Consider the following 72,089-nt stretch of genomic DNA (forward strand, 5'->3'; position numbering starts at 1 on the left):
GTAAGAATCACCCCAGACTATACAACCCAGGTCATGAATGCTAGGAGAGACTGGTACGATGTCATTAGGACCCTGGAAGAAAATAACTTCCAACCCAAACTACTATATCCAGTAAAACTACTATTCAAAAGTGATGGAGAAACAAAAGTGTTTCAAGATAAACAAAAATCTCAAAAAATTTATGAATTCTAAGCCAACACTAGAGAAAATAGTTAAAGAAATAAACTATGTAGAAGAAAAAAGAAGTAGCCTTCAGAACCAGAGAAGAGAGAAAGGTGATCAGAGGGGCTTCTAAGTAAAAAAGAAAGAAAAAGCTACTAAACAGATGGCAGAACACAAAATGACAGAAAACAAAAATCATATTTCAATAAGGTCTTAACATCAAAAGACTTAACTGACCAATAAAAAGGCATAAACTGGCAAGGTGGATAAAAAAAAATAATCCAAATATATGCTGTTTGCAAGAAACTCACCTAACAGCCAAAGACATTCACAGACTGAAAGTGAAAGGATAGAAAAGATATACCACACAACTGGAGAACAAAATAGGGCAGAGGTAGCAACCCTGATATACAACAAAACAGACTTTAAAACACATCAGAAGAGACAAATCAGGGTACTTCCTTTTATTAAAAGGAACAATACACCAAGATGATATAATGATAGTAAATGTTTATGCTCCAAGTGTGAGTGCAACCACATTTGTAAAACAAACCCTTCTGGACATTAGATCTCAAATAGACCCAAATACAATAGTTTTGGGAGAATTTAACACACCTCTCACACCATTGGATAGATATTCAAGGCAAAAGATGAGTAAAGACTCTTTAGAACTAACGAAAACTATAAATCAAATGAACCTAATAGACATATACAGAATATTTCATCCAGGAACTACAGAATACACATTCTTCTCATCAGCCCATGGAACCTTCTCCAAAATAAATGACATCCTGGGACACAAAGAAAGCACCAGCAAATTCAAAAGATGTAATATAATTCCTTGCATCTTTCAGACCATAATGGAATGAAAGTAGAAATCAACAACAGGAAACTCAAAAGAAACTATGCTAATACATGGAGATTGAATGATACACTATTGAATGATGAATGGGTAAGAGCAGAAACTAGTAGAGAAATACAGAAATTTATGGAAATAAATAAAAACAGAGACACAACTTACCAAATCTATGGGACACTATGAAGGCAGTATTAAGAGAAAAGTTTATAGCATTGAGTGTTCACATATGAAGGACAGAGAATCACCAAGTAAAGAACCTAATGACACAACTCAAGGACCTAGAAAGACTGCAACAGTCTATTCCAAAAGCCAGCAGAAGGCAATAAATCATTATAATTGGAGCAGAAATAAATAAAATAGAGAACAACATCAACAAAAAACAATTAATAGAATTTAAAAAAGAAGCTGGTTCTTTGAAAAGGTTAATAGAATTAATAAACCTCTGGCCAACCTAACCAAAAGAGAAAGAGAATCAACTCAAATTATTTAAATCAGAAATGAAAACGGAGACATCACCACAGATAGTGGAGAAATTCAAAGAATTAGTAGAAACTATTTAAAAAATTTATACTACAATAGACAAGAAAACACAGAAGAAATTGATAGATTCCTAAGCATAGTTAACCTACCTAAACTGAACCAAGAGACATAGCAAGCCTAAACCAACCAATAACAAACAAATAGAAATGGCGATAAAAATTCTTCCATCAAAGAAAAGCCCAGGCCCAAATGGGTTTCCAGCTGAATTCTACAAAACCTTCAGTGAAGAACTAATACCAATACTTCATAACTTGTTCCAGGAAATTGAAAGAGATGGAACTCTCTGAAATACCTTCTATGAGGCCAGTATCACATTAATCCCCAAACCAAATAAAGATACCTCAAGAAAGGAAAACTACAGACCAATATTCTTAATGAACATAGATGCAAAAATTCTAAATAAAATACTAGCCATACACATTCAAAACCATATCAAGAGAATAATATACCATGACCAAGTTGGTTTTATCCAGGAAAAACAAGGCTGCTTCAACATATGCAAATCAATTCATGTCATTCACCCCATAAATAGAACCAAGAACAAAAATCATCATAACAATAGACGCTGAAAAGCATTTGACAAAATTCAACACCCATTTATGTTAAAAACACTGCAGAAAATTGGAATGAAGGATTGTACCTCAACATCATTAAGGGAATATACAATAAACCAAAAGCCAACATTATATTGAATGGGGAAAAAACTGCAAGAATTTCCTCTAAAATCAGGAACAAGACAAGGATGCCCACTATCATCACTCCTTTTCAATATAGTCCTTGAGACTCTTGCCACAGCAATAAGACAAGAGAAGGAAATCAAAGGAATTCAAATAGGAAGAGAGGAATTAAAATTATCCTTATTTGCAGATGACGTGATCCTTTATCTAAAGACCCTAAGAACTCAACCAAAAGACTTCTGGAGGTGATTAACAAATTCAGCAAAGTTGCAGGATACAAACTCAACCTAAAAAATCAGTAGCTTTTCTTTACGCCAGCAATGAATCCACAATGAAAGAAATAAAGCAAACAATTCCATTTACTATAATCTCAAAACCAATAAAATACCTAGTAATAAACCTAACAAAAGATGTAAAAGACCTGGACAACAAAAACTATAAAACATTAAAGAAGGAAATTAAAGAAGATCTTGGAAAATGGAAAGACCTGCCGTGCTCATGGATAGCAGAATAAATATAATGAAAATGACCATTCTGCCAAAAGTGATCTATAGATTCAATGCAATTCCCATTAAAATACCAATGACATTCTTCACAGACCTAAAAAAAAATCAATCATGAACTTTATATGGAAAAAGAAAAGACCCAGAATAGCCAAAGCAATTCTCAGCAATAAGAATCATGCAGGAGGGATCACAATCCCAGACTTCAAATTATACTATAGATCAATAGTAGTAAAAACAGCATGGTACTGGCACAATAACAGGTATACTGGCCAGTGGAACAAAATAGAAGATACAGAAACAAACCACACACTTAGAGTCAATTGATCTTTGACAAAGGGGCCAAACTCATATGCTGGAGAAAAGACAGTCTTTTCAAAAAATGGTTCTGGGAAAACCGGCTATCCATTTGTAGAAAGATGAAATTAAATCCTTACCTCTCACCATGCACAGAAATCAACTCGAGATGGATCTCAAGACGTAGAAATTAGATTGGAGACTGTGAAGTTATTAGAGGAGAACATAGGCTCAACACTCCAACATATAGGCACAGGCAGTAACTTTTCAACAAAACCTCCAAAGCTCAGGAAATTAAAGCAAGAATTAAGAATTAACAAGTGGGATGACATCAAACTAAAATGTTTCTTCTCATCAAAGGAAACCATCAAGAACCTAAAGAGGAAACCTACAGAATGGGAGAAGATCTTTACCAGTCACCACTCCAATAGGGGCTATTATCTAGAATTTATAAAGAGCTCAAAAGACTTTACACTAGCAAACAAACAAACAAACAAACAAACAAAACAAAACAAAACCCAATCAAGAAATGGGCAACTGAATTGAATAGACACTTTACAAAAGAAGAGATACAAATGGACAATAGATACATGAAAAGATGTTCTTTATCATTAGCCATCAGGGAGATGCAAATCAAAACTATACTGAGATTCCATCTAACCCCAGTCAGATTGGCAAGCATAAAGAAATCAAATAACAACAAATGCAGGCAAGGATGTGGGGAAAGAGGAACTCTTTTACATTGTTGGTGGGAGTGAAAACTAGTTCAGCCACTATGGAGATCTGTGTGGATATTCCTTAGAAAACTGGGAATAGATCCACCATATGATCCAGCTTTACCAGTCCTGGGTATTTTTCCAAAGGGGTTGAAATCAGAGAAGTACAGCAACATATGCATATGTATGTTCATATAAGCACAGTTCATAATAGCCAAAATATGGAAACAACCTAGGTCCTCATCAACAGAAGAATGGTTTGCAAAATTATGGGAAATACACACGGAATTCTATTCAGCTATAAAGAAGAACAAAATCATGCCATTCATAAGAAGATGGAAATTCCTGGAGAGCATTATGTTAAGTGAGATCAGCCAAACACAGAAAGAGAAGGAACATATGTTTCTTCTAATATGCTCAAACTAGGGAGCATTGGGGAAACCAGAGGAATTCCAGATAATGGAAGGAAAATCTCAGCAAAGTTTGAATGTAAAGCTAGGAGAGGAAGAAGACTGAACTTGATAAATGAGGGGCTACTTCTGAATAAGTGTAAAAGTATGAATATAGCATGGTTACCCTGGGCATTCATTGTTGGGAGGGTGGAAGGGAAAACAGAGGGGAAGAGGGCACCAAGTACAGATTAAATGTATACCATTTACTTTCAATTAAAAGATAATAAAATAAAAAAGAATAAAAAAATAGGGCAGGGGGTGTAGCTCGGAGTTCGAATGCCCCTGGGTTTCATCCCCAGACCTGCAAAAAAAATAAATAAATAAAATTAATTTGTGTTGGGTATGGTGGCACATGCTTTTTAATCCCAGCATTCGGGAGGCTGAGACCAGAGGATCATGGTTTGTGGACAGCCTCAGATACTTAGTGAGGCCTTCTGCAACTTAGACCCTGTTTCAAAATAAAGAATAAAAAATAGGGCAGGTGTTGTAGCTCAGAGGTCGAATGCTCTGGGTTCTAGCCCCAGATCCGCAAAATAAAATAAAATAAATTTGTGATTGACATTGGTATCATGACATACATACCTAATGTCAATGGAAGTGATTTCTTCATTGCTTCTTCCTCTTCCCCTCCCCCTCCCCTTCCTCTAAAACACCTCTCTAGCTCTAGTGAAGTTTTTCCTCCATATGATGTGAACCTATAATGCACCAATTAAAGTATATATACAAATGAATTGTAAATAAAATAATTTGTTTAGCTCTTTATTTTTTTAACACAAATGTACAAATTTACAGTGTTCACAGTGACATTTGCATACATGAATATATGAAAATGTATGTACCCTACCTTCTACAATCTCTCCTCCTTCTTTCTCTTCTTCTCTACCCCATCTGTTTCCCATCCTTAATTCATCTCCTACTTTCAGGTCATTTTTATAAGTTTCCGCATATAAGAAATAACATATGGTACTTATCTTTCTGTGTTTGACTTTTTTTTTTTTTACTTCATATGATGATTTCCAGTTCCATCCATTTTTCTGCAAACCAAAAAAATTAAAATCATTCTTTATAGCTAAATAGTACTCCATTATACATATATCCTGTATTTTATCCATTAATTTGTTGATAAGAACCTAGATTGACTTCTTATCTTAGCTTTTGCAAATATTGCCACAACAAATTTGGGTTCTCAGGTGTCTCTATCTCTCTCTCTTTTTATTTTTTCCTTTGGATAAATACCAGGGAGTGGCATAGCTGGATCAAATTGTAGTCCTACTTTTATTTTTTTTAAAGAAACCTCCATACTATTTTTGATAGTAGCTGTACTTATTTATACTACCTCCAACAGTGTATAAAGGTTCTCTTTTCAATACATCCATGGCAGAATTTGTTTTGTTTTGGTACTAGCCATCCTGACTGGGGCGAATAGAATCTAAATGTAGTTTTGATTTGCATTTCCTTGGCAGCTAAGCATGTTGAGCAGTTATTGTATATTCTTAATCACTCGTGCTTCTTCTTTTGTGAAGTATGTATTAAGATTATTTTCTAATTTTGGTTATATTATTATTTTGTTGTTAAGTTTTTTAATTTCGTATATATTCTGGTAACTGATCCTCTGCCAGATGAAAATATTCTTCTATTCTCTACATTATCTCTTTTATCTATTGGTTTGCTTTCCTAGTTGTGTAGCTTTTTAATTTTATGTAATCCAATATGTTAATTCTTGGGTATTAGATATTTAGATATTTTAGATATTTTTAGGTTTATGCATTAAGTTGCATATGTTATTTATAAATTAAATGAAAATTTTCCTTTTTTTCCCCTTTACAGCTTGTTTCAGCAGTTCAATTCCTATGATTTCTAAAAATGAACATATAATATACGGTTATTTTTCCAAGTATATTCTAAAAGGGGCTTAGGTTCCAGATAAATACATGCTTTATGTGAAATCATTCATCCCACTAACACATTTATAGAGTATATAAAACATTAATAATACTTTTGAGTGTATACATAAATTTACAAAATTACAATAAATTGATTGTGATAGTTTCTATAGATTGTTTAAGAGTAAAATTTCCATTTTATTTTGTTTTATTATTTTTTTATGGTACTGGGGTTCCTGAAAGCCCTTCTACCTCCGAGCTACGCTCCCAGACCTCTTTTTATACTTTTTAAAATTTGGAAACAGGGTCTCTTTAAGCCAGCGCAGCTGGCTTTGAACCTGCGTGATCCTCCTGTCTCCACCTCCCAAGTGTGGGGATTACAAGCGTGAGCCACCATGCCTGGCCAAAAATTTCCATTTTAAATGGAATATGGTGGTGCATGTGGTGCCAGACATGGTGGCGCACACTTGTAATCCTAGCATTTGGGAGGCTGAGACAGGAGGATTGCACAGGTTTGAAGCCAGTCTCAGCTACTTAGTGAGACACTTTGCAACTCAGTGAGACCCTGTTTCAAAATAAAGAATAAAAAGTAGGGCTGGGGGTGTAGCTCAGAGATAGAATACCCCTGGGTTCCATCCCCAGTACTGCAACAAAAAGAAAAATAGAAAAAAAAATCCTAAATAGGGAAACAGATTTTATCTGTATGATAAAAACAGCCAATCCTATCAATAAAATAAAGTCATTTAACATAGTGTGAGAAAGGCATAATAGATGTGCTTGCCACTCCTTTTGAATTTTTAGAAAACATGCAAGGCATAGATAATAATGATAATTAGCTAAGTACAAACCCACCCTGGTGCTACCATTGCTCTGTTTTTCAGCAGCTGTTAGTGCTCTTTGGTTAGAGCACTACTTCTAAAATAAAGCAGAATTTTAATTTTCTAAATTAAGATAAAAATATAAATCTAGAAATGCTTGACAATATTTTTGGCTAGAAAAAATGTCGGCTATTTTAGAATGAAGTGTAGACAAAACAACAGTGCTTCCTATTCAGGTTAAATCCTACCCTGAATTATTATTATGTAGGCTAGTTTAGTAAGCAGCATTTGAATAGCTGCCCATGGATTTGTGAACAGATTCAAGTGCTGCTGCTGCTTGGTAACTGTTATAAAGTGGCATCAGATACAAAGCATACATCAAGAACTCTGCTACCTCTTGTGCTTTCCTTTCCTTTCTTTTCTTTTTTTTTTATTTGCAGCGTGTTTTTTCTATTGGGTAAACTTTCATACCCTTGATCGAGTGCTATCATGGGTTTTTAGTTTACAGCAAAACATTGAAACATCAGGCTTAATGAGAAAGCATGATGCCGAGAGTGGGCACTTTCATTCCTTTGAAAAGCATCATCCTAGCCAGGCTAATCAAGTCTGTGGTGACACCAGAGAATGCTCGCCCTATTGTGCTGAAAGATGATAGAGGAAACAGATATGTGTTGTTATTCTCTCTCTCATCTAGCACACAGGCTAAGCTGTCAGAGGAAGCATTCTTGAAGAAACCACTAAATAAGTAATTAAATTTATTTAAGTGAATGACTTTATATAGCATTAAATAAAATATAGTAGTTACAATGCTCTGTACTTAATCTTTGCATTTTTCCAGAGTTACTAGCTCCTTTCTTTCTTGTCATCTCATTGGATTATGTGCATTTTACCAAAGTAGAGAACAGTGAGATGATCAAAACCATGTTATGAAAGAAGTAGCAAGGACTTTGGAGTATTTCAACAATATTGTCTAATATCTGTCATATTTTGTCATTTTACCAAGACAAAGATTTGAATTGTGTTCAGGGATTGTTAGATGTAGGAAATGAATCACCTAGTACTTGAATGATCTTTGCTTAGTTTTAATTTTCATAGTTCAAGAAAGTTACTAGAATTTGGTATTGCTTTCGAAGTAGTTATACTTCAAAGTAGTTTTATTATTTCATAATTTGAAGTAAGAATAAAGTTTTGCAGATTAATTTATTAAGAATATCAAAGTATACTGCCAAGTATCCAGGTTTCTAGATGTTTCTTGAAATCAATAGAACCATATTCTAGGACTGGGTATCACATATCTATAAAATCTTGAGAAGTAATTAGGCCTTTGTGATTGGTTTAGAATAGTGTCTTCAATTACAGAATAGTAAAGATAAGCTATTTTCTTGACTGAAGACCTATACAAAGTAATCTTTTATAACTCTCTGGATAGCTTATTATTTGAGTGCTGTTAACCAGAGAGAAAAAGATGACAAGGGAATTGATGGTGGCTACAACTTTAAGTTTATAGAAAATATAAAATTTTATGATCTTATGTTGTACCTCAGAGTCTATTTACAAAAGACATTTTCTAGCACTGACACAGCTCTTGATAATCATATAATAGCTGTACTCTGCTATCCTCAGGGGGCTGGTTCCAGGGCCCCCACTTTATACAAAATCTACAAATGCTGATGTTCCTTATATAAAATGATATAGTATTTATATATTACTTATACATGTTCTCCTGAATACCTTTAGGCCTTTTGTAAATTACTTATGATATCCAATAAAATGGAAGACATATGAACATACTTTTTACACTATATTGTTTAAGAAATAATAAGAAAAAGTTTGTACATGTTATTATAGGCACATTTTTATCTTGCATATTTAAAAATCCATGGTTGACTTAATCTGCAGACATAAAATCCTTAGAAATAGAGGGATGATTTCATATTGCTTTTTTACATGCAATGATTTGGAGTTCTACTGTCCTCCTAGTCCTCACTGAAACAAGGTAGAAATGTTGGATGTGGGCTTGGTTGCTAAGAAAAGGTCCCTAGGGGTGTGGTCTTGGGGATTATAGATTATTCTGTTACAGTAGAATTGGCCCTGTGGTCTCTTTTCCTCAATTCAAGTAGAAATGTTGAGTAAGAAATTAAAACTAATAGCTCAGTTGCAGCTTAAACAAATATTTTTACAATGTTACTACAAAATAGAAGGAGAAGAGAAGCATCATTCCTAGAAGACACACTGGAGAGCCTGAAAATGGAACTCAGCCTCTCCTCTTTAAATATAGTTTTATTATTGGCATGTTCTTATCAGCATTATCAAGACAACAGGCTAGTAAAATTTCTTAGGCAGGGTTTTTTTTGCTCCAGACAGTATACTTACTAAGTACATGGATTAATAAACTATCTTTTTCTACCTCTGTTGTTTTGCTCTGTATGAACTATGGGTGCTCTGAAGTAATACATGGAGTTTACATTTCACATACTAAGGCTGGGTCACAAAGAAAAGGAGGACAACAGAGGCACTAATTGCAGCCAGTGCATCTGTGTGAAATCTCTAAGAGAAAGGCATGAAGCTTTTGTTACCTTTATGACTTTAAAATGTTCCAGGCTAAGTCACTGTGATCTTAAAGTTTTTAATTGCTTCTTTATATTTTTAGGCTTAAAAGTTTTAATTGCCTCCATATTCTTACTCTGGGTTAACATCAAGGCAAAGGCATAAGGAGGGGGAGTTCTAAAAGCAAAGCTGCATTTTTCCCTGCCTGAGTGCCCATGTAGCATCTAGGCTCTGACTGCCCTTTATGCTTTTATTGGAAAACAGTACCAGAATAATTTTCCAGTATGGACACACTTCCTTCTCCCACTGCTTGGTCACTGCTTTTGGCCTCCAATATGTGAGGGACAGAACCCATGTTCTCTCCCTCTCTCCACTTCCAACTGTCATACCCCAAGATCCAAGACCCTGGCCTCATCTAACCTGAACCCAGCATCTCCAAGAAATTGTGAGAAAATAAATTCACCTTCCTTTAAGTTGTGTGGTCAGGTTTATTGGGATACACAGTGAGAATGTTGAGTGATCAGAAATTGGTACTAGAGAAATGAAGCCTCAGCAATATATAAGTCCGACCAGGTATTTTGTGAGAATTTGGAACTGGTTTGTGAGAGGGAATTGAAAGGGTCAGAATATGGCTAGAAGGATGGAGAGTAGAGACTATGCTCAGGAGATTTTGGAAAACAAATAGGACTCCTTAGAAAAATGGAGTAAAGGCCACATGTGTTAACATTCTGGCAAAGAATTTATTGGCATTTTGTTGGTGCCCTGAAACATTGTGTGAGGCTGAATTTAAAGATGATAGACTGATTAGATTGGCAAAGAAAATCTCAAAATAGCAAAGTATACAAACTGCATTATGGATACTGATGTTTATGTTCAGCAAGTTGTACACTGAATTTTGGAAGCAGAAAGTAAAGAAGAGAGACTTTATAGATTTTCAATTTGTCCAGTAATGCATGTGGAAAGCTAGGGCTTAGAGAGTTGGTGCTGTGAAAGAGAGTTAGATGGCTAAGGGAAAGTTGAATATTTGGCTTAAAAACAAAGAAAGAAATATAGTCAGGGCAGTTGAAGATTTGCATAATAAAGGAATGAGGTCAGGGCAGTTTGTAACCATGGAAACCAGGGCATGACTAAGTTTCTTGCTAGAGGTTTATTTAGGAGCTCATATAATAACAATGCTGGCTTTGCTGAAAAAAAAAAGGGGGGTGGGTGGAGGCATTGAGGCTTCCCTCCAGATTTCAAAGAAAGTCCTGAGAAGCCAGGCAGTGTAGTGGAGGTGGAATCTCTACAAGATGTCCCAAATAGAGCAATTTGTGAAGCTATGTGGGTGAAGCCAAAGTTGCAACTAAAACCCTCCAGATTTTGAAATGCCAGAAATCTGGAGCATCATGAGGAAAGGCAAGCTTGGAGCCATAAATCCAGGCTGGAAAAGCAAGCACTTTACCCATTGCAATCATCCAGACCACAAGGGTAAGGTTGCCAAGGCCCCTCAGAGATTGCATCTTACTATACACAGTATGTCCCAGATGCCAGAAGTGGAGCTGCAGAAGTAAATGCTTGCTATGGACTTAAATACTGTTTTGGTCCCAAAGCTGTGGTATTAGAAGGTCTATATGTCCTCTGCAAAGGCAACAATTTATTAATTATTGTAGGCTATTGGTGAATACTTTCAGAGGTAAGAAGTCAATTTCCTTTTTTTTTTTGGTCAGAGTTTTAGGAGCCCATTAAAAGAAATTGAAAGCCACTTGCATTTGGGCTTCAGTGTTCTTAGTTCTGGAGTTATAGGGATGAAGAAAACTATAACTGAGATAGTGAGAGGTTGTCAGCTAGGCTCCTGAGAGAAATTAGGAGTCTGAGAGAATAAAATTCAGAATCAGTCTTTACTGTTAGGAGACTTGAAAATACATCCAATTTATATTATTAACTGCTGGTGTTGATTATTCCTGAGTTTTTCCTCTAGGATAAGTCCCTGGGTGTTGCCATAGGGATTATATATAGTCCTTTCTCTCCTTGCTCTGGCTCTTTATGAGATTCTGGCTTCTGTAATGTGAGAGCAGACTTGGCCTTCTTATCTCTGCTCCTGCACCATGCCCTGAACTCCATAGACTTCACCTGTCCTAACTGGACCTCTGAAATCTTATTAAGCAAATGAATTTCCTTCTAAATCATGATCAACAAGTGTTTTGGATTATAATAGTGGGAATGCTGACTGAAGCAACATACTTATAGTGTGCAATGTAATTCTGCTATTTTATGCTACTGGGAATTGAACCCAAGGCCTTATACATTCTATTCAAACACTCTGCCACTAACGTAAAGTCCCAGCCCAACATACTGTCTTGAAATGAATATACACTACAGAATGACTATATGGAAGTAATCAAAATATGCATTACCTCACATACTTAAATTTTCTTGATTTTTTCCCTAAAGCAACCAGTTTGTAAAATAAGGAAAAAATAAACAATATAATTTAATATTAGTTACATGATAAAAGATGTTTTAAGAAACTCCTGTTCCCTTGCAGCACCAGGCTCCAGAGAGGAGGGGGATTCAGAACTGAGCTCAAAACCAGAGAGGAGATATGCCAGCCTCACAGCTGAAGATGCAGCAGCAGCGCTGTACTGCCGGCAGCAGCAGCGAGTTCACGAGGCAGCTCCAGATTCACTCAACAAGCCACCAGGTTCCAGAAAGGAGGGGTGGACAGTGAGCTGAGGTGAACAGCTGTGGAACAGTTAGGTGGAATTCAGCAGTTTTTTCAGCACAAGGAGTGTCCAAAGCTCCAAGGGCCTGGGCTCAGCACACCCTGCAGGGACTCAGAGAGGAGCTCAAAACCAGAGAAGAAATACACCAGCCTCACGGCTGAAGGCGTAGCAGCAGCATCATATTGCCAGTGGCAGCAGCACTGAGCTCACAGAGTCCACTATTGCTCCATCAGCGCACTCAACAACCATGTCAAATTGCGGCCCCTAGAGGAAAAATCCCAGTACTGCACTCCCAGGGACTTGCACAGTAGTCTCCCTGTGTCTGAGATTTTTGCAGTCCAACCCAGTGGGGGAGTGGTGGCAGCAGAGATATCACACCATAGTTACAGCTCCCCGTGGGAAAATGCCCAGCCTGGCACCCCCATAGTCTAAAGCAGCCTTGATTGACTCCATGGGTCTGAGACTTGGCGATACAACCCAGTAAAGGAGTAGTGGTGACAGAGATACCACAGACTTGAAATCCAGAGCACCTTAAGTGAAGTCGTAGTGACACAGGGAAGAACCCAGAGAAGGCACAAACTTCCAAAATCATGGGAAAGAGAAATAACAATGGAGCAATGAATGTCCACAACCCCACAACATCAGAACCTGATAACACAGAAATTCAGAAATCTCTAGAAGATCAAATTAGGAAAATAACTGTAGAAATAATAGAGGACTTTTGAAAAGAATTCAGAGAGAGTAAAAAAGAGATAAAGGATGCAATCATTGAAGTAAAGGCCACAATTCAAAGTATAAACAACAGATTAGACCACATGGAGAAGAGAATCTCGCCCCTAGGAGATGATCATTCCAAAAATTAACGCATAGTCTATGACTTAGAAAAAAAAATCTGGCAGCAGGAATTTGACATTGAAGAAATATGGGCCCATTTTAAGAGAGATAACCTAAGAATAATTGGAATAAAGGAGGGAAAAGAAGGTGAAACCAAAGGGATCAATAATCTCTTCAAGGAAGTGATAGCAGAAAATTTTCCAAACATAGAGAAAGAGGTCAATACACAGGTCCAGGAAACTTATAGAACTCCCTTTAGACAGGATCAGAGAAGAGGATCCCCACACCACATAGTTGTCAAAATGACCAATGTGGAAGCCAAGGAGAGAATCTTAAAGGCAACAAAAACAAAAGGCCAAGTGACATTCAGAGGCAAACCAATTAGAATCACTCCAGACTTCCCAAACCAAGTCATAAAACCCAAAGGGCATGGAGAAAATATTCCAAACACTGAAAGAAAACAACTTCCAGCCAAAAATTTCCTACCCAGCAAAACTATATATCAAATTAGATGGGGAAATAAGAAGCTTCCATGACAAACAGAAACTGAAGGAATTTATGTCTTCAAAATCAGCGCTAGAGAAAATACTCAAGGAGATTAACTCCAAAGAAGAAATAGGTAATACACACCATGACCTAAGGAACAAGATTTCCCATCCAGCAGACAAGTAAGCAAAGAAGAATAAACAGTAACTCAAACAGGAATACAATCTTAACATGTTAGGAATTAAAAATTATCTCTCTATAATCACGCTGAATGGAAACGGCCTCAACTCCCCAATAAAAAGACATAAAGTGGCAAAATTGATTAAAAACCAGAATACATCCATTTGCTGCTTACATGAAACACACCTTACAAGTAAAGATAGGAACAAACTCAAGGTAAAGGGATGGATCCAGGTAATCCATGCCAATGGAACTCGAAGACAAGCAGGAGTAGCAACTATGATACCAGACAAGTTAGACTTCAAACCCAAACTTATTAGAAGAGACAAAGAAGTCATATTTTACTGGTAAAAAGAATAATCCAGCAAGAAGAAATAACAATAATGAACATCTATGCCCCAAATATATGCGGATCTACTTTCATAAATCAAACTCTTTGTGACATGAAGTCACACATAAATCCCAATACAATAATACCGGGACACTTCACCACGCCTCTCACAACACTAGACCGATCTTCCAGACAAATGGTCAGTAAAGATGCCTTGAAACTAAAGAACACCATTAACCAAATGGACCTGTTGGACACATAGAATATTTCACCCAACTACAGCGGAGTTTACATTTTTCTCAGCTGCTTACGGAACCTTCTCCAAAATAGATCACATCCTGGGACACAAAATGAGCACTAGCAAATTTAAAAATTGTTACATACTTCCCTGTGTCATTTCAGACCATCATGGAATGAAACTAGAAATCAACTATAAGAAGACCCAGAGTAACAACATAAACTGTGGAGACTGGACTCCACACTTTTGAATGAAGAATGGGTCATAGAAGATGTAAGAGATGAAATCAAGAAATTTCTAGAAAAAATGAAAATAAAGATACAACATATCAAAACCTCTGGGACACTTTGAAGGAGGAAAATTTAAGAGGAAAATTTATAGCACTGAGTGCTCACATAAGAAAAACAGAAAACCTTCAAATAAGTAACGTAATGACACACCACAAAACACTTTAAAGGCAGGAACAATTGAACCCCAAAGCCAGTAGAAGACAGGAAATTATTAAAATTAGAGCAGAAATTAATGAAATAGAGAATAAAAAAAACAATACAGAAAATCAACCAAACCAAAAGCTGGTTTCTTGAAAAAATTAACAAGATAGATAAACCACTAGCCAACCTAACTAAAAAAAAGAGAGAATCAACCCAAATTATGAAGATAAGGGATGAAAAAGAGAAAATATTACTGACAGTGTAGAAATACAGAGGATTATCAGAAATTACTTTGAAAAACTATACTCCAACAAAATGGAAAATCTGGAGGAAATCGACAACTTTCTAGATAAATACAACCTTCCTAAATTGAGTCAAGAAGATATAGAACACTTAAACAAACCAATAACAATCAAAGAGATTGAAACTGCAATAAAGAGCTTACCATCAAAGAAAAGCACAGGATCTGATGGTTTACCAAGTGAATTCTATAAAACGTTTGTAGAAGAGCTAACCCCAATACTCCTCAAACTACTTTGCAAAGTAGAAAAAAAAGTGACTCTCCCAAATACATTCTATGAAGCCAATATCACACTAATACCCAAACTGAATAAAGACAGTTCAAGGAAGGAAAACTACAGGCCTATATTTCTGATGAACTTGGATACAAAACTATTAAACAAAATACTAGCAACACTCATTCAAAATCACATCAAGAAAATCATTCACCATGACCAAGTAGGGTTCATCCCAGAGATGCAAGGCTGGTTCAACATACAAAAATCAATCCATGTAATTCACTATATAAACAGAATCAAGGAAAAAAATCACATGATCATTTCAATAGATGCTGAAAAAGCATTTGATAAAATTCAACATCCATTTATGATAAAAACACTGTAGAGAATTGGAATAGAAGGAATATATCTCAACATTATTAAGGCAATCTACAATAAGCCCACTGCCAACATCATATTAAATGGGGAAAAACTTCAAAAATTCCCCCTAAAAACAGGAATGAGAGAAGGATGTCCATTATCACCACTTATCTTCAATATTGTACTAGAGACTCTAGCCAGAGCAATAATTCAAGAAAAGGAAATCAAAGGAGTTAAAATAGGAAAAGAAGAACCTTCACTATTTGCAGATGACATGATACTATATTTAGAAAACCCAACAAACTCATCCAAAAGGCTTATAGAACTGATCAACAAATTCAGCAAAGTATCTGGATACAAAATCAATCTTAAAAAATCAGTAGCTTTCCTGTACACCAACCATAAATTCACTGAAAAATAAATTCAGAAAACACTTCTACTCAGGATCTCCCACAAAAAATTAAAATACTTAGGAATAAACTTGACCAAGGAGGTAAAAATCACTACAAAGAAAATTATAAAACACTGAAAAAATAAATCTAAGGAGATCTTAGAAGATGGAAGGATCTTCCATGTTCATGGATTGGCAGAATAAATATCATTAAAATGGCCATCCTTCCAAAAGTGATCTACAGATTTAATGCAATGCCTATTAAACCACCAAGATAATTCCTCACAGACATAGAAAAATCAGTTCTTAAATTTGTCTGGAATAACAAAAAGCCCAGAGTAGCCAAGGTAGTTCTCAGCAAGAAAAAACATGCAGGAAGAATCACAATACTTGACTTTAAACTATACTACAAAGCCATTGTAATAAAAACAGCATGGTACTGGCACAAAAACAGATACATATACCAATGGAGCAGAATAGAAAACCCAGAAACAAGTCCACACACTTTCAGCCAATTGATTTTTGACAAAGGGGCCAAAAACATACACTGGAGAAAAGATAGCCTGTTCAACAAATGGTGTTGGCAAAACTGGGTAACCATATGCATAAAATTGGATGTTAATCCCACTTTCTCACTCTGTACAAAAGTCAATTCAAGATGGATCAAAGACTTGGAAATCAAACCAGAGACATTGAAGCTCCTTGAGGAGGGCATAGGTCTAACAATGCAACACAGAGGCACAGATAAACACTTTCTCAACAAGACCCCAAAGGCACAACAAATTAAAAGGCGAATCAATATGTGGGATTGCATGAAACTGAAGAGCTTCTGTTCAGCAAAGGAAACTGTCAAGAACCTCAATTGAGAGCCAACAGAATGGGAGAAGGTTTTTGCCACCTACACCACCGATAGAGGATTAATATCTAGAATATACAGAGAACTCAAGAAACTCAACACTAAGAAAACAAAGCATCCAAAACCAAAATGGGCCAACGAACTAAATAGACACTTCGCAAATGAAGAAATTCAAATGGCCAATAAATGCATGAAAACTTGCTCAACATCACTGGTAATCAGAGAGATGCAAATCAAAACTACCCTGAGATTTTACCTAACTCCAATTAGAATGGCAATCAATCAAAACACAAACAACAACAGATGCTGGCGAGGATGTGGAGAAAGGAGAACTCTATGACACTGTTGTTGGGATTGCAAATTAGTGCAACCACTTTGGAAAACAGTATGGAGAATCCTCAGAAGAATGGGAACAAATCTACCATTTGATCCAGCCAATACCACTTCTGGGTATCTACCCAAAAGATAGTGAACCGAACTACCAAATTAATGCGTGTTTATCTATGTTCATAGCTGCACAATTCACCATAGCCAAACTATGGAACCAGCCAAGATGTCCATCAACAGATGAATGGATTACAATACTGTGGGATATGTACACAATGGAATTTTACTCAGCCATTAAAAAAACTCAATTACATAATTTTCAGGGAAATGGATGGAACTGGAGGATATTATGCTACGTGAGATTAGTCAGTCACAAAAAATAAGAAAGCAGATGCTTTCCCTAATATGTGAGAGTTAGGGAGAAATGGGTCATATGAGGAACTCTAGATGAAAAAGGAAATCCTATAGAGGAGCAAACAAGCAACCTAAAGGAGGAGAAAGGAGGGGGGAAGAGTAAAATCTCTAAAACACACAATGTACTTAAACATATCGAAGTCAACCACTAAGCCAAGCAAGGGAAGGACAGATGGGGAGGGAATGGGGTGGGAATTGGGTAGGGGTTAAATCAGTGATGTGTACATGTATGCATACACAAGATTTTTACCCCATTATGATGTATGAATATAATGCACTAATAAAAAAATTAAAAAAGGAACTCCTGCCTAAGTGTTTGAAACAGTTTCCTTGGAAGAGTTCCATTCTATTATTTTGAGAAAAGAAGAGTGAATTTCATTTTACTTTTTTTTGTGTGTGGTACTGGGTATTTAACCCAGGATCATTCTAACTCCAAGCTGCAACCCCAGCCCTATTTTTATTCTTTATTTTTAAACAGGGTTTCACTAAATTGCAGAGAGCCTCAGTAAGCAGCTGAGGCTGGCCTCAAACCTGCCATCCACCTGTCTCACCCTCCCAATTATTGGAATTGAATTATAAGCATGAGCCACCATGGTCAACTGTGACTTTGCATTTGTATTTTTATTTTTGTAATATTGGAACTGGATTCTAAAGTAACCCAAGAATAGTTTATCTTTTTGAAGGCAAAACAATTTTATTATTTTAGGGGTCTATAAGAAATGGTGTTAAAAAACACAAAGTTGCTCTAAGCCAGGATTCTCACATATTGGTGTGCAGTGCATCAGAATCACCTGCAGAGCTGATGAAAGAACTAATTGCTAAGCACTGCCTCTAAGGCTCCTGGTTTAACAGGTGGGGGATGGAGCCTAGGAGTTTGTGTTTGTAATAAGACCCAGGTGATGCTAAAACTGCTTCCATAAGTCTGTGCTTTAAGATCACTGAGATTTTTTTCACCGAGTATCAATCCTGATACTTGTAAAGCATTGTAACTTCTGGACTTCAAGTAACAACAACAACAACAACAACAACAACAACAACAACAACAACAACAACAACAACAAGGAATCCTGGAAACTGAAATCTATTACTAAATGAATGTAATTTCTGAAAATAACTTGATGTGATTTTAACTTTTAATTAGTTTTACCTCCAAAAATTTTTCTAATACTTTAAAGAAGACAGAAAAAGAAAAGGAAAAATCTGGCCTGAATGGTAGTATGTACTAGTTTTCACTTTTAAAATACTTCCCTTAGTATCTTACATCTTCTAATATTACTTTTAATATATTCATTTATTCCAAGAATATTCAGTGAGTGCTTACTCTGTGACAATCTTCAGTGATAAACACACTAGACCACAACTTAGATATACAGTTTACATCTCTATTTCTTTCTTTCTTTTTCTTTTTCTTTTTTTGGTATTGGAGATGGAACACAGGGGCATTCTACCTCCAAGCTACATGCCCAGCCCTATTTTTTATTCTTTGTTTTGAAACAGGGTCTCACTGAGTTGCAAAGAGCCTCATTAAGTAGCAGAGGCTGTCTGTGAACCCTAATCCTCCTGTCTCAGCCTCCAAAATGCTGTGATTACAAGCATGCACCACCACACCTGGCTACATGTCTATATCTATGATAATATATCTGTGCATCTTTTTACTTCAACATCCATTTGAAACTAGAATAGGCTGAATATGAAGGTTTGGGTTGAAATATTTCCTTTTAACTTCTTATAGAGTTTATCCATTATATAAAATACTATGACAATATTGCATTTAAATGGGACTCTCCCAAATATATTCTATGAAGCCAACATCACATTAATACCTAAACCAAATAAAGGCCGCTCATGGAAGAAAAACTACAGGCCTACATCACTGATGAACTTGGATGCAAAACTGCTAAACAAAATACTAGCAACATGCATTTAAAAGGATATCAAGAAAATCATACACCATGACCAGGTAGGGTTCATTTCAGGGATGCAAGGCTGGTTCAACATATAAAATCAATCCATGTAATTCCTCACATCAAAAGAACAGAAGACACAAATCACATGATCATTTCAATAGAGGCTAAAAAAGCATTTGACAAATCCAACATCCATTTAGGTTAAAAGGACTGCAGAGAATAGGTATAGAAGGAAGATACCTCAACATCATAAAGGCAATCTATGATAGGCCCACAGCCAACATCATATTAAATAGGGAAAAACTTTGAGAATTTTCCTAAAAATAGGAACAGGACAAGAATGACCATTATCACCACTTCTTTTCAGTATAGTGCTTGTGACTCAAGCTAGAACAATAAAGAAAAGCAAATCAAAGAGCATAAATAGGAAAATAAGAAGTAAAACTTTCACTATTTGCAGATGACATGATACTATACTTAGAATATCCAACAAACTCAACCAAAATGCTGATAGAACTGAACCACAAATTCAGCATGGTGTCTGAATACAAAATCAATCTTAAAAAATTGGAAGCTTTTCTGTATACCAATCATAAATCCACTAAGAAGGAAATTCAGAAAACACTTCCACTCAGGATATCCCACAAAAAATAAAATACTTAGGAATAAACTTAACCAAGGAGGTAAAGGACCTCTACAAAGAAAATTATAAAACATTGAAAAAAGAAATCAAAGAAGACCTTAGAAGATAAAAAGATCTTCCATGTTCATGGGTAGGCAGAATAAATATTATCAAAATTTATTCTGATAATATTCAATGCAATTCCCATTAAATTACAAAGATCATTCCTTAGAGAATAGAAAAATTAGTCCTTAAATTCATTTGGAATAACAACAACAACAACAACAACAACCCAGAATAGCCAAAGTAGTTCAAAGCAAGAAAAATAATGCAGAAAAAAAATCACAACACCTAACTTTAAACTATACTACAAAGGCACAGTAATAAAAACAGCATGCCATTGGTATAAAAACAGATACATAGACCAATGGAGCAGGATATAAAACTCAGAAATAAATCCACACACTTACAGCCAATTGATTTTTGACAAAGGGGCCAAAAACATACACTGGAAAAAAGATGGTCTGTTAAACAAATGGTGTTGGCAAAACTGGTTAACCATATGCAGAAAAATGGATATAAATACCATTTTCTCACCCTGCATATGAGTCAATTCAAGATAAATCAAAGACTTAGAAATTAGACCAGAGACCTTGAAGCTCCTTGAAGAGGGTATAATTCCAACACTGCAACACATAGGCACAGGTAAAATCTTTTTCAAGAAGACCCCAAAGGCACAAGAAACTAAAAGGTGAATCAATACATGGGATTGCACTAAACTGAAGAGCTTCTGTACAGCAAAGGAAACTGTCAAGAACCTCAATCGAGAGCCAACAGAATGGGAGAAAATTTTTACCAAGTACTCCAATAGAAGACTAATATCTAGAATATACAAGGAACTCAAGAAACTCAGTACTAAGAAAACAAATAACCCAAACAAAAATGGGCAAGGGAACTAAATAGACCATCAAAAAAGAAAATTCAAATGGCCAATAAATGCATGAAAAATGCTCAACATTATTAGCATTCAGGGAGATGCAGATCAAAACTATTCTGAGATTTTACCTAACTCCAACTGGAATGCCAATCATTCAGAACACAAACAACAACAAATGCTGAAGAGGATACGGAGAAGTGGAAACTTTTCTACATTGTTGGTGGAACTGCAAATTAGTGCAACCACTTTGGAAAATTATATGGAGGTTCCTCAGAAGAATGAGAATAAACTTGCCATATGATCCAGCAATACCACTTCTAGTTATCTACCCAAAAGAATGGAAACTAAAACTACCAAACTAATGCAAGTGTGTTTATGTTCATAGCTGCACAATTCACAATTGAAAAACTATGGAACCAGCCAAGATGTCCCTCAACAGATGAATGGATTACAAAACTGAGGGATATGTACACAATGGAATTTTACTCAGCCACAAAGAAAAACACAATTACATCATTTACAGGGAAATGGATGGAACTTGAAAACATTATGCTAAGTGATATTATTCAGTCACAAAAAAATAAGAAATTGGAGACTCTCCTTAATATGTGAAAGCTAGATAGAAAATGGGTCATAGGATGTACTCTAGATGAAGAAGGAGATTCTATAGATGAGCAAATAAGGGGACCTGAGGGTATGGGAGGAGGGAAGAGGGAGATTCTCTAATGATCAGGATGTACATTAACAAACATATCAATCACTAAGCCAAACATGAGAAAGAGGGAGGGAAGAGAATGGGTGAGAACTGGGTAAGGGCTAACTGGGTGGTGTGTGCATGTATACCTCCACCATCGTGTACTCCATTAAGAAATATGACAACAATGCACCAAAAAAAGTTAAAAAAATAAATTCAAGGAAGCAAAATTCTTAGCAAATTTTGTACTAATCCTGAAGATTGATCAACAGATGAAAAAGCCTTTTCAGAAAGTTGGCTAAATTATTTTAGCAGTTTTTGTCTTTTCTCAGAGCAGTTCATGTGGAGTATCTAATTTTTCCCAATTATTTACTGTATGAAAATAGATATATCACACTTATATAACAATATGTGCTTTGTTTTATACTTAAAATATATTATCATTGAAACTGCTCTTAGCATTTTTTATATTAAAACCCAAGAATAATCTCTGAGGTAGGTAATATTAATATATTTATCTTATAGATTATGAAATATGCCCAATAGGATTAAATAACTTTTTCAAATTGCATAACAGTTCAATTATGGAGACAAAATCAGATTTTAGCAATCCAGTTCCAGAGTATACCCTCCTTACCTCTATATTCTACTGCCTTCTCTGTGTTGCCTCATACTATAATTATTTTATATTTATATTTGCTTTTTAGTAAGTAAGTAGCTTTCTTTTCTAATTAAGAGTGAGATATTTGAGGGAAATTTCTAAGTCTAGTGTTGTTATAACTTACAAAGTGTCAAATTCAGATAACTTATATTTAATAGCTCTCCAATAAATACATTTTAATGGACTGATTAGTGAAACCCACAACTGTACAGTATTAAAAAATAAAAATGTCTCTTTGTCCCTTTCAATAAACAGATTAAGTGAGCAGGCTAGAAACGTGCTAATTTTATTTCTTAAAATTTAAATATTTTATATACACCTAGCTCATAAAATGTAGTTATATAAATTTGACTGATATGAAAAAATTATTAGTTGTTTAATGATAAAACTGAAAATTGGTCCTTAAAAATAAAATTAATGTCAGGAAATGAAAATATGTTGGAGCTAAATGGAGACTTAGGAATAACCTCATGCAATTTGTTTTAGTTTGCTTTTTAAAAATGAAGCAATAGAACAACTGTGTGACTGGTTACTAGGAAGACAACAACCAACACCTCTCAACTTTAATTCTAAGACATTTTTGTAATTACACTTTTAAATTTTATAGTTAATTTCCAGTTGACTTTTAAAATTGTGCTGCCTGAAGTATTGTTTTAAATTAAGTTTCAAGTGTTTGAAAATGTAATTTTTAGCAAAGAAAACATTTAAAATTAAACAATGTAGGCATCTAGCATTTTAATAAGAGATAAAGACTTTTATTTGTCATTTCAATCTTATATTCATATGTTTATATGGAAGTATATTATTCTTGTGTATTTATTTGCCTTTGTTGTACAAAAATTAGCATAACACCTTATTGTGGCTTAAAACAACAACAATTTGTTTGGAAATTTGTGCAAGGCATTCCTCTGTGGTGACTGGACAGCCATTTGCATGCCTAGCAGTTCAGTAACTCTTAGGTAGAGCATGAATGTCTCAGGGCTACACTGGGGTTATTCAGGTAGAGGAAGGGGCAGGAGTCCCCCAAATAACAAGTGATCAAGCTCTAACACAAGCTTTTCTATGCTTGTATCATGTTTGCAAGTGTTTTATTTATATGCCAAATTATATTGTCAACCTGGATTTAAGAAGTAAGAAAAATAGATTCTGCTTTTTATGAGAGATGTGATAATTGTGAGGTCTTTTTCTTTTTCTTTTTCTTTTTCTTTTTTTTTTTTTTTCTTTTTGCAGTACTGGGGATGGAACCCAGGGGCATTGTACCTCTGAGCTACACCTCATACCTATTTTTTAGTCTTTTTATTTTTATTTTATTTTATTTATTTATTTTTTTTTTTTGGTGGTACTGGTGTTCCTGGAAGCCCTCCTTCCTCCGGGCTACACTCCCAGACCTATTTTATATTTTTGAAACAGGGTCTCTTACGCCAGCACGGCTGGCTTCGAACCTGCGCGATCCTCCTGTCTCCGCCTCCCAAGCGCGGGGATTACAAGCGTGCGCCACCACGCCTGGCGTCTTTTTATTTTTTGAAACAGGGTCTTACTGAGTTGTAAAGGGCCTGAATTACAAACATGTGCCACCATGCCTGGCTAATTGTGAGAATTTTAATAACTTACTGAAGTCTGTCTTCTGATCATAATTAATTCACCTGTATCCTACTTCCAAATTACAAATATATCCTCTTAAGACTCTCCAAAAGTCTTACTCAGTTTAGCTTGGGCCAAAAGTCCAGATTCTTATGATAAAAGTCTGGATTTGTTTCTTTAGATAATTTCCTGATGCCCATCAACTAAAGAAACCTATGAGCAACAAATACAGGTTATCTGTATGTTCTCATGAAAAATGATGGGAAGGGACAAAATAAATATGATTGACTTTTCCGTTTGAAAAACTGAAGAACAGGAAGTAGATAGACAGCAAGCATTGATTCATAGGAATTGTGAAATCTCATAGGACAAATATGATGAGGATGTCTGACTCTGAGACTAGGGAACTTATCTTGCTTAGTACCAGTTCTGCTTCACAGAAGTGGCTTCCCAGTACAAAATTTATAATACTTCTTTGGGAGTGTTTTCTTAATCTGCTGTTCTCCATAGTTTTTTTTTTTTTTTTTTTTTTTTTTTTTTTTTTTTTTTGGTGGTACTGGGGGTGGAACCCAGAGGCTTATTACCTCCGGGCTATACTCCCAGACGTTTTTATTTTTTATTTGGAAACAGGGTCTCACTAAGTTGCTGAGAGCCTCACTAAGTAGATGAGGCTGGCTCCGAACCCATGCGATCCTCCTGTCTCAGCCTCCCAAGCACGGGTATTACAAGCATGCGCCACCACGCCCGGCTCTCCATAGGTTTTTAACTCTATTCGTTTATCTTATGACTGCCATCCTCTGCATTATTACTATTTTCCCACAAAACTGGTTTTGTTTGAATTAGTTTTCTCAGCTTGTTTCTGTCATTAGAGGTTGAATTCCAGAGGACTTTTTGAAAATTTAAATCTAAGCTCCTTCTAATCTAAGTGAGGGGCTCTTTTGCTGACATAAATTCTTTAAAATCTCTGTGGGCTCTTCATCTATCAGATTCCAGTATTTCATATTCAATAAAAGTCCAAACTCTCAAATGTTTTTCAATCTTTACCTCTCTCTGGACTTAATAAATGTTTTCTTCGAGGTTAAGTTTTCACATGATCTCACCCTTAGGGTTTTTCTAGGCTTGTGTGTAATTTAAGAGAGATCATTTGGCACTTTCTTGAATCTACCTGAGATTTAAAACAAATAGTTTTATAGGCATATTCTTGATTTCATCTTTATTCTCAGTGATCTTTGTTCTCAATTTTATTTTACTTTGAATTTACTAATTGGAGATACTAATTATAAGAAACAGTTTGTTTTCCATCTTAATGAGTACTAACTCTCTTATTATCCCTTTAGATTCTGCCTGCAAACATAGCAGTTCCTTTTTTAGCTTATCTCCTTTTTCATGCACTTCATCTTAGAGGATAAAAACAGTTAACTGCATTATAAACATTTTTTGCCTGGAAGACATTTTGTCAACGTCCACAAGTTTATCAGATACTTTTTCTTATCTTCCAGCCTTATTACAGTGACAATTTTGCCAGTTGTTCTGCAATGGAATAACATATCAACTAGTTTTCTCACTCCATTTTTTTTTGGGGGGGTGGTACTGTGGATAGAACCCTTCTGCCTCCAGGCTACACTCCCAGACCTATTTTTTTAAATATTTTTTATTTGGAAACAGGGTCTCTTAATCCAGCCTTGCTGGCTTTCAAACCTGAGTGATCCTCCTGTCTTTGCCTCCCAAGCGCGGGGATTACAAGTGTGCACCACCACGCCAGGCTTCTCATTCCACTTAAGATTACGTTTATTGCCCATTTCATATACAGTGTTACATATTTTTGGTTACTTAACAACAATATACTACTTCTAATGCCTATTCATATATTGATTAACAGTTCATATAAAAAGTAGCCCAGAAATCAATGGCTTGAAAAAAAACCCAATTAGTCGTTTAGCTTATAAATCAATGGGTCTTCAGTTTGGACAGGGCTCAACCGTGATTCTGATCAAGGTGGCTTGGTTCACTTTTTGGGGGAGGGATGGCTCCTGCCTTTGCTGTTAGCTGGCAAGTTGTTTGAGGGATGGCTAATCCATGATTGCCATACAATTTACCTGGTGATTGGCTAGGCTAATATGTAGAGAGACGAAATAGCTAAGCAATATGTTTTTCATTATCTGTCTGGTTACCCTAGATTTATTCATATTTATGTCTATTATGTTTGTGGAAAAAGATCCCAGGAATGGAAAATGGGCAAGTCCTAATGTGCAAATGCTTTTCAAAGCATTTGAAAATACTTGCACCATAATTTTCTAAGCCAGTTAAGACAAATTAATGTAACTCAACATATTCAAGGGTTTAGAAAATATACTCAGTCTCTTAATGGGAGAACTGATAAATTGTGGTTATTTAGTAATCTGCCAAACCCTAGAACGAATCTCTTAACTACAGCCACTACAAATATTCATTTGAGCTTGCAAAATTTACTGTGCTACTGATAAAATCAATATAAAATCTCCGTGAATATTACTGAGTTGCTTCCTTTGAATACTATTATAAATATCTTCAAAAACAGGCAAGGCTTATACATAATGAATACTACAGAAAATACCAGTACTCATTTCCCAACAGGCCAACTTTTCATAAATATTTACGTGTAGCTTTTGTAGTAGCCAATGGTGTGTGGGCTCAAACAGTATTTACTTTGGGTCCCTTCCGTTATAATTTCCTCAATCGTTGAGGATGAAAAGCTAAATTTTCTATCTCATTGCAACTTATATTATTCATGTTTTAGAAGATGGAAGTGAGTTATAGTGTGTAAATATCTGAGTACAGGGAGATAGCATCTTGTGAGGAGGCTTTTTTTTATTTTTCTGAGATAGCTATAATATAATCTAAGCCCCAAATGGAAAAAAAAATACACTGTCCATTTGAAAAGGGGCTAAATATAAACCCCTCATTGTACACAGGAGACCTCACTGAATATAGCATGTGTGTCTTTTTTTTTTTTTGGTGGTACTGGGGTTCCTGGAAGCCCTTCTACCTCCGGGCTACACTCCCAGACCTATTTTTACATTTTTATTTGGAAACAGGGTCTCCTAAGCCAGAGTGCGCAGCTGGCTTCGAACCTGCACGATCTTCCTGTCTCTGCCTCCCAAGAGTGGGGATTACAAGCGTGCACCACCACACCGGGCAGCATGTGTGTCTTTACATATCGGCAAGAGAAATGTTCATTAACCTTATCCCAAAGGAATGAGAAATGGATAAAGTTAGGGGAATCAAGAAGAAAACAAAGTTGTACAAGGCAAGCTTCCATGAGTAATCTGCCAGCTTGAAGCAGTCTATCCTTAATAAGTAAGTACTGTTGTCTTTCTACTCTTCAATCTTTTCTGAAATAAAAAAAGAGAAGCCCTAGAGGTCTATAACCTATTAATGAATCTGGGTGGTCAGCCATATGAGACAGTAGAGTGTAAAAGTGGTAGACAGTAGATCTGGAAGAGAAAAATCAGGTTCTCAGTAGCTGTCAAATGTTTGATTCACACTGTAATAAACAATATGCAGTAGCCACAGTGGGGATTTTACTAGATCAGCACCAGAATTCTGTTCTGACTTCAATTTTTCTGGCTGTTTGGCAATCAAATTTGATTCTTTGGCTGGGATAGAATTTCTTTAAGATACCTAATGCCCCTAAATACATTATCTTCATCTTAAAAGGTATTCTGTTGTTGGAAACCAAGAGCCCTATCTATAGCAAATATCTGGACATTACAGACATATGAAAATAAATGTAAGGAAATGTACAAGGATTGAGGGAAAACACTACTAGGTGCATGAGAAAATTGCTTAGTGATTGACCTTTAAAAATGACTAAAATACCGGGCATGGAGGCACATGCTTGTAAATTGAGTACTTTTTTTTTTTTTTTTTTTTTGGTGGTACTGGGGTTCCTGGAAACCCTTCTACCTCCAGGCTACACTCCCAGACCTATTTTATATTTTTTTATTTGGAAACAGGGTCTCTTAAGCCAGAGAGGCTGGCTTCAAACCTACGTGATCCTCCTGTCTCTGCCTCCCAAGCGCTGGGATTACAAGTGTGTACCACCATGCCTGGCAGTAATTCAAGTACTTGAGAGGCTGAGATGGGAGGATCCAGATTGGCAGCCTGCCTCATCTACTTAGTGAGCCCCATTGTGACTTAGTGAGACCCTGTTTCAAAATAGAGAATAAAAATCAGGCTGGGGCTATAGCTCAAAGATAGAATGCCCCTGGGTTCAATCCCCAGGACCACAAAAAATAACTAAAATATTTTTATAGGCCATCTATTCTTATATAGAAGTTTAAATGTATATGATTAACTTTCTAATAATTTAAACTGTCAGTCCCAACCAGGTTTGTATCACTGATTCCTTTCTGATTCTTTTGACAGATATTCTCTTTCCAGGGGGGGGGGGGATGTCCTCCTATACAATTTAAGAATAAATGTACTTCTTAAAGGAAATCTGCAAACTTGAAGTTACAATCTTTGCTTTAGAGAAGCAAGAACAAAAGAGATAGAGGTATAAAGTTTGTGGTTACTGCATATTCAGTGCTAATATCCATTGCTCTATTAATCTTAAGGTGATCCCAGTGAAGCTTCTAGTTCATTAAATATTGGGATCCATGGTAGACTGTCTAAGGAGAATATACCTTCATCTAGAGTCAGAATTGCTTATCAACACATATAAAGTTGTCAAATTGCAGAACAGATCATTTTCTTCTGCGTTTATAACAATTTGAGAAGTGTATGACTTTGAATCAGAAAATATAATTTGCTGTTTTTAAGTTCTTGAGCTGTAACAAGACACACATTTTCTGAACTCTTTTTGAAACAAGATAGCAAAAGCTGGCACAATTCATGTAATATTGGGAAAGTATATTAAATATGAGACAAAGAATCTATATTAAATTGTGTTTTACACTTTAAAATTGTCAGCAGTAAAAAGCAAATAAATGCAGTAAGAAACATGCATGCCCAATGACATATTATTAATGCATTTTGAACATTCAGTTTTCATTTGTAAATAAGCCTTTAGCAACATGTCTTCAATGACAAAAAAATGAAAAATGTCTATTTTAAACAATCTTGAGGCAAGTAACAAGGTATGTGGTACTTAAGGGTACTTTTCCTCCTTACAGCTACAAGTTCACCATCTGGACTCAAGTACTTTTCAGGTGGTTGAATAGATTTAGTTCTGTTTCTTTTTTGCTTTACCCTTAGTGTCTTGCTAAAAATGTAGATAAAGATAAAAAGGAAAAAATATATAATGTTGCTCATCCAGAAAAGATGTTTTCCAGACTGGAAATTAAAAAAGAGAAATTGTAAGAACAAGGGTTATATATAAGGGAAATAATTATTTGACAGTTGGTGGTAACAGTAGCTCTTACTTTGTTAACTGGAGATACTTAATTATTTTACAATTAAAAATATAAGCATTTAATATGCCAGCACAGTCATTGTAGGCTATTTATTTCATTTTTTAAACATAATGAATTTTTTTTAAAATATAAGCTTTTGAAGTGTCCAATCTGTTGATTTTCTATTCTTTCTGTGACAGCACTGATTTTCTTACATTATAATTCAGTATTTTTTTGAATCAAAACAGCTTTTATTAGCAAATGACTCCTTTTATTTGAGTTTTTAATGTAGTTTAGATTCATTTTATTAGAAAAATAGGAGAGCAAAATAAAGAATTATAATTTGAATCTAATATTTTAAATTACAATCTTCATTATTATTAGTATATATTTGAGATACCAAATGTATACATGAACAATGGCCAGGTAACATATACAGGTAGAACTCTGACCCATAACCTATGGCAGCCAGTCAGGAAGTTGGCTAGCAATTCTAGTAGCATTCAGTTCAAAACAACCAGGATGTAATTAACAACTGACAGCTTTTCTAATTTTTTCTCTCTATTATCAACTTAGGATCAACTAGAGAAAGCCAAATATGCTTACCTACCTAATCACATAGGGTTCTCTACTTCTAGTTAGCTGCCTATGGATTCCCTATGCCAACAATCGTCAATCAGGGTATACCAGAAATCTTCCCGTTTATAAAGCTTTCTCACTTCTCTTATTCTTTCCTTTGAGCTTCTGAAGGACAAAACAATAGTGGCTGACTCCCTTTCTATAGCAAGCTCTACAAAAACAGACTTGGATGGTTACTATTTGGGTTTTCTTCATTTATTTCTACAATTTTTTAATGGTGGCATTGTCTATAATTTTTAAAAATATTTTAATTGATGCATTGTAGTCTTACATTTTAATAGAGTACAAGATGGTAGAGGTAGAGGCATATGTGCACACATCACCCAAATAGCCCTTCCTCAATTCCCAACCCATTCCCTCCTCCTCCCTCCTTCTCATGTTTGACTTAGTGATTGACTTTGATATGTTTGTTAATGTACATCATGTACATTAGGGAACTTCCCTCTTCCCCCTTCTTGTGCCCTCAGTTAGATCTCCTTATTTGCTTATCCATAGTAACTCCTTCTTTCTCTAGAATTTCTCCTCTGACCCATTTTCTCCCTAGCTTCCACAGATCAGATAGCATCTGATTTCTACATTTTTATCAAGGTCTTTTTTTCTTAGCACTCTACATCTGCATTGGTTCTTAGCATTATAGACATAATTAGTCTGTTCACTAACCCACCTTTCCCATGAGACTGAAATACCCTGGAATGAAGAGTGCCATATCATATTTGACAGTGTTTGCTGCACAGTGGGTTATCAAAAAGACTTTTCCATTTATTATTGAATGGACTAATTCTATTCTTATAGCTATTTTAGTATTAGAACACCAAGTGGTATAATACATTGACTCTAATCTCAAAACACAATTCCTCATTTTTCTGCACCTATGCAACTTTTCATTGCCTTTTATGGTTGGATCAGACTATTCCCCAAAGCTCATGTGTTAAAAGCTTAATCCCCAGTGCAGCAATATTAAGAGGTGAGGATTTTGGAAGTGATTGAATCATGAAGGTTCAAACTTCATTAATGGATCAATCTTTTGATACATTCACAGCTGAATAGACTATTGAGAGATGGTTGAAACTATAGGAGGTAGAAACAACTTAGAGGGAGTATGTCCTTGAGGATGTGCCTTTGGTTACTATATCTTGTTCTTTTCCCCCTCACTCCACTCCACCTCTTTTTTTCTGCTTTCTGGCCACCATGAGATCAGCTGCTTAGCTCTACCATGTCCTTCTACCAGATTGTACTGCCTAACTCCAGGCTTAGAAATAATGGAGCCAGTCAACCATGGACTGAAATCACTGAAGCTGTGAACCAAAATAAATATTTCCTTCTTTTAAGTTGTTTTACTTAGGTGTTTTGTCACAGTGATAAAATGAATAGTAACAAAATTCCCAAAGATAGATAGCTTCTGAAAACAGGGTAACATCCTTTCATATTTACAAACAACTATTTATGGCATTTTCTCCAATTTTATAAAATCTTACAACTCTGTATGCTATTCTATTTTTCCTCAATCTTAGATCAACACCCCCTCTAGTAGTTTCATTTTAGTTACTTTTAATGCAAACTTATTCCTGCCAGCCTATTAAGATTCTAATGTTCTGAAATTATAGGTTTATTTAAGATGACAGAATTATATTTGTTTTGTTTTCTTTCTATGTAAGGTTATATTGTGCTAGAATTTGTTCATAAGTAATTGGCTCAGGTGAAAATCAGCACTTAGAGGAAAGATGTTTTTTGTCAAAATATATATCTTGGATTTTTTTCTTTGAGAATGTCATATTTTATTTTATTTATGAATTTCATTCTGTTCTGTTCTATGAGATAATAAATAATAGGAGTAAAGCAAGCATTTTCTTTGGCTATGTTCATTCTTTTTTATAATAAAATATTTTTCTCCTGTTTCCTTACCTATTACAAATACAATTTATTATTTCTCCTTTCCTTTGACACCACTCCTCTTCTTCAATCATCCTTTAAATATTTTTGAAAGATCTCTTACTTATTTTAGGCATTGAGGAAGCAGTAATGAATGATAGAGATGCAATCTTTGTCTTAAGAAAAAAAAAGACACATAATAAGTTAGCAAATAAACAAGATTGCTAAATATTGTGGAAATGTTGTTAATTAAATAAACAGAGTAAGGCAGTAGAGAGAGGGTAATATTTAATTTAGTCCTTCAGAAAAGATTGTCAGGGATGATAGGCTTTCTGAGGGGCAGCATTTATACCACATTTGAAATAAATAGACACTTCACAAAAGACAAAATTCAAATGGCCAATAAATGCATTAAAAAATGTTCAACATCTTTGGCAATCAGAGAAATGCAAATCAAAACTATCCTGAGATTTCACTTAACTCCAACTAGAATGGCAGTCATTCAAAACACAAACAACAATAAATGATGGCAAGAATGTGGAGAATTGGGAACCTTAAAACATTGTTGGTGGGATTGTACATTAGTGCAACCAGTTTAGAAAACAGTATGGAGAATCCTCAGAAGAATGGGAACTAATTTACCATTTGATCCAGCAATACCACTTCTGGGTATCTACCCCAAAGAAAGGAAATCAAACTACCAATGTAATGAATATGTATCTATGTTCATAGCTGCACAATTCACCATTGCCAAACTATGGAACCAGCCAAGTTGCCCATCAACAGATGAATGGATTACAAAACTATATATCATTTTCAGGGAAATGGATGGAACTGGAGGACATTATGCTAAGCAAGATTAGTCAGTCACAAAAAGTAAGAAAACGAATGCCTTTTCCAGTATGTGAAAGCTAAGGTGAAATTGGTCATAGGTGGAACTCCAGGTGAAAAAGAAGATCCTATAGAGGAACAAACAAGGCAACCTAACTGAGGAGATTGGAGGGGAGAAGAAGGAAACTCTCTAAAGCACATGATGTACATAAAAAAAAATATCAATGTCAGTCACTAAGCCAAGCATGAAGGGAGGGAAAAGGAGGAATAGGGATGGGAAGGGGCATGTATGTCTACACAAGCTTTTTATTCCATTAAGATGTATAAATTCAATGCACCAATAATAAAACCCTCAAAGGTAATTGCAGCAAAAAGAAGATACATACTCAAATTACCAGCAGAATCTTCTAGGAAGCAGGGCCAGAGTATGCAAAATTTAACTTTATTCCCTTTTAACTTATTAATTTAATATTTTAAAATTGCAGAAATAGTAGGTAGGAAATGAGCAAGAGGATATACATACACACTTCACTGAGTAGTAAAACAAAAACATAGGAACGAAATATAGGAAAGACACATAGGAAAGAAACAAACACTTAAAAACATAGGAAAGAAACATAGGGAAACAAAGACTTAAAAACATAGGAACACAATTACATCATTTACAAGGAAATGGATGGAACTGGAGGACAATATGCTAAGTGAGATTCGTCAGTCACAGAAAAGAAGAAATCGGATGCTTTCTCTAATTTGCAAAAGCTAGGGAGAAATGGGTAACAGGAGGAACTCTAGATGAAGAAGGAAATCCTACAGAGAAGTAAATAAGGCGACCTGAGGGGATGGGAGGGAGGAAGAGGGAAACTCTCTAAAGCACATGATATACTTAAACAAACATATCAAAGTCTATCACTAAGCCAAGCATGGGAAGGAGGGATGGGAAGGTAATGGGGTGAGGATTGGGTAAGGGATAAGTGGGTGATGTGTGCATGTATGGCTCCACAAGTCTTTTATTCCATTAAAATGTATGACTGCAATGCACCAATTAAAAAAATAAAACATAGGAAAGAGACTCAAACACTCTATAAATCTGAAAGTTGAACTAACCAATATAAATGTTTTTGCCTTCTTAATGAAGTATTCTTCCTTTAATACATTGCTTTAATTGGCTAATAGTTCCTTCATGTTAGAATAAAATGTTTAAATGTTTCTTTTCAGTTAAGAGAAATAAAATACTTAATTCATGAAAACTCCATTTTTTCTTCTTTAATATATACTATTTTATTTTGTACTGATGGATTATATTACAACAAATACTTAAATACATTGACATAAAACAAATTAAAATAAAAATATATTTCTAAAATTGTTTGAAGATTTTTTTTCTAGAAGGAGATTAATATAGAAAGCTATAGAATATATATCATTTTGCCTTTTAAATTTATTTATTATTGTATGCTGGCAGAGCAATACATTTTATTGCAATTTATGTTTGATATTAATTATAGTCAGAATAATTATGTAGTCTATTATGCAAAATATATTTCATAAAAATACTCATTAGCAATGTATCAAATCAATCTATCTACCTATAATATCTATTATAATCATCCTTTAATCTAATCTATATATGGAGTATGGAGGACAGAGGAGAGAAAAGCTAGTAGTCAACTATTCAGAGGGAATAGCAAAATGCAAAATAAAATGGTGAGCCAACAAGAAATGTGTTATCTGTGAAAGAGAAACATCAGTTGGGGAAAGATAGGATTGCAGCCCTGTTGCAAATTAAAGAAAAGACTGGGAACAGAATAGAAGACCCAGAAACAAGTCCATATGCTTTAACCAATTGAGTTTTGACAAAGGGGCCAAAAACATACACTGGAGAAAAGATAGCCTGTTCAACAAATGGTGTTGGCAAAACTGGGTAACCATATGCATAAAATTGGAAATTAATCTCACTTTCTAACCCTGTACAAGAGTCAATTCAAGATGGATCAAAGATTTAGAAATTAAACCAGAGACCTTGAAGCTCCTTGAAGAGGGCATAGGTCCAACACTGCAACACATAGGCACAGATAAACACTTTTTCAACAAGACCCCAAAGGCACAACAAATTAAAAGGCGAATAAATATGTGGGATTGCATGAAACTGAAGAGCTTCTGTTCAGCAAAGGAAACTATCAAGAACCTCAATCAAGAGCCAACAGAATGGGAGAAGATTTTTGACACCTACACCTCTGATAGAGGACTAATATCTAGAACATACAGAGAACTCAAGAAACTCAACACTAAAAAAAATCATCCAATCAAAAAATGGGCAAGTGAACTAAATAGACACTTCACAAAAGAAGAAATTCAAATGGCTAATAAATGCATGAAAACATGCTCAACATCACTGGCAATCAGAGAGATACAAATCAAAAGTACCCTGAGATTTTACCTAACTCCAACTAGAATGGTAATCATCCAAACACAACAACAAATGTTGGCGAGGATGTGGAGAAGTAGCAGCTCTAAAACATTGTTGGTGGGATTGCAAATTAGTGCAACCACTTTGGAAAACAGTACGGAGAGTCCTCAGAAGAATGGGAATAAATCTACCATTTGATCCAGCAATACCACTTCTGGATATCTACCCAGAAGATAGGGAACCAAACTACCAAACTAATGCATGTGTATCTATGTTCATAGCTGCACAATTCACCATAGCCAAACTATGGAACCAGCCAAGATGTCCATCAATAGATGAATGGATTACAAAACTGTGGGATATGTACACAATGGAATTTTACTCAGCCATTAAAAAAAAAAACTCAATTACATCATTTTCAGGGAAATGGATGGAACTGGAGGACATTATGCTAAGTGAGATTAGTCAGTCACAAAAAATAAGAAAGCAGATGCTTTCCCTAATATGTGAAAGCTAAGGAGAAATGGGTCATAGGAGGAAGTCTAGATGAAAAAGGAAATCCTATAGAGGAGCAAACAAGACAAACTAAATGAGGGGATGGGAGGGGGGAAGAAGGAAATTCTCTAAAACACACAATGTACTTAAACAAATTGAAGTCAACCACTAAGCCAAGCAATAGAAGGACGGACGGTGAGGGAATGGGGTGGGAATTGGGTAGAGATTAAATCAGTGATGTGTACATGTATGTACATACAAGTTTTTTACCCCAATATGATGTATGAATATAATGCACCAGTAAAAAAAAATTTAAAAAGACTGATATGTTGTAAGACATCTAACTTTTAGATTATTAAATTTTCAGTGGTGTAACTAGGAGCAATGGTTGTTTGGGGGCAAGGCAGTCTACCTGAGGTAAATCAATGACTTCTGAGCTGTTTTGAGTTATCAGGCTGATGGAGGATGCATACTTAAGCAGCATGTTAACTTGTGTTTAGGATCTCAGCATCCTAGGTGAACTAGTTTGGAGGAGTAAAGCCCATGAATCTTAGAATGAAAACCTCTGAAGCAGAAGAGAAATCCTTATAAGAAATAGAATTGTTAAAACAACAAGGTAGACAGTATGATGAATTTCCCATTACAGAAAGAGTTCAAGAAGACTGGATGAATACCTAATCACCTGTCTCAGATATAGCAAGAATAATCTTTGCTAATCAATCATGTACCTTCTTCTCCATCAGTCCTTTTTATTGCTCTTTGAGCAAAAGAGTATATTCAGATATATCAAAATAGGTAATACCTGGGCTCAGAAGGCTTGTTGAATCTTTTTCTTGAAGTATTTAAGTTGAGGATAAATGAATACCTTCATCTAGGTAAAACTACTTTCACATAAATGAATAACTAATTAGTGAGAACCCAAGATCTATCTACAATCATGGGCATTGGATATCCTGTACATCTTAGCAATGAGAATATGGCATAGTGCTAAATATTGGATTTATTTATACATTTTATCAGTTATTTAATTGTAAAGATAGAGGTCGTAAAATTTTTCTATGTACAAGTTTCTCTGGAACTTTTATTTGGCTTACTAGACTATTTAGTTAACTATAATTGATTTGAGAGTTTTTTTTTTTTGGTAGGGGGAGAGGAGATTCAAAGCTCCTGCATCATGATGAAAAATGTGGTTTGCCCAGATATAATGCAAATTGTATCCAGGTACAGTTGTCTAGTTTTTTTATAATTCTGTCTTCAGGATTTTATAGTTTCCTCAAATAGAAGGGCAATCTACCAATATCTGCAACATTCTCTAAGAAACAGGATGGTGTAGCTCAGCCATAGTGCGATACTTGGACCAGAATCATTTGCATCACTTGTACACCTGTGAAGAACTCACATCCATGGTGGTCACCTCAGCTCTATCAGTCAGAATCTCTGGTACCTGGAACCCAACATTGTTTTAGTTCTGTAAGCTATTGACTCTATGCCTCGTTTTTCTGGTCTATGACATATGGATAATAATGAAAAATTGTGGTTAGAGAATTAGTGATGAGGTATAAAGTGTATTAAGATGTATGAGGAATGTAATAGGTTGCATACCCATAGCTATTTTGCATGCTGGTGTAATGATGAACACTATTTTTAAGTATTTTTCTTGGTGCAAGCTGCTTTACATGTATTAACTCATTTAATTCTTGCAGCAACCTTACTGGGTATTGTTTTACCCATTTTATAGAGAAAGAAATTGAAATGCAGGGTAGTGAAATTCTAGCTACATGAGCCATAAACACTGGAGGAAAGTTAAGGACTATTTTACTGATAAATATTTTCCTTATATTCACAATTTTTTACTTTTATTGGTACATTATAGTCTTATATCATAATTTAGTTCATAGTGATATTGATATACCTGCATATAGCACTTGGTGGGCTTTCTCCAGCTCTCTGTCCTCTTTTACCCTTCTCCATAGATATGAATATTGACATTGGTTTTTCTCACATATACTACTATTGTGAATTGAAATATCCAATGAAATATCATTTGCTATTAAATTCTTATCCCCCAATTAATGTTGCTATCTATAGCTTGCTGTATGATCTACACACTGGTTTATTCAATGATTTACTAATGGCAACTTGATAAGCCATTATTGATGATGTCTCTTAGTTAAAATCCCAGAAGCCTCATTAGAAGCACACATTTAGTTATTTTTACTATTTGTGATTGAATAGGACTTTATTAGTATGTAACATTTTTTGTGGCATGTGAATGGAAATGAGGCTTCATTGCATACTTTAGACTTCACCAACATTTCCAGTTTCAATATACTCCAAGTAAAAAGGTTCCTATATTGTCTAGTTCTTTATTGTCAAGTAAAATATTCATTTTCTTGAGAAAAATGTCCTGAAATCATGGCCTTTCAATAAACAAAAAGGCCAATTTGAGTTCAGGGCAAATAATTATGTAAAATATTCCTTTGGGGCTGGGTCATGCACTTTTTCAAATGAAATGCCTATATAATATTGCTGTGAATTGAAAATCAGTGCCCCCTGACCTGATGAGTTCTGAAGGTGCTCTGAGTACTTTCAACCAGCACTGACATCCTCTCAATGAATAGTCAGAATTCAATTGTTAGAAATTACTTTATTTTCATTATTTATGATTACTCTTCTCCCACCTCTTTGTTGCAAAGATTGTTAGCTCTATGAAGGGAATAAACATTTTAGTCTGAAAATGTTCTGCAGTGAAAATGAGATCTAATAATTTTTTAAAATTTTCTCCTGTGTAAGTTTTGTTCTAAGGTGTTCTTAGAGAAAACCGCTTTATAATACAGTGTTGACAATTAGCAAACTTATTTTCTTCTATTGTTGGTTAAAATAGCCAACAGACAACTATTATTATTATCAAAATTAACATCCTTTCTGCTGACATAACACTTAAAAGGCACTCATTAATTCTTAATGAATATATAATTTGTTTTCTTTATATAATTTTTGTCTTGTTTTATAGTTCTGGGGATTGAAATCAAAAGCATTCTACTTTTGAGCCATATTCCCAGTTCTTTTATTTTTTATTTTCTATTTTGAGACAGAGACTCCTTATGTTGCTCGGGCTGGCATCTACGTTGTTATCTTCTTGCCTCAAGCTCTTTAGTAGCTGAAATTACAGGTGTCTGCTATCACACCTGACTATATATTTGTTAAGAACAAACTGTACCCATGTGCATTTTTAATTTTCATTATAAAGATATTTTCTGTTATTTATCCAAATATATTAATATCTTTTATTTCTAAATTTTAATATATTTTTGAGTTTTATTATATGTGCTTGAATTGGTTTTCCTTTTTAATACCAAACTTTTTCAAGAATGATGGTTAGGTATAAGTTTTCATTTAGTGTTATTTAACTATGATGATTATATAATATGTTTTTATATTCTTATTTTATCATTGATCTTTGAAGTAGAAATATTTCATACAGAAATTTTTGGATAGAGACTATTTTAATTAATATGGTAGGTGTGTGTTTTTAGATGGACTTTAAATTAGGAAGGGGAGAAGGGAAAAAGGAAAGGGCAAGGGGAGTGAAGAGTGATGAAAACGGCACCCGGTCTGAGCGAATGAGAGCAGCGAGCACACTCCATTTGTGAACTTGTGCCCTTACAGTAATCTAATCAAAGAAACGATTTCCCTCCATTACTGCCTCTGTCACTTTCAAGTAGTGGAAGCTTTTGATATATGAATCGCTAATACTGAGCTCTCCTTACATGTCCTAACTACAAGGAAAGAAATATCTTCTTTTGGAATTAAAAATCATGGTTAAAATTTTAATTTGATATGAAGTAAATATAATACGTATTATTCAAAGATTTTTATAAACAAGTTTTTCTATCATAGTATTTATAGTTTAGCTCTTTGAATGTGCAAAACTTCTTGCCATTTGCTTAGTTAACAGTTAACAATAAATTGATATTGATATATTATTTTGAAGGATAAACATCAATACTCTGTTTTTCAATTTCTCTCTATATAATATATATCTTATTTATACATTTTTAATAAGAATTGAACCTAGAGTCTACCTCTGAGCTACACTTCTATCCCTATTTTATTTTTTATTTTGAAAGATCTTGCTGAAAATCTTGTAAATTTGTTAAGGCTGGCTTCAAACCTGAAATCCTCCTTTCTCAGCCTCTCAAGTACTAGAATTTCAACCATATGCCATCATTCTTGACCCATCTCTACATTTTAAGATCGTCTCAAGAAGTAAATTGATGTTTGCCCTCTAACGACTTTATTTTTACTTGTGTGTCAACTGATTTATAAGTTAAACTTTGAAATTACCATTGGAAAGCATTAATTTTCTCTTTTCTATCTCCTTTATACTGGTACTGGGAGTTGATAAACTAATTTTAATAGTAGAATAGTACATCATAAATTAATATTTTAAAAACAAAGATAATTTTTTCAAATACAGTTGAGTATAATTCAAAGAGTCTATGCTGTTAAAAGAAATCAGTTTGGTATGTAGAAATGGAAATAAATTAACAAACATTTTTTTTTTTTTGGTGGTACTGGGGTTCCTGGAAGCCCTTCTACCTCTGGGCTACACACCCAGACCTATTTTTACATTTTTATTTGGAAACAGGGTCTCCTAAACCAGCGCGCGTGACTGGCTTTGAACCTGCGCGATCCTCCTGTCTCTGCCTCCCAAGCGCGGGGATTACAAGCGTGCGCCACCACGCACAGCTAACAAACATTTTGATACAGTGTTTATTATGTTATAGGTTCTATGCTACAAGTAATGAGAGAAATTATAACAAAAGACACTTTTCTGCATATAATTTATTCATATAGTTTAATGGCCAATGATGGAAAAGTAATAAATGATATTACATTCAATGCAACAATAAATGAGATTCTGTAAGATGCTATCTGAAATGTCACTTGAGTTGTAAAATTTAAGAAATCAGAAAGGAAAACTTTTCTATGAACTGGAATAGTCCAAACAAAAGAAGGGCATGTCATGCCATTAAGGGAGGCATTGACTTTTGAGGGCACCTCTCTGATGTCCTGCTGTGGAATAAAGGACTGAGAGTTTCAGTCGTCTGATCATGTCTTGATCTTTCTGGTGAATAATCCCATTCTGAAATTATTTAAAGGCTCACCATGACTCACCTCAGTAGAACACAAGGCCCTCTCACCCCTATAACTCAGGAAATTATAGGATATTTAAGTGCTCTATGTCAGAAAATAGGAAAATAGATGGGGGATATATTTTTCCTTGTATTATTAATCCTATGATTTCTTTAAAATGGTGCAGGGAAAGTCCATTACTTGTTTCATGCATGTCAATACATCCAGAATGCACAGGAGTCTCTTTTTTAGTTCAAAGTCACAATATTCACAACCAAATTTTTCTAGTCTTAATTCTAAGTCCTCCCTTGTCCCTTTTCAACAGTATATTCAAAACAGGTTGGAAACATAAGTTACTCTTCACTTGTTTATGTTATGTAGCACTTAATACATTGTCTTGTATAGAGGGCATTCCCAGAAGGGTTTGAATATATGCTGTACATGTATGTTCCTGTCACTCTGAACTACATTATGATGTGAGACTACAATGCACTAATAAAAGTATATTAAAATAGATAAAACAGGACTAAGCATGTAGCTCAGTGGCAGAGGACTTGCCTAGCATGCTAGAGGCCCTGAGTTCAATCCCCAGTGGCACAAAATTTAAAAGATAATTTTGCCGGGTGTGGTGACATGGCGCACGCTTGTAATCCCCGTGCTTTGGAGGTGGAGACAGGAGGATCGCGCAGGTTTGAAGCCAGCCGCGCTGGCTTATAAGACCCTGTTTCCAAATAATAATATAAAATAGGCCTGAGAGTGTAGCCCGGAGGTAGAAGGGCTTCCAGGAACCCCAGCTCCGCCCTGCCCCCCCCCCGGAAATAGATAATGCACATGAACCAGAGTAGCTTCATAATGTTCTAATGCATATTACTAAACACTAAACACAATTGAAACAACAAAATCTTTCTCAAATTGGATACCATGTACATGCCAAGCACTAAGCTGTATTCTTTATATGCATCCTCTCTAATTATTCCAATATTTCAAGGTATGTCTTACAATTTCCATTTTATACATGAAGCTCCAACAGCTTAATTGGCTTACCATGGCTACATGGTAAGCCATTATAATTGTGTATTAGATTATAAGTGTAATACACTACCCCCATGCAAGAAACTTTTTGAAATGTTCTTTGTACATATTAAAATAATCTTTTTCAAAGTTATATATATATATATATATATATTATTTTGCAGGTCTGGGGATGGAACCCAGGGGCATTCGACCTCTGAGCTACACCCCCTACCCTATTTTTTATTATTTATTTTGAAACAGGGTCTCACTAAGTTGCAGAGGGCCTCACTAAGTAGCTGAGGCTGTCAGCTGTCAGGGAACCACGATCCTCTGGTCTCCACCTCCTGAATGCTGGGATTAAAAGTATGCACCACCACGTCCGGCATACATTATATATATATATATATATATATATATATATATATATATGTGTGTGTGTGTGTGTGTGTGTGTGTGTGTGTGTGTGTGTGTGGTATTGGGGATGGAACCCATGGACATTCTACCTTTAAGCTACACTTCCAGCCCCGTTTTTATTCTTCATTTTGAAACATTGTCTCACTGAGTTGCAAAGGGCCTAAGTAGATGAGGTTGGCTGTGAACTGCAATCCTCCTGTCTCAGTCTCCGAAAGTTGAGGTTATAAGTGTGCGTCACCATGCTCAGCTTTTATAGCTTATTTTTTATTGGTGCATTTTAAACATACATCTTAATGGGGTATAAGATAGCATTCATTTAGCCCTTCTCCAATTCAGGGTTGGGAAATTTAAAGTGATATGTTTACTACTTTATTTGGTAGTTCCTCAAAAAATTTAAGTATGAGCCAGTTGTGGTGGCACACACTTGTAATCCCAGTACTTGGGAATCTGAGACAGGAGAATCACAGGTTTGTGGCTAACCTCAGTTGCTTGGTGAGGCCCTTCGCAACTTAGTGAGACCCTATTTCTAAATAAAGAATTAAAAAAATAGGGCTGGGGTGTAGCTCCGAGATAAAATGCCTGTGGGTTCAATTCCCATTACCACACACATAAAAAAAAAATCTTAAAAAAATTTAAATTTGTTTTCCATGCCCAACTCGAATTTTTGCTATATATTCATATACTTAGGGTTATCAAATTTAATATTTATGGTAAAAAAGTGGAATTGGGCCTTCTATAATATTAAACTGGAAACCTAACATCAATGAGTTATTTTGCCTTAAAATTCAAGAATAAAAGGACATTTTTATCATGTATGTTCCTTTAAATCTGAATATAAAATGACATAATATGGAAGTGACTCTATATATTATAGTTTTACTTCTGCATTTTTCACTTCTTAAGGCAATTGACATTTTTCATTGCTTTTCTTCACTGCAGAACAACAATTTTACCTTATAATTCATGTTTTATAAGAAAAATCATTAAAACCATTGTAGCATATTTAATTTCTATTCTCTATCTAGGTGAGAAAAATTATCCTTTGTATCATATGTGGATCAATCTTGCCAGAATTTTAACAAGTATTTTATTGTTAGATGGCCATTGCTTTTATAATAAGAGATACATACAAACTGTTCCTAATCAATATTGTACAATGATATTGATGAAAATTTCAGGGTCTGTAGTCTAACTTGCAAATACTTTGCATACAAATGAAAAAAAAGCACATAGATGAATTCAAATATTTCATACAGAATTCTTTTCTGAGTTGTCTATTTTGTATAGTTCTGTTTGGAATTAAGTAGCTTTTTCTATTCAACTGAGAAATTGATAATTACAAATAACTTAATGTTAAAGTTGGCTTTTAGTTTAATCCTGTGACTAATTAAAATTTCTCCTATATTTTTACAGAAAAGAAAGGACTGTAAAAGAATGTATAATGTTCCTCAAAATGTTGTTCTCCTTTCTGAAAAAATTATGATTCCCAATCATTTATCTGTAACTTGCCATGCCTCTTGTATCGGGTGAAGATTTCTGCCCCATTAACAATAGACTTTGTTCAGTGACTTGTAATTAAAAGTTAGATCTACAAGTCCAAGCAGAAATCTTAAACATTGTTACGGTTTGAATTTAGAATGTCTCCCAGACCTCACATAGTAGACAAAACATCCATGTTGAATGTGAGGCTTGATTTTGGGGGAGGTGCCTCTGAAGTGTGGCCTGGGGACTTTATATGTCACTCCTCGGCTTGTGCTTGTTCTCTGCTTCTAGCTTCCATGATGTGAGAGCAGAGTCCCTCTGCTAATGCCTTCTCTGTTTTATGCCACTATGCACTGAGCTCTGAAAACCTCACCCAGCCTATTCTGGACTGAAACCTCTGGAATCTTCAGAACTGTGAGCAAACAAATCTTAGTTCCTTTAGGTTGTGGTTGTCAGGTATTTTAGTCATAGCACTAAGAATGCTGACTGAAACAAACATTCACTGTGATTACTTCCACCCATTATTTCTTGTTATTTTTACCTCCTGCCATGAGAATTTATATGTACTTGGAAAATACCTCATCTTCAGTCTGGATCCTTGAGTGAAAGGAGACCCATGGCTGCCAACATAAACAACAGTGAGAAACAAAACTCTGTTTTTGTAAGTTATTGAAGAATATGAGCTATTTATTATCATAACACAGCTGACTAATATACATGGTTCTTTGTATTTTTATCGCCAGGGAATTACAGGTTTTACTTTAGTGTTGAATATACTTCCATTCCTCATTTAATATGTTGCATCAATGTAAAAATGAATGATCAAACTAGTGCTAGCAAGTTATAATTGTTTTTAGCTCAGATCAGTATTGATTACAATTAGAAAACTACCATGAGAATTTGAGAGAAACAGAGCTGGGCGTGGTAGCACATGCTTGTAATTTCAGCATTTGGGAGGCTGAGACTGGAGGATCGTGGTTCACGGACAGCCTCAGCTACTTAGTGAGGCTCTTTGCAATTCGGTGAGACCTGGTTTCAAAATAAAGAATAAAAAGTATGGCTGGGGGAGTAGGTCAGAGGTAGAATGCCCCTGGGTTCCATCCCCAGTACCGAAAAAAAAAAAAAAATATATATATATATATATATATATATATATAGTTAGGACAGGGTGTGTAGCTTGGAGGTTGAATGCCCCTAGGTTCCATCCAGAGACCCAGAAAAACAAAAGAATTAGAGAGAAACACAATAAAGGAAAGGGAAAAAATTCACACACACAAAAATAAGTGGAATGAGTTAACTTCAGTAATAAAAAATAAAATGGTTAGCTTTTTCGAGTTAGAGGCATGAGACTAAATTTGTAGAACCACTCCAGTTTAAACATTAATTCAAGAGTTATACATGTATAAATATATAGAAAATCACTTATTATCTAGAATATTATATTTGATTTGACAATTAGTAGTTGCTCTTTCATTGATAATTGCTTTTCAATCCAAAAGTTAAACACTTTTATGTCTAATTATCTTCAAAGAACACTTTATAAACCTAGTTGGTAGTAAATCCAGGTATTTTGTTAGGAACCCTGTAATTAATAGATGATGGCTTCTCAACAGCACATTTGTATCTTCTAGGATATCAACAGTCTAAACAACTCCAGCCTCTTTGTTAGCTTTTTTCTATAGTACTTTGAGTTGTAAATTTCCTCTAGTCTAATTTGTTTGCCATTATATGCTCCTGTGATTCTATCCTCCTCCCCAATTTTTCTCTTAGTAATGGCATGTTTTCTATTTTCAAAGATGCTATATTTGATTAATTACAGTGTGTATTTATCATCATTTCAATATAGTTTTTAAAGACAATAAAGAAAAATCATATAAAATTTATCATCATGAACTGGAAATTTCTTTGCATGTTTTTATATAGAAGAAGGAGTATTATGTTTTTGGTAAGTGGTATTCGGTCCTCATTAAACAAAATATTAATTTGTCCATCCTTCCTTGCATTCATTGAATGGTTATTCATTCAATACATATTGAGTGGGTTCTTTTCTATATGCATAAGGCACTGTTTTAGGTATTTTAAAAATAGTGGACAGCAAGATAGACCAAAGCTGGATTATGTTCTTTTAGAAAAGTCAATAATTATGAATAATTTAATTGCATTTATAATAGATTCTAAAAGAAATAAACTTGGAATAATGGCAGTATTTAATAGGAAACAATCTAATATGAAAATTAAAAAAGATTTCTTAAAGTAAAATTTGAGTTCTGTTTTTAAAGAAGAATGGGTAGAAATTTCTAAGGAAAGAATCAAGAAAAAAAAAATTGCTGCCCAGAAAACATTGTCACATGAAGCTCTCTTTGTCCTCATTATTCAACAAAATCTATACTTTTTTCTTTTGGCAAAACCAAGCTCATGATTTTCCTTTTGGATATATAATCTAATGACTAATGTCAGAGAGACAAGAGATATAATCCCAAAATCTTTCTATAACTAACTAAGCTCTATTTTTGAAAATGACTTAATTAGTAATGTAATGTTCTACTAAGAAAATAGACATGTTTATATATTTCACTTAAACACTGTACTAATGATATTTATTTATTTATCTATCTATTTTTTGTGGTATTGGAGATGACACCCAGGGGCATTCTACCTCCCAGCCCTATTTTTTTTTTTTTTGAAACAAGGTCTTATATATTTGTGGTTTGCAATCCTCCAGTCTCTGCCTCCTGAATGCTGAAATTACAAGAGTGCGCCACCATGCCTGGCCTTGTACTAATGATATTTAACTTTGCATAAATAATAACAATAATGTAAAGCTATGGAAAATGATCATTAGAATAAAATCGCAAACATAATTGAAATAGCTTTAAATTTAATGATGAAGAATGATGTTATTTTGACTTAATGAAAATATATTTAGCTATTAAAATGAATGGCTGTGAAAACCATATAAAAAGACTGGGAACCATATTCTAAAAAATAACAGGGAAGCCAGGCATGGTGGCGCATGCTTGTAATCCCAGCATTTGGGAGGCTGAGACCGAAGGATTGCAGCTACTTAGGCCCTCTGCAACTTAGTGAGACCTGGTTTCAAAATAAAGAATAAAAAACAGGGCAAGGGGTGTAGCTCAGAGGTCAAATGCCCCTGCGTTCCCTCCCCAGACACCCCCCCCAAAAAAAGATGGAGCAACAGATTAAAAATTTGTTTTCAAGTTGTAAAATTATAGCTATGCGATGTATATTGTATAATCAAATTAAATAAAGTTTGTGTAAGTAAAATATTTTTATTACTAATGTGGTATTTCATTACTTTTATTATTAATGGCTTATAGAGTTACTTTCTCTCAAAAGATTCTTTGATAGTTTTATACAAAATTAGAAGATAAAATGAATAAATATAACTAAAAGTTTTTAAAATAGAAAAATGATGGTATAAATATTTAAGATGTTTTCTGCCTTTGCTCTGTCTTCTGAGGTATAATAAAACATAGCTTGTCAGGATATTTGAGCTAGACATAGCAACTTTGAGAACATCATGGGTAAGATAATTATTATGTTCCAAATATAGAAGATGATACAAATTGAGATAAGATGACTGAATATCCCTCTGGATGTGTTAAATTAAATTACCTGAAAATCATTCCTGTAATCCTTAAGCCTTTTTGTCCTTAATAGACTTCTACTAAAATATAGATGATCCTGGGAAGAGGAAATCCTTAGGGCATTATTGACTAGCAGCTATGCTCTTCGCTAAACATTGGCTGACTCTATAATTCTAAGACAAGAAGATATGACAGACTCTGGTGAAAATAGAAAAAGAAAGAAAGGTCAAGACCAGAGAAAAAGGACTACGCTGAATCTAGCAGAATGCCCCCAAAGTGTAACTCCATTATAGTTGTGACTTAAGGTTAAGCATCCTGATCCTATTTTTTTTTAAAAAACACACTGATACCTATCTTCTACCAAGATAGCATAGATCAGCTATCTAGCTGATTTTCCACAAAGCACCCCTGAGAGACACAACAAGGCATTATATTTAAAAGGAAATCCAAATAGAAAATTAGAATTAGAGAAAGTATCTATTAGTAGAAAATCAAATTCCTATAGAAAAAGCACAATTATGCTAATGATATGGACTAGCAAAGATGTCAAAATTGGTCTTTAAATTTAGCTCTAAATTTTTAAAAAACTAGAAAAACTTGAAAACGTGGTTTATTATATATTTTTATTATAAAAAACAAGAGTGTAAATTTGACTAGAGTTAAAAACATACAATTAAATTTAATACTGAAATATTTCTTGTTCCTTAGATTAAATTTTTTTTCCTCATGTCAGTCTTGTTGTTACACAATGTAAGACTAAGTGCAATGAAGAAGTCAATGTGGGGGCAGGGGGTCTCCTCATTGTAAGTCGCTCTTGTGTGAGGCTAGTGTAACCTCTGTCTACAGTTTCCATGTGTCCATACACTAAGCTAATCCATCTCTGGATCAAGCTTCAGGTTTTCTTTTTTGGTCAGATAGGCGACAGAGTTTCCCTATGTGGTGCAACATCCACATGGTTGTGGGTTACATGCTCATACAGTTTGTTTATGATCTCTGGTTTCACTTGAGTTAGATCCTAGACCTACCATTTACATCTTACAATGGGTTTTTGTTGACCTGCCTAATTCATATGACTTTATGGGTCTGAGAGTATCTAACTCATGTTGTGGAGACATGGCCACATGGTTGTTTAGTGCGCTACTGTCAAGTTCTATCTAAGCACCACGCCAAGAATTTCTTTTTCAAATGGCATATAAGTTTAGCAACAGGTGGCATGGCATTTCTCAATACCTCTACTAGTTCTTTGTACTGTGACTCTCCCATTGCAGCTTTCCCCCACTCAATTTTTCTTACCTGGAGTAAGCCCCTTCATTGTCTCAAGCAGCTGATCTGTTTACATGGCAGCTTCTTGTTCAGTGTGGCTTTTCCTGCTCCAAAGCTTCTAAAGTTCCACTTTTTCTTTGACAAACAGTTCTTCTATCCTGACAGAATGGATCTGCCTTGTTTGAGAGTTTATCCTTCTTTAGAGTTATATACTATCATGTCTTGGCTGGGTCCTTATGTATCTCTTTTTATTAAAGAGATTAGTGATTCTTTGTGAGCTAGAAGCAGGCACTCTGGCTTTCACATTTAACTATCAATGAGTAACCAACAGCTCTCAGTTTGCCTTTCTGTCCTAGAACATCAATTATTCTTAGTCCACTCAAGTTCATTGCCCTTGCAGTTGCTATTTGCCCCTTATTTCTCCAATGCTTGCCATAGTGTACTGACCAATGCAGTCCTTTCACTTGTTTATCATTCCAGTTCACTGCCAAATGAAGGATTTAATATTTGGATTTCCATATGTGCAGGGGCTGTAGTGCTCCATCTGTTAGCAACAGTGGAAGTACTTATTGCCAGTGGCTAACAAGGGATCCAGTTCCAAACATATATTTTAGTGTCTTTTTTGGGACCACCCCCTGTACTAACTGTCCCAGGTGGGTTCTCTGACAAGTACTCACTGAGTTACAGGTTTTTTTTTTGGGGGGGGTCTGAGGATGGAACACAGGGGCATTCAATCTCTGAGCTATACCTCCTGTCCTATTTTTTAATCTTTATTTTGAAACAGGGTCTCACTGAGTTGCAGAGGGCCTCACTAAGTAGCTGAAGCTGTCCACAAACCGCCATCCTCTAGTCTCAGCCTCCCGTATGTTGGGATTACAAGTGTGTGCCACCACGCCTGGCTACTGAGTTACAGTTTTAACAAACTCTCTGGCCTGAATTGGCTTATCTTTCCCTTATTATTTCTGAATTCTAATCTCTCAGATTGCAACTTCATGAGTTTTGTTGTGTATCCATCAACCATAGAGATTCCCAGGTTACTGAGATGAATTCCCAAGAAAATCTTTAAAACATTATAATGAGAAGTAATTAGTCAGTTAATTAAAAGAACAAATTTTCTGAGGGTAAAATTGGCACCTGAATACTTTCTCAGACACAGACTGCCAGAAATATTTACCTTAATATGCCTGCCAAATGTATGGTAATTAGAAGCATAAATATAAGCTTATAGCATAAAGATTTCTATAAGCTGTTAAATTCATACAAACCCTCCTATCATTATAGCTCTTGTATCTTACTGTCCAGAGACAGCCAGTGTGGTATAGTGCTGGCTTTTACTTATAGTTTAGAAAGTCCTGTTCCTTGGGAAAATGACAGAATATTTTGGGGTGTCTTGAGTACCCAACTGCACAGAAATTAACATACATGATTACTCATTTCTCAAGAGTAAGCATTAATTATAATAGTACCCATAAAGTATTTGGAGCTTTTTATTTTTTTTTATTTTTTATTTTTTTGGTGGTACTGGGGTTCCTGGAAGCCCTTCTATCTCTAAGCTACACTCCCAGACCAATTTTTACATTTTTATTTGGAAACAGGGTCTCCTAAGCCAGCGCGCGGCTGGCTTTGAACCTGCGCGATCCTCCTGTCTCTGCCTCCCAAGCACGGGGATTACAAGCGTGCGCCACCATGCTTGGCTATTTGGATCTTTTTAAATAGGATGTATTATTAATAAGAATTTTATTTTTATTACCTTATGCCACAAATCTAAGCTAATAGTGATTTAAAACTGCTTCAGTGAAAGTTAAAAAACAGCAACAACAACATAAAACTTTTTGTTCTTGTCAGGCCAAATTATGTTTTTTCCTTAATTTAAATTTAAACACTCATCTCTTAGTCTTTAAAACACTGCATAATGTTAGAACCCCAAACCTTGAAATTGCAAAAGGATTTTGGCAATAAATAAATAAATAAATGAGGCTATTCAATCAAATATTGAAAGTGTATTTTATAGGTAGTGTCCTCCGTGCTGAGGCTGGTGCCTTTAGAAATAATCCAGAATGAATATTGAAAATATAAAATTGGCAAATTTGACATCATAACACACAAATATAGATGTCAAAATAATCATTTGATGGAGGTACCGTTTACCTTGGGTAATTTCTGGGTCATTTTATATAGTTATTTCTTCCATAATTTGCTTTTTTGTGTAGTATTGGAGATGGAACTCAGGGGCATTCTACCTCCAACCTACACCTCCAGCCCTATTTTATTGTTTTTATTCTGAAACAGGGTCTCACTACATTACACATGGCTTTATTAAGATGGTGAGGCTGGCCACAAACCTGAGATTCCTCCTGTCTCAGCCTCCCAAGCACTGGGGTTAGAAGCATGTGTTACCCTACCCAGCTTCATTAATTGTTTTTTTAAAAAAGAATATTTTTCAGCATATGTACTATTACACAGAAACACACATGAAGGCAAAAATAATAATGGTAACCACCCTAAATCAACTTTTATTCCTTTTTCATCTCCAGAGATCACTGGCTCTGTATTACACAAAACTGAAATAAATCAAACAAAAAAAATCATGATACAGCTACCTTCTCATGGTTTTAGGGTCCTCTGCTCAACTCCATGCTGTCTGTACTCTGGTTTTTCTGGCTCATTGTATTCCCTCCTAAATGCTTGTTAGCCCCACTCCTTAGATTCACGTTCTTATCTCTAAATACATAGAATTAGACTACTTTACTCATCACAAAACATTTTCTCGTATGAATTTCATGTATTTCCATTTTCCTTTTTTCTGCCTTCCCTTTCTCTTCCCTCTTTTCCTTTGTCCCCTCCTTGTCTTCCTTCCTTCCTTCCTTCCCTCATTCTCCTCTCCCTCTTCCTTCCTTTCTTCCTTCCTTCCCTCCTTCCTCCTCCCCCTTCCTCCCTCCCTCCCTCCCTTCCTTCCTCCTTTTCCTTCCTTCCTTTCTTTCTTTATCTCCTTCCTTCCTTCCTTCCTTCCTTCCTTCCTTCTTCCCCTTCCTTCCTTCTTCTCCTTACTTCCTTCCTTCTTATCCTTCCTTCCTTCCTTCTTCCTTCTCCTTCCTTCCTTCTTCCTTTTCCTTCCTTCCTTCCTTCCTTCCTTCCTTCCTTCCTTCCTTCCTTCCTTCCTCCTTCTCCTTCTTTCCTTCCTCCTTTCTTCCTTCCTCCTCCTTCCTTCCTTCCTTCTTCCTTCCTCCTCCTTCCTTCCTCCTTCTCCTTCCTTCCCCTTCCTTCCTTCCTTCCTTTCTTCCTTCCTTCCTTCCTTCCTTCCTTCCTTCCTTCCTTCCTTCCTTTCTTCCTTCCTTTCTCTGTAATGAACCTTTGAAATTCTCCTTATCTTGGTTATTGTCTCATCCATTTATATCTCACCTCTTCAATTTTTGCTGAAATTCATACTTTCTAGTCGAACTGCCATGACTTTGGCAGATTCTTTTTTCTTGCCTATATCACTACACACAAAAATAGAAAAGATAAAGGAATGTATATGGTAGAACATGAAGTGAGGAGATATCATTGGAGGAAAAGAAGAGAGTTTACTTTGGGCATAGAAAAGGTGGGATCTGGTCTCATTTGAGTCTTTAACTTGGTATCTCCAAAAGACTGTTCAGTCATACTGTCAATAATTTAATAAGACAAGGTCTCATTGTAAATTGGCATGGAGATGAAGAGTGTGATGCTATTACCATATTCAGAGAAATGCAGGATATATGATGGGGTGTGACAACTAAAAGAAATTATATTCCTTGGTATTAGCTTTTCAGTGGATGAAGACAAGAAATTTCAACAGAAGGTAGAAATGGAATAGGAAAGTGTAGCAACAAGGGATTTTTTTCTTTTTTCTTTTTCTTTTTTGTAGCATGAAATAAATAATGTAAAAGGCAAGGATACAAAGATATTGGATTTCAGTCATGGGTACAACTGGGAGAGGACAAATAAAGTTCTTAAACAATATATTGATTAATTTACTTAACAAATATTTTTCCTATTGTTATTGTGTGACTATTGCTCTTCTAAATACTTTGAAAACAGCTGTCAGCAAGAAAAAGTCACAGCCCTTATGGGTTTACCTTGTGATAGTATAGTCTTAAACTGGCATTCTCCTTTCAGAATTAAATTTCAGGTAATGGTGAGTGCTACAAAAACAATGGTCTCTTTATCTGCCCCTATACCCAGGACTACTAGCACTGTGAATTGTTTGGGGGTAAAGATTATCATTACTTTTAATTTTTCTTCATTTTTTAATTTATTTTTTAATTTAATTTTTATTTTTTATAAGTAGAACATATTGTAAGTGGTGTACATTTACATTGTGCTTCATGCCCTTCCCTCTCCCTTTCCCTCCCCCCCAATAGAAAGTGTCCAGGTTAATCATGTTGTATTTATGCTATTACACATATTCGTATGTAGCTCCTCCATTGAACAACCTCAGCTTTCTTCCTCTCCTATCCTTCTGTTCAAGCTTTGCTGAGATTTCCCCTCCATCATCTGGAATCCCTCTGGTATTACCACTACTCCCTAGCTTGAACATATTAGAGAAAACATATGTCCCTTCTCTTTCTGTGCTTGACTAATCTCACTTAACATAATGTTCTCTAGTTCCTTCCATCTTCTTGCAAATGCTATTGTTTTATTTTTTTTAATTTTTTTATTGGTGCATTATATTCATACAACTTATTGGGGTAAAAAACTTGTGTGTACAAACATACTCATCGCTGATTTAACCCCTACCCAAATCCCACCCCATTCTCTCCCCGTCCCTCCCTCCCTTGCTTGGCTTAGTGATTGACTTCGATATGTTTAAGTACATTGTGTGCTTTAGAGATTTTCCTCTTCTCCCCTCCTTTCTCCTCCTTTAGGTTGTCTTGTTTGCTCCTCTTTTCTCCCTAATTCTCACATATTAAGGAAAGCATCTGATTTCTTATTTTTTGTGCCTGACTAATCTCACTTAGCATAATGTCCTCCAGTTCCATCCATTTCCCTGAAAATGACGTAGTTGAGTTTTTTTGATGGCTGAGTAAAATTCCATTGTGTACATATCTCATAGTTTTGTAATCCATTCATCTATTGATGGACATCTTGGCTGGTTCCATAGTTTGGCTATGGTGAATTGTGCAGCTATAAACATAGATACACATGCATTAGTTTGGTAGTTTGGTTTCTTTTCTTTTGGGTAGATACCCAACAGTGGTATTGCTGGATCAAATGGTAGGTTTGTTGCATTCTTCTGAGGATTCTCCATACTGTTTTCCAAAGTGGTTGCACTAATTTGCAATCCCACCAACAATGTCTTAGAGTTCCCACTTCTCCACGTCCTCGCCAGCATCTGTTGTTGTTTCTGTTTTGAATGATGGCCATTCTAATTGGAGTTAGGTGAAATCTCAGGGTAGTTTTGATTTGCATCTCTCTGATTACCAGTGATGTTGAGCATGTTTTCATGCATTTATTGGCCATTTGAATTTCTTCTTTTGTGAAGTGTGTATTTAGTTCGTTTGCCCATTTTGTTTTTGGATGCTTTGTTTTCTTAGTGTTGAGTTTCTTGAGTTCTCTGTATATTCTAGATATTAATCCTCTATCGGTGGTGTAGGTGGCAAAAATCTTCTTTCATTCTGTTGGCTCTCGATTGAGGTTCTTGATAGTTTCCTTTGCTGAACAAAAGCTCTTCAGTTTTATGCAATCCCATGTATTGATTCTCCTTTTAATTTGTTGTGCCTTTGGGGTCTTGTTGAGGAAATGTTTGTCTGTGCCTATGTGTTGTAGTGTTGGACCTATGCCCTCTTCAAGGAGCTTCAAAGTCTCTGGTTTAATTTCCAAGTCTTTGATCCATCGTGAGTTGACTTTTGTACAGGGTGAAAAAGTGGGATTAACATCCAATTTTCTGCATATGGCTAACCAGTTTTGCCAACACCATTTGTTGAAGAGGCTTTTTTTCCAGTGTATGTTTTTGGCCCCTTTGTCAAAAATCAATTGGCTGAAAGTGTGTGGACTTGTTTCTGGGTCTTCTATTCTGCTCCATTGGTCTATATATCTGTTCTTTTGCCAGTACCATGCTGTTTTTATTACAAAGGCTTTGTAGTATAGTTTAAAGTCAGGTATTGTGATTCCTCCTGCGTGGTTTTTGTTGCTGAGAACTACCTTGGCTATTCTGGGCTTTTTGTTATTCCAGATACATTTAAGGACTGATTTTTCTATGTCTGTGAGGAATGATCTTGGTAGTTTATTGGGCATTCATTAAATCTTTAGATCACTTTTGGGAGGATGGCCATTTTAATGATATCTATTCTGCCAATACATGAACATGGAAGATCTTTCCATCTTCTAAGATCTTCTTCAATTTCTTTTTTCAGTGTTTTATAATTTTCTTTGTAGAGATCTTTTACCTCCTTGGTCATGTTTATTCCTAGGTATTTTATTTTTTTGTGGGAAGTCCTGAGTGGAAGCGTTTTCTGAATTTCTTCTTCAGTGGATTTATGGTTGGTGTACAGGAAAGCTTCTTATTTTTTAAGATTGATTTTGTATCCAGATACTTTGCTGAATTTGTTGATCAGTTCTATAAGCCTTTTGGTTGAGTTTTCTAAATATAGTATCATGTCACCTGCAAATAGTGAAAGCATAAGTTCTTCTTTTCCTATTTGTACTCCTTTGATTTCCTTTTCTTGCCTTATTGCTCTGGCTAGAGTCTCTAGTACAATATTGAAGAGAAGTGGTGATAGTGGACATCCTTGTCTCATTCCAGTTTTTAGGGGGAATTCTTGAAGTTTTTCCCCATTTAATATGATGTTGGCAGTGGGCTTATTGTAGATTGCCTTAATAATGTTGAGATATGTTCCTTCTATTTCAATTATCTGCAGTGTTTTTTATCATAAATGGATGTTGAATTTTATCAAATGCTTTTTCAGCATCTATTGAGATGATCATGTGGTTTTTGTCTTTGATTCTGTTTATATGATGAATTACATGGATTGATTTTCATATATTGAACCAGCCTTGCATCCCTGGGATGAACCCTACCTGGTCATGGTGAATGATTTTCTTGATGTGGTTTTGAATGCGTGTTGCTAGTATTTTGTTTAATAGTTTTGCATCCAAGTTCATCAGAGATATAGGCCTGTAGTTTTCCTTCCTTGAACTGTCTTTATTCGGTTTGGGTATTAGTGTGATGTTGGCTTCATAAAATGTATTTGGGAGAGTCACGGTATTTTCTGTTTCCTGAAATAGTTTGAGTAGTATTGGGATTAGCTCTTCTATAAAGGTTTTATAGAATTCACTTGGGAAACCATCTCGTCCTGGGCTTTTCTTTGATGGTAAGCTCTTTATTGCTGTTTCAATCTCTTTGATTGATATTGGTTGGTTTAAGTGTTCTATATCTTCTTGACTCATTTTAGGAAGGTTGTATTTATCTAGGAAGTTGTCGATTTCCTCCAGATTTTCCATTTTGTTGGAGTATAGTTTTTCAAAGTAGTTTCTGATAATCCTCTGTATTTCTACACTGTCAGTAGTAATGTCTCCTTTTTCATCCCTTATCTTCATAATTTGGGTTGATTCTCTCTTTTTTTTAGTTACGTTGGCTAGTGGTTTATCAATCTTGTTAATTTTTTCAAGAAACCAGCTTTTGGTTTGGTTGATTTTCTGTATTGTTTTTTTATTCTCTATTTCATTAATTTCTGCTCTAATTTTAATAATTTCCCGTCTTCTGCTGGCTTTGGGGTTCAATTTTTCCTGCTTTTCAAGGGCTTTGAGGTGTGTTGTAAGGCTATTTATTTTATGTTTTTCTTATGTGAGCACTCAGTGCTATAAATTTTCCTCTTAATACTGCCTTCAAAGTGTCCCAGAGGTTTTGATATGTTGTTTCTTTATTTTTATTTGTTTCTAGAAATTTCTTGATTTCACCTCTTACATCTTCTATGACCCATTCTTCATTCAGAAGTGTGGTGTTCAGTCTCCACATGTTTATGTTGTTTCTCTGGGTCTTCTTATAGTTGATTTCTAGTTTCATTCCATTATGGCCTGATATGACACATGGAAGTATGTAACATTTTTTAAAATTTCTAGTGCTCATTTTGTGTCCCAGGATGTGATCTATTTTGGAGAAGGTTCCATGAGCAGCTGAGAAAAATGTAAACTCTGCTGTAGTTGGGTGGAATATTATATATGTGTCCAACAGGTCCATTTGGTTAATGGTGTTCTTTAGTTCTGAGATATCTTTACTGACCCTTTGTCTGGAAGATCGGTCTAGTATTGTGAGAGGTGTATTGAAGTCTCCCAGTATTATTGTGTTGGGATTTATGTGTGACTTCATGTCACAAAGAGTTTGATTTATGAAAGTAGCTGCCCCTATGTTTGGGGCATAGATGTTGATTATTGTTATTTCCTCTTGCTGGACTATTCCTTTTACCAGTAAAATGTGACCTTCTTTGTCTCTTCTAATAAGTTTGGGTTTGAAGTCTAACTTGTCTGATATCATAGTTGTTACTCCTGCTTGTCTTCGAGTACCATTATCATGGATTACCTTGCTCCAGCCCTTTACCTTGAGTTTGTTCCTATCTTTGCTTGTAAGGTGTGTTTCTTGTAAGCAGCAGATGGATGGATTCTGGCTTTTAATCCATTTTGCTACTTTATGTCTTTTTATTAGGGAGTTGAGGCCGTTTATATTCAGTGTGATTATAGAGAGATAATTTTTATTTCCCAACATGTTAAGATCTTATTTCTGTTTGAGATTCTGTTTATTCTTCTTTGCTTACTTGTCTGCTGGATAGGAATTCTTGTTTCTTTGGTTCTGGCGTGTATTACCCATTTCCTCTTTGCAGTTAATCTCCTTGAGTATTTTCTCTAGCGCTGGTTTTGAAGACATAAATTCCTTCAGTTGCTGTTTGTCATGGAAGCTTCTTATTTCCCCATCTAATTTGATGGATAGTTTTGCTGGGTAGGAAATTTTTGGCTGGAAGTTGTTTTCTTTCAGAGTTTGGAATATGTTACTCCAAGCCCTTCTGGCTTTCATAACTTGGTTTGGGAAGTCTGGAGTAATTCTAATTGGTTTGCCTCTGAATGTAACGTGGCCTTTTGTTTTTGTTGCCTTTAAGATTCTCTCCTTGGCTTCCACATTAGTCATTTTGACAATTATGTGGCGTGGGGATTCTCTTCTCTGATCCTGTCTAAAGGGAGTTCTATAAGTTTCCTGGACCTGTGTATCGACCTCTTGCTCTATGTTTGGAAAATTTTCTGCTATGACTTCCTTGAAGAGATTGTTGATCCCTTTGGTTTCACTTTCTTTTCCCTCCTCTATTCCAATTATTCTTAAGTTAGCTCTCTTGAAATGGGCCCATATTTCTTCAATGTCAGATTCCTGCTGTGGGTTTTTTTTTTTTTTCTAAATTAGAAACTATGCGTTCATTTTTGGAATGATCATCTTCAAGAAGAGAGATTCTCTTCTCCATGTGATCTAATCTGTTGTTTATACTTTGAATTGAGGCCTTTACTTCATTAATTGCATCCTTTATCTCTTTTTGACTCTTTCTAAATTCTTTTCTAAAGTCCTCTATTATTTCTAAAGTTATTTTCCTAATTTGATCTTCTAGAGATCTTTGGATTTCTGTGTTATCAGATTCTGATGTTGTGGGGTTGTGGGCATTCACTGCTCCATTTTTATTTCTCTTTCCCATGATTTTGGAAGTTTTTGCCTTCTCTGGGTTCTTCCCTGAGTCACTACGAGTTCACTTAAGATGCTCTGGGTCTCGAGTCTGTGGTATTTCTGTCACCACTACTCCTTTACTGGGTTGTATCACAAAGTCTCAGACCCAGGGAGTCAATCGAGGCTGCTTAGACTGTGTGGGGTGCCAAGTTGGGTGTTCTCCAGTGGGGAGTTGTGACTATGGTATGATATCTCTGCCACTGCCACTCCCCCACTGGGCTGCACTGTTAAAATCTCTGACCCAGGGAGACTATCTGTGCAAGTCCCTGGGAGTGCAGTACTGGGATTTTCCCCTAGGGGCCGCAATTTGACTCACGGTTATTGAGTGCGCTGATGGAGCTGTAGTGAACTCGGTGGATTCGCTGCTGCCGCCACTGGCAATATGGCACCACCGCCATGCCCTTGGCCGTGACGCGATGTATTTCTTCTCTGGTTTTGAGCTCTGCTCTGAGTCCCTGCCAGGTGTGCTGTGCCTGGCCCTTGGGAGCTTTAGATGTTCCCTGCACCAACAAAACTGCTGACTGCTGCTCAGCTGTTCAGCACCTTCTCACCTCGGCTCGCTGTCCACCCCTCCTCTCTGGAGCTTGGTGGCTGGTTGAGTGCGTTGTTTTTCAGCCGTCCAGTGAACTCGCCGTTGCTGCTAGCAGTAATATGCTGCTCTCGCGTCCTCGGCTGTGAGGTTGGTGTAGTTCTTCTCCGGTTTTGAGCTCCGCTAAGTCCCTGCGGGGTGTGCTGATCCTGGCCCTTGGGAACTTTAGATGCTCCTTGCACCAGAGAAACTACTGACTGCCCTCCGGCTGTTCATCAGCCGCTCACCTCGGCTCGCTGTCCACCCCTCCTCTCAGATGCCTGTTGGCTGGTTGAGTGGATTGGTCTAGGACTGTCCGGTGAACTCGCCGCTGCCGCCAGTAGTAAGATGCTGCTTCTGCATCCTAGGCCGCGAGGCCAGAGTACCTCCTCTATGGATTTGAGCTCTGTTTTGAGTCTCCCTCCTCTCTGGAGCCTGGTGCTGCTAGGGGAGTTGTAGGCCGCGCCACTCCGGCCACTCTGCGCCGCGGCTCTGGCTGCTCCGCACCACGGCTCTGGCCGCTTCGGCCGCTTTGCACCGTGGCTCCGGCTGCTCCGCACCGCGGGTCTGGCTGCTCTGGCCGTTCCGCGAAGCGGCTCTGGCTGCTCCGGCTGCTCTGACTGCTCCACTCCGGCTGCTCCAGCCGCTCCGCTCCGTGGCTCCGGCCAATCTGCACTGCGGCTCTGGCTGCTCCGGCTGCTCCGGCCGCTCCGTGCCGCGGTGGGAGCGGCACTTTGGGCTGGTTTTTTTCTGGTGTCTTGTTTTTCCAGTCCTTTTTCTCTGTCCCTTGTATTTACCGTTTTTATTTCTTTGCTGGTGGTGTTTTCTGGCTCTGAAAGGCGCTGGTTTTGTGGTAATAGAGTTCGATTGTTAGCGGGACTTGTAAGTGCCGCTTTCCTCCGTTGCCATCTTCCCGGAAGTCTTATTTTTCTTTATAGCTGAATAGAATTCCATTGTGTGTATTTCCCATAATTTTGCAATCCATTCATCTGTTGATGGAGATCTAGGTTGGTTCCATATTTTGGCTATTGCAAACTGTCCATATTTTGGCTATTACAAACTGTGCTGCTATGAACATGGGTATGCATATGTTAATGTAGTTCTCTGATTTCAACCCCTTTGGAAAAATACCCAGGAGTGGTGAAGCCGGATCAAATGGTGGATCTATTCCCAGTTTTCTAAGGAATCTCCATACTGATCTCCAAAGTGGCTAAACTACTTTGCACTCCCACCAACAGTGTAAAAGAGTTCCTCTTTCCCCACATCCTTGCCAGCAATTGTTGTTGTTTGATTTCTTTATGTTTGTCACTCTGATTGGGGTTAGATGGAATCTCAGCGTAGTTTTGATTTGCATCTCCCTCATGGCTGGTGATGTTAACATCTTTTCATGTATCTATTGGCCATTTGTATCTCTTCTTTTGTGAAATGTCTATTCATTTCAGTTGCCCATTTCTTGATTGGGTTGTTTGTTTTGCTAGTGTAGATAGAGTCTTTTGAGCTCTTTGCATATTTTGGATATTAGCCCCCTATCAGAGTGGTGGCTGGTAAAGATCTTCTCCCATTCTGTAGGCTTCCTCTTTAGGTTCTTGATGGTTTCCTTTGATGAGAAGAAACTTTTAAGTTTGAAGAGATCCCACTTATTAATTCTTGCTTTATTTTCCTGCACTTTGGAAGTCTTATTGAGAAAGTTACTCCCTGTACCTATATGTTGGAGTGTAGATTCTATGCTTTTCTCAAATAATTTCACAGTCTCTGGTCTAATTTCTAAGTCTTTGATTCATCTCGAGTTGATTCCTGTGCATGGTGAGAAGTAAGTGTTCAGAGCCAACTTTCTACAAATGGATAGCCAGTTCTCCCAGCACCATTTGTTGAAAAGGCTTTCTTCTCTCCAGTGTAAGAGTTTGGCCCCTTTATCAAAGATCAGTTGATTATAGATGTGTATGTTTGTTTCTGTGTCTTCTATTCTGTTCCACTGGTCAAGTCTGCCTATTGTTGTGCCAATACTATGCTGTTTTTATTACTATTGCTCTATAGTATAATTTGAAGTCCAGGACTGTGATGCCTCCTGACTGGTTCTTGTTGCTGAGAATTGCTTTGGCTATTCTGGGTCTTTTCTTTCTCCATACAAAATTCATAACTGATTTTTACAGGTCTATGAGAAATGTTGTTGGTATTTTAATGGGGATTGCATTGAATCTATAGATCACTTTTGGCAGAATGACCATCTTGATATTAATTCTGCCTATCCATTAGCAAGGGAGGTCTTTCCATTTTCCAAGGTCTTCTTTAATTCCTTTCTTTAATGTTTTATAGGTTTTGTTATAGAGGTCTTTTTCATCTTTTTTAGGTTTATTCCTAGGTATTTTTATTGGTTTTGAGGTTATAGTGAATGGAATGGTTTGCTTTATTTCTTTCATTGTGGATTCATTGTTGGTGTGAAGAACATTCTTCATTTTTGCAGTACTGGGGATTGAATTCAGGGGCATTCTACTTTTGAAATACACCTCAGCCCTTTTGTAATTTTTTATTTTGAAACAGAATCTCACTAAGTTATTGAGTACTGTTCTTATACCTGTGATTCTCCTGTTTCTGCCTCCCAAGTACTGAGATTACAGATGTATGCTGTCATGCCTGGCTTATTGTCTTCATTTTTAATATAGACACACCCTCTCTGAATGGACTCAGAATATGTTTGACAAAAATTACAGATTTTTATATCATATTTCAGTTGTCACAGATCACTTGAGCTTATTACAACTTTATTATTATGATAGTTACTAGACTTACCTATATAGTTACTTAATGCATTGAAATAAATGTTTCTGACTACTATAATTTAATTTTTATATTTTTATAAATGTATTTTTGAAATAATTGGTTTCTTTTGTCATTCTGTATATTTTACTTCTAGATATATGAAGGATTATATTTTCTTTTCCCTCACAGTTCTCTCTTTCTAGGTGGAATAATCAATTTTGTCTGTCAAGGTTTTAATTACCACCACATTCTGATAACTGTTCCCAGGCTATATCAATTATCTAAGTGGAGATTTGGGTATTTTTTCACATCTTAACTTGTTTTAGAGTCATAATCAAGGCAGGATTTCTCATCTTCTTTCTTAAATTTCTCACAGCAAGTTTGATTCACTGAACAACATTCTGCCCATCATTCAAACTGGAAATTGTATAGTCATATTTGATTTCTATCTTTGATGTTACCCAAACATCAAATCCATGAAAAAGTCTTGTCAGTTCTACCCTGAACTTGCATGTGACAACTTCTCTCCATCTCTACTGTTCTCACCCTAATCCAGGCCACCACCAAATGTTTCATCTAGAATATGTACACAATTTCCAAGTAGGTGTTCCTGTCTCCACTCATGCCCTTCTGATCCATTCTTCACATGATAGGCCAAGCAAATTCTATTACAGCATTTCCTTCTCAAAAACTTTTCAATGACTTTTCATTGCATTTAGAGTAAGATCTAAATCTCTTTTCTGCTTTTGATTAACTCACCCTCTGCCTAACCAGCCTTGTTTGGGATCACTGCTTCCTCAATTACTAAAATCCATTCATATTGAAGTCCTTTCAATTATTATATCTCATAGTACTACATATCCTCCACTTTATCCATTTTCCCTCCTTTTCTAGGCCTCTATGGATTATGTCAGTATTTTATTTGTGCTTTGGCTCCCTGGGTTGACTGACAGAGTGACCTAGAAGGACAACTAATGGAGAGGCTGCTTTTCCCCTGGTTTCCTGTCTTTGTGGTCACCTCTGGCTGCATCTATCCACTGGCAGGTCAAGTTCTCTCAAGGTGGTCTGATCCACAGGTCTTTCTTCAGGCAACTGCTGTCCAGTTGCCATACTGCTGCCTGAGGGGTGGTAAATAGTTTCACTATTATTAGGTCCAGAATGCTGTGTTTCTTGCTTATAATTTTTCAAATAGTTCTTTCATTAATTTCCCTAAAATAGCCAGATGTGAGCATGTTTGTTCCTGCTTATGCTCTCTAGACTTTCTCCTGCTTCAAAGCATTTTCACATACTGCCCCTTTAAATATGTTTTTCTATCTTCTTTACATGGTTGGCACCTATTTTTTCTTTAAATATCAGTTGAAATAAATATCTTGTTCAGAAATATTTTAACCAACCTAGGCATACTTCAATCCCTACTATAGTCTAAATGGTAGCATACTCTATTACAGCATTTATTTCTTTGATTTATCTATGCTTCTCTCCCTGTGGGTTTCTAGCTTCCTGAGATCAGAGAGTTTGTCTGTCTTGTACATCATTGTATGCATCCCAACCCCAGAAACTAGTATAGTATATAGCACATAAAAATGATCACAATAATATCTAGAGCACAGTGAACGTTTATGCCATGTCAAGAATCCTATTGAATGCTTTGTATATGTTAATTAACTTAAGTTTTGCAATAACTTTTGTGTGTGTGTTACTATTATTTTTTCTGTTTATGATAACTCTGAGATGTGGGGAGAAGTACTTTGTCCTTGTGGGTGATTTAGTAGAAGGTTAAAGTACAAAAATAAATTGTACTGCATAATGTACATTAGCTTGTATTTTGTAGATTATCTAGAGAAATAAATACTTGAACATTAAGTGTGAAAATAATCCTTATAAAAAGTTTGGGGTAACCTTTGAATTTTAACCAGTATTTTTAATCAGAGGTAGTGATTGGCTTATTTTGGTGTGTCTTTTGGGTTATTTTGCAATAATCAGTATACTCTATTGGATTGTATTTTTCCAAGTATGCCTTTGGCCAAATAATACTGTGACTAAAAGCACAATCTCAAAACCTAAAATTCTTCTCCATTTCTTCCACCTTTCCAGTTGTGCATAAAAGGCCTTTAAAAACTGCCCTATTGGACTTTAAAAACTGCGAGACAAAATGTAAGTCATAGTTGAAAGAATCTACCATCAATTAGTTTTTATCAGTTTTCAGAGCATATTTGCATTTTCATATTCTAGAGCAAAGATGTCTCATTTTGTGTGATGCTTAAGAGTAGGGCTACCATATTTCATAAACTAACATATCACATACCAAGAATAAAATGTGAATAGCTTACCATAGCATATTTGCATAATATAGATGTAGTCATTTTATAAATATATAGAATAATATATACTAAAACATGTCATCCATATTAGTTTCAGATTATAGACATCCAACACAATGGTTTTCTGATTAAAGAATATGCAAAATTTTGCATAGTTTATTGCCTTTTACATTCACTAAATGCATGAGCACATTAAATATTCTGAGAAGTCACATAGTTAAAAATGTATTCATCTTATTCTTTTAAACAAGATTCATTTTTTCTGGGATACCTACTAATATATCACAGAAACGTTTCATAGAAGAGATGCCTGGAGAAAACCTTTTAGAGGCTTTTAAAAGTCTATAGTTGTTTACCCCAAGGGTATTGTCCTGTAAATGTGAAAGCAGAAGTTGACCTTAGAGTTATCTATAAAAAGTCCTTAGAAATTTTCTGCACACAGGAGAAAAAATAATTTGTTTACCTGAAATTTTATTATACTTACTGTTCATATCCTTTTTGTAGTAGTTATGAAGCATAGGTAACATAAGATATAACAATTCCTATAACAGTTGCCCTTAATACATTTTACTAATATAATAGAAGTGTTCTACATAAAATGTTATAGTTAATCGACTACCAGTGTAAAGATGACAATTATATTTATGTGTATTATAAAATGACAGTTATATTTATGTGCTAAAAATTTTGTTTCAAATTGCTAACAAAAGCAATTTTATTTTTTTCATTTATTATTTCGAATCATTGTGCTGTAATCAGAGAAGAGAGAATACTCACTACCAATGTAGAACATTTAAACCCCTCTACCATTATTGAATTAAGAAGTAAAAAGTGTTTTTCCTTATTATCATGAAATTCCTTTCTTACTTATTTTCTCTCTAAATTCCATATGTGAGAGAAAACATCTCTCTCCCTTGACTTTCTGAGACTGGCTGATTTCACTTGACATAATGTTGTCTAGTTCCATACATTTTTCTGCAAATGAGAAAATTTTGTTTTTTATGGCTAAGAAAAACTCCAAATAAGGGGAGGAGCTAGTAGAATAGTGGAAGGAGATTAGGGGGAAAGGAAGGCTTGAGGAAGAAAACAGCTCAGATAATATTATATTCTTATCACTACCAACCTCACTAGTATGTACAAGAAGGAAGAAGGGGGTCATGGGACAGTGTGCAGGGAAACAGATTAAGAGATGCATACATATAATTCTAAAATAAAAAAGGATTGACTAATAAAAGTTTGAGATTTTTTAAACTTGTGTGACTTAAACACAACATCAGAAGAACAGATACAGACCATTTGATTTATTATTATTAATAATTAATAATAATAAATTAATAATAAATTATTAATAATAATACATGAAATCAGGGAAACCGAAGTGGGAGGAAGACTTGAGAGGGAACACCTCAATGGATTGTTTTTTTTATTTTCATACAACAATGCTGACAACTCTTAAAGTTCCCTCTTTCTAGTTAGTTACTTTCCCTTATATTTGACTTCTACACTTCTTTGTATTTTATTATCCTAAACTCTTTATTACATGCATTATTTGAACACTATTGCAGTATGTTCATACTAGCTTTCCATCTCCCAGGCCCCCCCCCAAAAAAAAAAAACTCTTGAAACTTTATTCTACATGAGCTCTTTTTTATTATTCATGGGCAAATGGAGATTTATCTTTTGAATTCTCCTTATTTCTATCCATCTTGTTAGCTCTCAGCAGCTGCACCTGTGCCTGATGAAGCTCACTTTGGAAAGCACAAACTGAGAGGTGATTATGCTTCCCATGTGTTTTCTATTCATAAGACTATCAGCCTCTGTGACTGCTCTTACATATGAAAAGCCGGCTTATATTAAGCTGAGTTCTGGTGATGAGCTGTATAGTATAGCTTCCTGATTTGAATAAAGGTAAATTTGAGATATTCTATTAGAACAGCAGAGGCCTTCTAAGAAGAGGCAAACGACTTGTCCATTTCACTTTACATTATTCTGCCCGCAATGAAGCCTCTTTGATTCTTGGGCAAGAGAACATAGTCCCTTCTGAGTCAGGAAATCAGCACTGGGACTGCTGCTTTGGCATGATTTTATTAGAGGGATGAAGTATTGATAAAAATGAGTGTCAGGGAAAGGAAGTATATATCTTTTTATATTTCTAGGGCTTTCTGGCATGGAATTTATCTATAATATTAACAGAGTGGAAAGTTTCTGAAAATTCATTATATATAGAAATAATCACTATCCTTTTATTTAAAAATATTATGCCCAGGCATGGTGATGCACACCTATAATCCCAGTACGTGGGAGGCTAAGACAGGATTGTAGGTTCATGGGCCTCAGTGACTTAGTGAGACCCTTAGCAACTTAGTGATACCCTGTTTCAACATAAAAAAATGAAAAAAAGCTGAAGTTTAGGGGTGTAGCTCAGAGATAAAATGCCCCTGGGTTCAATCTCCAGACCTCCCCCTCCCAAAAAAAAAGGTGATAATACCAATGTTAGTACTTTGAAGCATTTTGAAGAAGTGTATTTTCTATTTTGCACCATTTTTTTTTCTGAATTCCCTTTCCATGTTTTGTCTTTCTGTTGGTTTTTAAGCAATGGTGTGGATTTTATGTTAAGCAAGTTGATTGATCTTGTCCTCATTATATTGGTATCCTTATTTGTTTTGTTATTTTAAATTAGGAAGGTTTTTTTTTGTTGTTGTTGTTGTTTTTTAAACAGTCTCTTAAGCCAGAGAGGCTGACCTGCGCCGATCCTCCTGTCTCTGCCTCTCAAGCGCAGGGATTACAAGCATGCACCACCACACCCTGCTGAAGGTGTTGTTTTTAATATTAATGATCTCTAAATTTCTCTCTTATGCCTTTTTTCTTGTTCTTTCTCTACCCCCTTCATTAGCATGTATATTCTTAATGAAGCCTGCTAAACTGTTATAACAAACATAACACAAAATACAATGCTTTAAAAAAAGACAGCAGCTTATTTCCTACAAACAACCCCAGGGTAAATGTTCCAGGGTTCTGAGAAAAACCTGCTTACTAGTGATATACTAAAAATTCTATTTACAGAAAAGAAACAAAAAAAGAAAAGCCATTTCCTAGAGGTTATTGCCTATTCAAACCTTAAAAAGCAGGCAGAGATTAGAGAAAGTATGGAAAATTTGATATTTTCTAAAGTTATTTTTGAATATGTTTCAATTACCTCCATAATTTTTTTTTTTTTTTGGTGGTACTGGGGTTCCTGGAAACCCTTCTACTTCCGGGCTACACTCCCAGACCTATTTTTATACTTTTTTTAAATTTGGAAACAGGGTCTCTTAAGCCAGCGTGGCTGGTTTTGAACCTGCGCGATCTCCTGTCTCCGCCTCCCAAGCGTGGGGATTACAAGCGTGCGCCACCATGTCAGGCTTACCTCCATAATTATTAACACATGAAACATATTATGCATTTTGAGCAAATATGTATATCGATATTTTTAATTTTTAGTTTTATTTAAGAATTGTGAGTTTCTGCTATTGGATATGATTTAGCTAAATATTTTAAAACTATGAACCAGGGTTTTTTGGTACAATGCAAATATTCAATTGATTAAAAACAACAACAAAAATCAGATACCTAAGAGGAGACACTCAAAGTCCTAGGTGGTTGTGGGAGATGCATAGATGATAAAATGAAGCCAGAAAGCCGTTTCAAAGAGTAATATGAAGTGGTAACGGCTGAATTCTCATTTAACATTTTACAATAATTTTTACTTGAATATGGCAATTAATGATTATCTATTCAAAAGTTTGTATAATTTATGCATTACAAATTATTTTATGACTACTAGTTTCTCATGTTTTCTGGGGGAAAATCACTAATCTTACTAGCAAAGAGTTACTATTAGAAATCCTCTTGTCTAGTGAACTAGGATTCTATTACATGCTGAAAAGTTCACTGAGGAAATAGGGTCTTAAGTAATTGGTATAAGAATTATGAAGATGTTTCAAAAGACCAAATAATTTCATGAACTACAAGGTATATGTTTTTGGAGTAAATAATTTATCTTTTATAATGTAAAATTTCAAGATGATTTTTTATCTTGCCTCAAGAAGTCAAATTGAGTATATAGAAGAAGCCACCAGGTCAAGTTTCTTTGGTGTCACATCTAAGCAGGGTGTTATTTCCTGGAGCTCCATATTCTTTTGATGAAGCAAGAGAGCTCCTACAAGAAGATATGCAGGTATGAAAGCTCTAACAGCTGTGAAGCAGTAAGAAAAAATAAAAGCAGTGAGATTTTGGATGCAAGAATATTTGAGGATGAGGGTCTGAAGTTGCACTACACAGCTGGATCTGTGATACCACATGCAGTCTTTGTGTTTCAGTCCAGCATTCAGACGAGGGAATCTCTGTGTGTGTTTTTGCTCAGTATGGCACTGTGCAGTTCTCCTTGTGCAATTTCTGAATGTCATAACAGATGGACATAATTTGAAATACAAATTGATTAGATACTTTCTGAATTTTTTAAAGAAAGGATAAACTGCTGTGCTGCTTCATAACTATGCAGAAACATTTATGCTTCAATATTTTATTTATTTGAAAAAAGCTGAAACATGGCAGTCTCTGTTTCTTCTAATTAGGATAAAGGGGCAACCACTAAATGTTTCAGTATGTAGTTGAAATAAATTTCTATTCCTAATCACCTATCTTTTTAAAGGGAGTGTTTTAAAGATTTCTTAGCAGAAAAATGAAATATTCTATATCCATCTAAAATCAAAATAAATAATATTGCCAGTTTAATATGTTTTTATAATGAAATCATTTTTTGACACTTAAGAGAAGATTATCCTCAATAAAGTAGCATGTTGTATGCACTACACTCTTTAAACATTAAAGATGTTTAAGGACAATTATCCTCAGAACATAGAATAATAAAGTTTCTCTAATGGAAAAGTTCTCAACCTATAGAAACTAGCAGCCTGGGAATAAGTTTATTTAAGGCATATTCTCAGAAGAACTAATACTTTCTTTAGGCTTTTAAAAAAGCCTTTGACAAGTTTAGCATATTAATTATTGAATTTGTAAAACTAAAAAATTATTTCCTTTGGGGGCTGTTTATATTTAAATTCCAACTGGCTAGGCTAACAGAGTTTGCCAAAGATCATTTTAAAAGGAAGAAATATTAGAAATTATTAGAAAGAAGTATTAATTATTAGAAATAATTAAAAATTTGAATAGATAAAGTATGAGAGGAAGCAGAAGCTAGGTAGGCCTATTGAAGTGTGAATGTTCTCACGTGTCTCCCTGTGGAACCTAGGCAGATGCTTGGTTTTGTGGCATTCTCAGGATAGACAATAGCTCAAGACAAATGGAAAATATTATTAAAGGATTATTGTTAGAGATCAATTTTATACTACAATTAACAAATACGACATCAAATAGAAAATAATTACTTCAACCACATTATTTCTAAATCCTGTTAAATCCAATCCCAAAACTTGATACTTCAACTATATTTTATATATGTATATGTGAATATATTTTTTGCAAATGAATATTTATAATGATTATAGGCAAGTTAAAAATATATCCTGGATTGCCGAGCGTGGTGGCCACGCTTGTAATCTCCACACCTGGGAGGCAGAAACAGGAGGATCCTGCAGGTTTGAAGCCAGCTGCGTTGGCTTAAGAGCCCCTGTTTCCAAATAAAGTATAAAATAGGTCTGGGAGTATAGCCAGGAGGCAGAAGGGTTCCATCCCCAGAAAAAAGAAAATATATATATATATATATATATATATATATATATATATATATATCCTCGATGATTAAGTGATTTATTTTTATTTAGAAATCTATTGAAGATACAGTGGAAAAAAGGATGGATTTTCAATAAATTGTTCTGGATGGATTGCACAAGCATAATGGAAAAAAACATTTTTTTTTCAGGTCTCATGCCACACACTAAATTCTGAAGCACACAGAGGAGAACTACATCATGTTCTGTATGTGTGTGTTTATGCACACACGTGTGTGCACATTTGCAAGTATGTGTACTGGGGAATGAACCCAGTGACATCTATCTTTGAGCTACAGCCCCAGACCTATTTTATTTTGAACAATTTATATATTACCACTTCTAGAATGGACTTTTTATTTTGGTGTATGGCTTAAAAAACCTTTCCTATAATGGATATGATGGTTCTGGGTGTGGTGGCACCCATCTGTAATTTCAGTACTTGGGAGGCTGAAACTGGAAAGACTGCATGTTTGAGGCCAATCTCAGCAATTTAGGCCCCCTGCAGCTTGGTAAGTATTGCTTCAAAATTCTCTCTACCTATACAAAAGAGAAATGGAAGAGTGGGAGAAGATACTATAATACAATTGTCTACGAAGTAATTATAATGAACTCTTGTTAGTTAAAGAGGATTGTTTTGTTATTGATTACTAGGTTATTAAACTGTTGTAAGAAAAGTTACTAAATAATTTTTCTTCTTTTTGTTTTTAAAAATAATACCTTTCCTAATCTATCATGTGATATTCCATAATATTCACTCTTTTATCAGAGTGAATATTACCAGAGTAAAAAAGTGAATATTATGGAATGTCAAATTATAGATTGACATAATCCAGAGGGTTTTCAGTGTATGCAACTGTTCGATTTCCACCAATATTTAAATTTATTATTTTTAATTTTTATACTTTCATTGGTGATTATAATCTCATATCATAATGTAGCTCATTGTGCTAGTGGCATACATGCTCACAGTCAGTTTCCTGACTCCAGCCCCACTCCCTGCCTTCCCCATATAAAATATTGGGAGTGGCACTGATATTTCCACATATGTTCATAATGTTAGTAGAAATGTTTCTTTCATTAATTCCCCCACTTTCCCTCCCTCCCCCCAAACCATGTCCCTCATTCCCCTGGAGTTTCTCCTCAATTATCTACAGTTCTCTTATATTCCAATGACTCCCTAGCTTCCACTATGAGAGAAAACACATGACCCTTCTCTTAGGTGATTGGCTAACTTAATATAGTGTGCTCCAGGCCCATCCATTTCCCTGAAAATAACATAATTTTGTGTTTCTATATTGGTGAGTAGAAGTCCATTGTTTAAATATTCTGTAATTGTGTGATCCAATCATCTGTTGAATGATACCCGGGTTATTTCTATAATTTGGCTATTATGGATCTCAGAGATAGAATGTCCTTGGGTTCAATCTCCTGCATCAAAAACGAAAAAGGAAAAAATAAAAAGAAATAAAATAAAGAAACATATTCATCAAAGGATATACAAGAAAAAAAAACATGATTTTTTTTTTTTTACATGTTAAAAAGCTCAAGTTTTTTCAAGTTAGGTGCTTGTGGATTTTTGAAACTGAAAGCAAGCCTACGTTTATTAAAGGGAGGAACTCTAAGTTCACAAATTCAGCTGTTAGGCCCTCAATTTTTTTCATCATACGATTTGCGATTGTCCAAGGCAAGTCCTCGAACCGTCGCCCCGGATTCAGTTTCTCAGCTCCAGGGGGATCCTCCTTTCATGTCCATGTTCCCCTGTCCCCCCAATTCCGGAGGGGTAGAGGTGGCTGTCTAAGGGGTCTGCTCGAGGCAGCGGCCAGTGGCGCGGTCTGTGCGGCTGGCGGGCAAATTTGAAGCTGCCCAAATATTCATCGATAGTATAATGGATAGAGTATGAAATCCTCAGAAGATGATATATTATTGTATAGAATGAGAATAAATGATCTATAACAACACAAACTAATATGGATAAATGTGATAAATATAACGATGAATGAAAGAAGTCAGTTACAAAAATGTATAAACAATGGATTCTATTTCTTTAAAATATAAATAAAACAAATTAGTCTATGGTGATACAAATTGGAATGGTCATGAGCCTAGAAGTAGTGATTAGAAGGGGGCATAAAGGCATGAGGGAATCTTGGGGTGCTTGGTTATGATTTTTTCGATCGCGTAATGGTAGCATGAATATATACCGTTTGTAAAACTTCAAAGGTCTGTATATCATATACACTTTAAGAAGTTGTATATTATTCTTCAATAAGAAGTAACAATCAAGACTGCCTGTTAATAAAACTATCAATTTATAATCCTTTAAGTTAAAAAAGAGATAAATGCTTTAAAAGATTCCAGTACATTACTTATTATTGAAGGACTGAAGCACTGGGCAAGGTATAAATGTGCTTTATTATGACCTTCCTTTGCACAGTGGAATGAGAGGTGACAATATATCAGAAGAGAAGCTTCCCAGAAAACACTTCTATAATGATGT

This window comes from Muscardinus avellanarius (assembly GCF_963383645.1).
Source record: "Muscardinus avellanarius genome assembly, chromosome: 7".
Classification (NCBI taxonomy): Eukaryota; Metazoa; Chordata; class Mammalia; order Rodentia; family Gliridae; genus Muscardinus; species Muscardinus avellanarius.